The 72,089-nt window shown below is 34.9% G+C and overlaps 1 protein-coding gene across 1 annotated transcript; it reads right to left on the bottom strand.

Moving 5' to 3' along the window:
• Positions 1 to 11,722: 11,722 nt before the first annotated feature.
• On the bottom strand, positions 11,723 to 64,797 carry LOC101889818 (cadherin-23). Its single transcript, XM_005184829.4, has 8 exons — positions 64,515 to 64,797; positions 48,735 to 49,128; positions 23,829 to 24,193; positions 22,010 to 23,769; positions 17,183 to 18,797; positions 13,666 to 13,968; positions 12,473 to 13,605; positions 11,723 to 12,415 (listed from the first exon to the last, which is right to left on the bottom strand). Exons 2-8 carry the CDS (start codon positions 48,949 to 48,951, stop codon positions 12,292 to 12,294), a joined length of 5,517 nt encoding a protein of 1,838 aa, XP_005184886.2. The 5' UTR covers positions 48,952 to 49,128; positions 64,515 to 64,797; the 3' UTR covers positions 11,723 to 12,291.
• Positions 64,798 to 72,089: the final 7,292 nt, after the last annotated feature.

The following is a 72,089-nucleotide window of genomic DNA, read 5'->3' as shown; positions in this document are numbered from 1 at the left end:
TATGTGTAGGTCCACGCATTGGTATAGCCCCATATAAGGGTACCTCCCGATATTCGGTATTTTGATGATTTTTGCCTCATTACCCTACAACACTATGTGTTGGGGGTATTATAAGTTTGATTGGGCCAAAAATTATGTAACACCACGAAATATTGATTTCCCACATAGGAAAGTATATATGGATCTTCCTATCTCGCCGAGCTGAGTCGATCTAGCTATGTATGTCCGTCCGTCCGTCTGTCCATCTGTCCATGTTAATTTGTAATCACTCTACAGGTCGCAATTATGGCCCGATCTTCACGAAATTTAGAATGGAGGTGGGGCTAGGGTCAGAATAGCTAGAGTTTAGGGCGGGAAAGAAGCCTACCAATTTGGGTGGTCATCGGATAATATTTAGCGGGTAAAATAGGCCGTATCTTTTTTGTTGAAAATATTCACAATTTTTCATTAAACCGCGAATATTTTAAATCCCGGCGAAATCACAAAGCCATGACAAGGTTACTTCTGATCTTTACATTGATTTTAACATCCAACAAAATGGATATATAGCAACATATGTACGATATATGTGTATCAAAGAAGATATGCTTGAAAGATCTCATATATGTCGAGAACGGCTGAACTGATTTCGACAGTTCTCATTAATTCAGAATGGCTAGGAAAGGAAAAACGTCTAAAAACGCATACAAATATATCTCTAAAGATGAAAATATTGATTTTCTAAAATTTTCTCATATTTTTTCAATTTTGTCATATTTTTGGCATATTTTCATTTTGAATTAAACATTTGGTAATATTTCTACAGCTAACAAAACTAAGTAGTTAGGATATCAGAATATCATATACAGATCGCATTTATGGCCCGATCCTAACGAAATTTTGCATGGGGATCAGATGAGGGTCAGAATAGAAGCCTACTCTTTTTGGAGATGATCGCCATATATTTATGGGGTTGAAATGGACCAAAAAACTGCAAAATTATCAGCAGGTCGTAATTATCGCCCGATCCTCACACATATTTGAATGGGGGTTACCGGACATTGCAAAAGCCAAGCAGATTTGGATGGCCATCCAAAAATATTCAATGTGTAAAGGAGTTTGGCAACTTTTGTAGGCAAAATACGAAAATGTCCATTCCAGTGACTTTTTGGAGAATTCACAAATGCAGGAAAGACGCACTTCTGACTATTTTTTTAACGCTGATTTCGTTGAAGAATGTAGTCAAATGTCTGTATCTCATATAGATGTGTTTCAGTCAAAAACCAAAAATAAATGTTAATCTTTTGCCACTTCTGAGAGATTATAGGTCTTTGGGAAATATTGGTTCCAGATCTAGGAAGACCATTTACGTGCAACATCTACCAATCAATTGGAAATGAGCAAATTAGTTTAAGTTGCTATTAATCGAAAATTAGAGAACGAAACCTGATGGCTTTCTTTTATTATTTGTCACAATATCTTGTGGAATTCTTTCGAGTATCTTGCCTATATAAACTGTATCGTTTATTATAGTGTTGTAGGATATTCAACGGTCGGCCCCGCTCGACTGTAGCCTTTGCTTACTTGTTTTTTCATGGATTTGTCTAAAAATTTGTATTTGTAGGTCACAATAGGTTCCAGCTCCGGCGGCAGAAAATTGAATATTTAGGTCCACGTTTTCGTATAGCTTACATATAACCGTATTTTGATAATCCTAGTCACATTTGCCAGCGAAATTGTTTCAAATTAGATATTTAAGAAGATTTCGTAGATGACAATCCTTGAAGTACAAAATTGTCTCTAGAGGTTCCTGTTTTGGTATGGCCTCAAACAACCGGCTCACCCACATAATGTTTTTTTTTTTTTGTTTGAAAAGTTTAGCAGCATTACCCGAACTGTCTTACTGTAAATTGAAACACGTTTGAATGCAGATACTATTGTACAAAAATGTTTTCTATACCCAAAATTGCAGCCCGGTCGAACTTAATGTTTTTACTTGTTATTTTTCATGATTTTAAATGGAGTCGTCCTTAGCAATACTATCACTCTGCAATGGATAACACTTATATAAAAATTACACTATTTTTTTTCAAAACCTACAACAATGCATCATATTAACAAGATTCCCCGAATTACATTGAATTTAGGGTTATAGGGCACCAGTGATATCACTCCGCATGATATTGTCGTAAGCATGGTTTAACATATGTGTCAAAAATGAGTGATTGTTGTGACCCGCATAACTGTAACACAACATCCACTCTATCTCATTTGCCATCGTCTTATTGTTTTGATTGATGATCGGTGTAAAATCAAATAAATCACTTTGAAGTACTATCTGCATTGTCGCCTAATTGATTGTTGACGACGATCTCAAAAGGACATGAATTGAAATGAATGATTTTGGCATATGGATGAATTTTGCTAGTTTAATTTTAAATAGTATTGATTAAACGATGCAAACATTTGACAAAAATTTGGCATTTGTATTTTCACTAAATCCATATCCCATCACTGGGATATTGTTATTAAATTTTCTTTGTCGCCTCTACTTTTATCATCTTTTTTTGTCCCATTTCCATTTTTTTGTTGCTAATTTAATTTTGTTCATTGAAAATACACAAAATAATCAAATAAGTTTGTTTGATAACATTTTGCAGAACATGTATGCGAGTTGTTATTGTCACCTACCATTGGCCATATGCCGATGTTTGTTCCAAAGTAATGTAAAAGCATCGCTCTTTTAAAAGCTATGCAAATATTTGCTTCGCTTTTGTAGTTGCGGTTTTGTAAATATAAACACCTAAAGTAACTGCCATCAATCGATAAATATTCCCAGGAAGTTCATAAAACTAAGTCTGGATAAATGACAAGCGTTATAACAACATTAACAATAATGACAGATAAGATAAGACAATTTGTAATACATTTCAATATTCTATGGGAATCAATGTAAAATTGGTAAAAAAAAATGAAATTATGTTATACCAAGCAGAATTTATGTGAGCGGAACTTTCAAATGGTATTTAGTATATTTTTTTCTATCCTCAGTCTTATGGCTACAGAGGGTATATACTGTTGAATGCTTGAATTTTTTTTAGCTTTAAATCCTTTTCAGATGATTTGGTGTCGACTTAGCAATGTTTATCCGGCCACCTGTTTGGTTGCTGCCAATAATAACTCTCGAAGGGAGTATTGATAAAACTTTGCATATCATGGTAGAATTCTGAAATTTGCAATGAGAGTCACTGATGGATAGAAGTACGCAAGGGTTTTTGAAAAGTTCTAAATGGGTACAAAACTTCTAAAATGTTACCATTTGAAATCTTGTTCTAAAGTCAATGTTGGAAAGTAAGTTTGATATATGATGGTAGTTTTGTAAATGTGTATTAAATGTGTGAACTGTATTAAATTCTACTTAATTTGGAGCAGTTTTGTAATGAACGTATGAAGTTGAAATTTTGTATTGATGTCCCTCTTGGTGGTAGGTTTGTGATAAAGAGGTGGGGTTGGAAATATAGTTCACGAAAAGTACTTGATACAATCTGGTATTGGGTGTATGTGTATTCATGTGTAGCCTGGACATGTGGAGGTGGTTTCGGAAATGTGCTCTATAATTGTACGAAAAATACTTAACGGTACTATATTTGGTAATAGGTGAAGGAATGGAGATAAAACCTGATACTTATTTTACAGCTGATATCTGTGTTTAACATTTGGCGGTGGTTCGGAAATGCGTCCTATATTTATATGAAAATTACTAAATTTGGCAACGGGCGAAGGGGATAGAGCTGGAATCCTAAAATTTGATATGGATCTCACTGTTGGTGTATTATAATTGTTCGAAAAGTACTTAGTGGTAATAATTGGGTATTGGGTGAAGGGATATAGCTGGAATAGCGAAATTTGATATTGAGGTCTCTGTTGGTGTTGGGATTGAGATACAGAGATGGTTTTGAAGATGAGTTCGAAAAGTACTAAATTGTACTAAATTTGGTACTGGGTAAAGGGATAGGGCTGAAATCCTCAAATTTGACATAGAGGTCGCTCTTTGTATCTGAGGCTGAGATCTGGAGGTGATTTCAGAAATGTGTACTATAATTGTACGAAAACTTCCAAATAGTACTAAATTTTGTATTGGGCGAAGGGACAAAGCTGGAACCCACAAGTTTGATATGAATGCCGCTGTTGGTATCTGTTGTTAAGAGATGGAAATTGTTTTGAAAATGAGTACAATAATTTTTCGAAAATTACTAAATGGTTCTAAATTGGATATCGAGTGAAGGGATAGAGCTGGAATTCCGAAATTTGATATTGTTGGTATCTATCTGAGAAATGGGGGTGGATTTGGAAATGCATAATGTAGGTGTTCGGAAAGTACTTAGTGATACTGAATTTGATATTGGATAAAGGGATAGAACTGGAATCCTAAAATTTGATAGGGATGTCACTGTTGGTGTCTGCGGTTGGTTGGTGTCTGGAGATTGTTTTGGTAATGTGCATTATAAGTGTACGAAATGTACTAAATAGTACTACATTTGGTATTGGGTAAAGAGATAGGTCTGGAATCCTTATATTTGACATGGATGTCGCTGTTGATTATTTCTTAGGATATTAATAGAATCCCTCTCTGAGTCGATTTATGCATGTCAGTCCGTCCGTCCATATATTTTTGTGGACAAAATGCAGATCGCATTTATTATCCAATTGAGATGAAATCTTGCAAGCAACATATTTTTTCCCAAGGACGAACCTTATTGAAATTAGTGATAATCGGATTAGTGATATCTAAATAGCTGCCATATATCTTCACCCGATTTCGGGTTAATTGTGTTGTAGTGTGTTTGATTCATCCATGTTGCCATACCTTCCGTATGACAACGTATCATACTGGTTTACATATTTGTCCAAGTTGGCATACCTTCTGTATCCAACTAATAGTATGCTTTTACTCAAGTTACAATACATTCAGTATGTAACTTTACACCCTCACTTTATTGAGGTATGTTGTCCGCACTGCTCCGAGATAGTAAGCGTGCATTATGCTTACTAAGCGTTTTCCCACGCTCACTTTATTCTTCATTTACCTTAAGTTAATTTTTGTAAGATAATATTATTCCAGTTCTAATTTGAATAAAGTATGGGGAAGTCGCATTTTGCGGCTTCCCCAACAAAACCAGAAGAGTTTTCATTTCATGGCGATCCTGCCAAACAAAAAAAAAACTTTAAAATCTACAAAAGTGGTGCACCGTGTATAATGTGATTTCGGATAATCTATATATATTAAACGCTTAAACTATGGACCAGCAACACAGACCGTGCCAGCTCGTAAATTATAAATAGAAAAAAGAAAGAAAAATGCCTCGGGTTTGCTAAAAAAAGACAAAGAAACAATTGATTTGATTAATGATCCTTGTTTAAGTATCAATCGAAAAAGGATTTAACAACAACAACAACTATATGTGAAATTCAAACAAACAAACCAAAAAAAAAATGATTTACAAAAAGATGAATGCCAAAAAAGAAAAGAAAAAAAAATGAATCATTTGAATATGAGAAAGCAGAAGAAAACTTTGCTCAGATAATATCAAACAAAACATAAAAAAAAAATCTTCAAAAAACAACGAGAAAAAAAAACCTAAAAACAACACAAGGAAAAAATAAGAAAAAAAAACGATTTTTTTTGCTAGTTGAAACAAGATAAAAAATTGAAAAAAAGTAAATTCAAACACAAAATAAACAACTTTAAAAAATCCACAAAAAATCGTAATATGCCATTTAAAAAATAACTTAAAAATGGAAGCAAAAACCAATACAAGGTTAAAATATAATTTTTTTAATACAACAAACAAAAAAAGAAAAACATTGACATAATAAAACAAAAGCTGCATGTGACTGATTCTGACATTCTCTATTGTGAACAACAATTATCAGCGAAACACCACATAAACAAACGGGGTCTTGAGATTTCCGAATACACGTATGTGCAGAAACCAGTAATGAATGAAAAGTTAAAAGAGAACAAAAAGGAGCTGTGCACTTTCACTCTCGCAATCTCCTGCCTCTCATCGAGAAAGAAATTAATCCAAAAAGAAATTAATCCAAAAAAAGCAGAAGAAAGGATGAAATTGGCGAAGGAAGAACAGTGAAAAAGTAGAGAAAAGGAAAGCGTTCGTCTTCATATTCCATATATTGCAGATAATTTTTACAAACAAATACCATAATGCCAGAAATTCGCAAATGCTGTATTGTGGGATGCCTGTCGAGTTCTCGAAGAAATACACCAACGATGTGAAAATCTATGTCTAAGAAAATAAACAAAACAAACAAGCAACTACAATAACAGGTAACCCCCTTTTGTTTTTAAGAAGTGCAACAAGGATAATATCGACCACCCACACTAGCAGAAAAATAATGTCCCCTTAAAATTATTATTGTTAAATATTAACTTAACACAACAGCAATACAGATTTTAGTTCTAGCATTAACCAAAAAACTGCAACAACAACCCCTATACATTATTAAATGCAAATAATTAAAACAAAACACTTATATTTATATAATATATACCACGACAACAAAGGCAAACTATATAAAAAAAAAACAACATTTAAATATTTATTGTTTCCATTCTGTTTTTGTTTACATGCAATATTTTTGGCGGTGCCTCCGAATTTGATAACATATAATCGGGGATACTTGAATTGATTAATTACATTCAGACAAATTCAACTCAAACATAAATATCATCAAATCTATAAAATCTTTATCAGCTTGGTTTTACATTGTTAAACAATGGGTGGCTCAGAATCTAAAATAGACAAACCGAATGCCAATGTAGTAAATGACATTGTGCTTAAGGTTGAGCATCCTACTATTTACCTTATTATAATTATCGCTTAACTAGCCGCGCAACTACTGGTAACTCTTTACCAGTTGCATAAAAAGACATTGCGAAAATATTATATCAGGGCTGCTTCAGTCGGAAACGGTCTTGATAAGGTTTAACGACCAAAAGAAAGAAAGACCAAACACAAAAAGATAAAAAATTAACAAGCGTGTCAGACATTCCTAGGGTCTACGAACCACTAAATGCAAAGGAGGTAAAGAAAAGTGTTCGCCTAAAGTTTTTTCTCTCTGGTACAACTCCAAAGTGTATCCTTAAATACGGGAGAAAAACTTTAGAAAATGTAAAGATTGATGACCTTATTACTAATGGAAGCTTTGATCTAAGTCAATTCATTCCTAGGTTGGAAAAAATAACCGGTAATAAGGGAATATTCAAGTTGCAACTCTCATTAAATGAGGATTTATTCAATATGATTCGAATCAATGATTTCAAAAACTGTGCGAACCAGTTATTAAAGAAACTAACAATAGCGTTAACGCCAAAATTAGAGAAAATATCTGCTGACGAGCAGAAAAGAAAACTCCTACAAACGTATCATAATGACCCATTATACGGAGGTCACCCTGGCATCAAAAGAATGTCAGAAAAACTCCGCAATAAATATCGTTGGAAAGGAATGTCTAAAGACATCAAAAACTATGTTAAAAATTGCAGTAAATGCCAAGAGAACAAGTCCCTTAAAAGGACGAAAGAACCTATGTGTATAACGGAAACGCCAGCAAGTGCCTTTGATATTCTCGTTATTGATACAATAGGCCCATTTATTAAGTCAAACAGCGGTAACGAATACGCAGTAACAATAATATGTGATCTCACCAAGTACCTGGTAACTATACCAGTACCCGATAAAACGGCAAAAACAATAGCTACGGCAATATTTGAAAACTTTGTACTTACATATGGACCAATGAGAAAAGTTTTAACTGACAGAGGAACTGAGTATAAAAACCAGACCCTGCAGGAACTTTTTAATATGTTGGATGTGAAACATGCTCCCTCAACAGCATACCACCATCAAACAGTTGGATCCATAGAAAGGTCACATAGGACATTTAATGAATATATTCGTTCTTATGTGTCATTAGAACGAACGGATTGGGACGAATGGCTTAAATATTTTACATACTGTTTTAATACTACTCCATCAACAATCCATGGTTATTGTCCGTATGAATTGGTTTTCGGCAAAATTCCAAATATCATTGATTCTATTGGTTTTAACACTGTAGATCCACTTTATAATGTTGACTCTTATGAAAAAGAAGTGAAGTACAGACTCCAAATGGCAAGACAACGAGCTGCCAAAATGATTACTCAATCAAAATTCTCCAATAAATTACAATATGACAAAACGGCTAATCCTTTACACGTACAAATAGGAGATTTAGTACTAGTAGAGAATAATGGCGGCCATAAATTGGAACAATTATTCAAAGGCCCCTATTCTGTCGAAAATATAGATTCTAATGGGAATTGCACGCTGTCATCGTCGGACAGAAAAAGTATTGAAGTACATAAAAACCGTTTAAAATTGTTCAATGCATTAAGCAATAACTTGAATTAAGAACAAAAATATTGAAAATATTGTTTTTTTTTAACTGCCTTTTAAATATAACTCTGCCTCTAAAATATACGTATATATAAATTTAGCATATACATACAATAAATTATAAAACTTACATAAAACATAGATAACTGGCCAGTACCTATGAAAATATAATAATATAATACATAGTAATAATATAAAAACATACATATATATAGTAATACATAGTAATAATATAAAAACATACATATATATAGTAATACATAGTAATAATATAAAAACATACATATATATAGTAATACATAGTAATAATATATAAACATACATATATAGCAATAATCTAAATCTACTTTAGATCATTTAACTTTTCAATTCGACTTAGTAAACTAATATATAAGAATACATCTATTAATTAATAAAAAAATATGTATATATGTAAAATAATGAAAAAAAAAAAACATATTAAATCACTTATATTAAAATTTAAGATCCCACAACAAAATTTTATAAAATTATATTTGAGTTTTACAAATCATAAATTATATTTTATAGATATCGTTTAAGTTCAAAAAAAAAATTTTTTGCTATTTTTCGTTATTCTCATGTAATAATTTTTATTTACTACAACATATATTATAGAACAAAAATTGTAACCGTATTAAATAAGTAAAGTTAAATATATATGTAAGCATTAGTCTTTATACAAAAAAAAAAAAAAAACAAATATGAGTAACTTGTAAACATTAAACGTAATTTTAAAATAAACCAGAACTAAATTTAAATAATGCCAGCACTGACTGTTAATTGTAAATTTATGTGAATAAAATTCATGAATTATAAAATTATACGAATTAAACTCAACTAAGAATAATCAACTTAAACCGTTGATTATTCTTTGTTAAAAAGGGAGGTGTAGTGTGTTTGATTCATCCATGTTGCCATACCTTCCGTATGACAACGTATCATACTGGTTTACATATTTGTCCAAGTTGGCATACCTTCTGTATCCAACTAATAGTATGCTTTTACTCAAGTTACAATACATTCAGTATGTAACTTTACACCCTCACTTTATTGAGGTATGTTGTCCGCACTGCTCCGAGATAGTAAGCGTGCATTATGCTTACTAAGCGTTTTCCCACGCTCACTTTATTCTTCATTTACCTTAAGTTAATTTTTGTAAGATAATATTATTCCAGTTCTAATTTGAATAAAGTATGGGGAAGTCGCATTTTGCGGCTTCCCCAACAAAACCAGAAGAGTTTTCATTTCAGTGTTCCAAATGGCCAATATATGTCCTAATGACCTGCATTTTGATACATCTGACCGAATTCAGTTTGGAAGCAAGTACATCAAATTTGGAGAAAATCGGTTCAGACATAGCTGTAGCTCCCATATATATATTTCATCCGATTTGAGGTTTTAAGTCCCTCACATGCGTAATATGCACTCCACAACAATGATATTTGGTACCAAATGTCAGAGACATCTCTGCCAAATTTTATCAACATCGGTTCATATTTGAATATAACTCCCATAAATATCTTCAACCGATTTCAGGTTAATTGTGCGCCAAATGGCCAATATCAGTCCAAATGACCTGAATTTTGGCATATCCGACCGAATTCAGTCTAGAAGCAATCACTTCACTCACTGAAAATCACTTCAGATATAGCTATGGCTCCCATATATATGTTTCATTCGATTTGTTTGGTAAGTCCCCCATATTCGTAATATCTTATAGAGCTCGGAAATACCTCTGTCAAATTTTATCAAAATTGGAGCAGATAGGATATAGCTGTCATATATATTTTCAAGCAAGTTCAGGTTAATTGTGCGCCAAATGGCCAATATCAGTCCCAATGACCTGAAATTTGATACATCCGACCGAAGTCAGTCTAGAAGCAAGTACATCAAATTTATGTCCCTCATATTCGTAATATCCATTCGACAACAATTATATTTGGTACGAGATATCTTACAGGGCTCACAAATACTTTTACCAAATTTTATCGAGAACAACTATAATTTGGATATAACCACCACATATAATTTTTTTTCGGATCGATTAAGATTTTGATATAGTTCCCATATATATCCTTAATCCGATTTCAGGTTTATTGTGCTAATAATGGCTAATATCAGTCAAAATGGAGTGAATTTCGGGACAAACGTGCCCATATTGTGGAACTCGGCTCCGATATATATTTTTATACCCTCCACCATAGTGGAATATATAGATTCTTGATCAGCATAAAATTCTGATTCCACGTCTTCCTATAGCCCCCATATAACGGTACCTCCCGATATTGGGTATTTTGATGATTTTAGAGATGTTATTTACCGGAACTATTTCAAATTTAGTATTTGAAGTTCGTAATGAATACTACAGCCTATGACAGAAAATTGTCTGTGCCGGTCCACGTCCTCGTGTAGCCCCCATATAACGGAACCCCCAGTATTCGGTATTTTGATGATTTTAGCGACATTATTTATCGGAATTGTTTCAAATTTCGCATTTGAAGTTCGTAATGGATACTACAGCCTATGATTGTGTGGGCAGGTCCATTTATAGCCCCCATGGTACCTCCCTATATTCGGCATTTTAGCTACATTATAAACAGATTTTTTCTTTCAAGTTTCGCATTTGAATATTGTAATAACTTGTGACAAAAGTTGCCTATGCAGGTCCAAGTCGTCGTATAGACCCTAACAGAATTTTTAACGGATTTTATTTTTTTGAAATATCTTGTTAAATTTGTACCAAATGGTGGAGGGTATTCAAAATTCGGCCCGGCCGAACTTACAGCTTTTTTACTTATTTAATATAATCCTTCTCGAAGTGATATAATGCACTCTATAGCAATGTTTCTTGGTATAAAAATTTAAAATGTCTCCATCAAATTTAGTGAAAATCGATTCAGAATTGGTTATGCCTCCCATATATTAGTTCCCTCTGAAACCAAACTATAACTGCTCTAAAGCCAAATGTTGATAGTTGGTGTGATCTACTTCAAATAAATTCTTTTGTTAGGGGAGCTCTACTAAATATGCTTGTGGTGTCGGGTATCATATAGTCTGCCCCGCCCGACTTTTGACTTGTCCTTAGTGGTTTTATGTACCAAATATATTGGTAATGCAACAAAAATTAGTTTACATTACGGCTTATTAAGTTACTTTGCTCATGTGGCGCCCAAATTTTCGAAGAAGTCTAGAGTTAAAATAATATTCTCTATCCTCTGAGGGAACTAAAAATAAATGTTCATTTCACTTAAAATTTATTTTTTTTTTTTTAATTACAAAAAAGTAAAAATTATTTAAATCTACTCTCATTACACAAACATTTTTACAACTAAAGACTATTTGACATGTTTGAACATGATGAAGATGATGATTTCGTTGTCTAAAAAAATAGTAATTATTTTTAAATTATTTATAGAAAAATAAAATAAAGGGATGAAGCTTAAAACCTCTTATGAATCACATTTCAGAAAGTAAAGAAAAGAAGATGTCGTCTTTAAACTTAAAATTAAAACTAAGTGAAGAACATACCAATACATAAATAATTGCTATGTATGTGTAGAGTTCGTATTACATATCGTGTAAATGTAAATTACAAAGAAAAATCACAGGCATATTATATAACTAAATTGAGTTGCTTGAAATAATATGCGCAGTCTTTATGGCTATTTTTTCGTTTTTTTTGAAAAATTGCCAAAATTCAAAACACAAAGAATGTGAATTGAATGGAGGCATTTTCAAGGGATGCTAGGGGTGGCTAAAAAATGGATCTTAAACAACTAGAGCTTATTTGAGTTTGCTATATTTAACTAAAACTATGCCACATGACTGGATGCTACAATGGACCATAAATTGGTTCGGAATAGGGTAAATAGACTGTGGGTACACCAACTACCCCATAGGTTTCGGTGGTGGAAAGTGTGGCTTGCTGTAGGCTGCGTTTCGAGTGGATTTTGTATCTGCAAGGATAATGATAAATTAATATAAGTATTAAGTAATAATAAAATTCCACTCACTTCCTCCTCAGACAACAGGCCGTGCATGCCGTTATAATGGCCGCCAAACCAATGAAGCCAGCAATTATCACCAACCATGTACCCGGCGCCGACATATAGCTGGCCGCAGCAATGGGCTTGCGCACCGAACAGGGTTCTACCTCACTAACTCCATATTCTACATATATATCGAATAGTTCCCTCTTAAGCCAGGGTGAATCCATTAGTTTTTGCATTTCCATCATTGAGACGGCCGATCCATTCTTGAAGAGCTGGAAACATGAACTACTGGCTGAGAAATCCAAACTCAAATCGGCTCGAGCCAACACCTGGGTGTCCAGTAGATGTAAATCCAAACCAAGGGGTTTCAGTTTTTCCTTTACCATTTCTTGGAATGGCTTGATGATATTCTGTATCTCGCTGGGTGGCCGGGTGAAGACGAATTTCAGCAGGGACTTATCACGTATTACAAATATTTTCAAATTGTTGAAGGTGTGACGTTTCAATTTCTCCGAATTATTGGCTCTTATGCGCATATTGAAATAACCATCAACATAATCGGCAAAGGAACCACTTGTCCGTAACTCTCCCGTTCGATTGTTGAGACTGAATAAACTGTTCAGTGATGTGGTCTCAATTTGTTTCGTCCTCTTGTAGAATTGTGGTACAAATGTTACATTTTCAATGGTCAATTGAATGGGCCGCGCCTCGGCATCCAAATCTGTGGCATGTACGGTGGTGATTTTACTATCCACCGGAACATTGATTCGTATACCCACCGACATATCATTGTGTTCGAATTGTGGCAAATTATCATCGATATCCAGGATTTTGATCATCACTTGTCGTTGTGAGAGATCGAAACGATCATAGGTTTCACCCAAATACACGGAATCAGGTTCGCCCAGTTTAAGACATTTAATGGTCAGCGTGAAACTTTCATAGGCTTCACGATCCACCGGTTGATTTGTCTTTAGGATGGCCATGTTGTCCTCCGTCCTTTGGACGGTGAAAATATTCAACTCATTGCCCTCGGTAATAATGTATTCAATTGCTGCATTTTCCCCAATATCCTCATCCACGGCTGTGAAGTTGCCCACAATAGTGTCCTTCGGTTCCTCCTCCAGCAGCATCAACTCCAAGGGTCCTTCATCCTGAAAGGGCAAATAAATATTAATTTTGATTTTAATTATTTAAATCACGAATTTACTTACAATTTCCCTTACAAATCTCGGCTTGTGATCATCAACATCTAATACCTTAACCTGCAGCACCCTGGTTGCCGATTGTCTTGGTTGTCCATTGTCGTAGACCTCAAGTATTATATTATACATATCCTTCGATTCACGATCCAACACTTCAGTGGTTGTAATCAAACCTGAAGTTTCATCAATATTAAATGATTCAGCGTCTGAGGTGTCATCCAATATCCGATAGAATAAGGTGCCGGATGGTGTATTTGGGTCATCGGGATCTGTTGCACGTACTTGGAAGACAACCGTGCCAGCTGGTAAATTCTGAAAATATGTTTTTCAAAATTTGAATATCTAGTTTTGGAAGTCAGAATAAAGGAATAACACGCAAAAAAGCTGTAAGTTCGGCCGGGCCGAATTTTGAATACTGTCTACCATTTGGAACGAATTTGGCAATTTTCAAAAAATAAATTCCGTTAAAAATTCGGATTAAATCTTAAAAATGTGGAATGTAGCCATTAGTTAGGGTCTATACGACGATGTGGACCTGCAACTTTTGTCATAAGCCATTACATTATTCAAATGCGAAACTTAAAAAAATAAATCGGGGAATAATGTAGCGAAAATCATCAAAATACCGAATATAGGAAGGAACCATGGGGGCTATACCAAAACGTGGATCTGCACAGGCATTTTTCTGTTATAGGCTGTAGTATCCATTACGAACTTCAAATACCAAATTTGAAAAAATTGCTGTGAATAATGTCGCTAAAATCATCAAAATACAGAATATAGGGAGGTAGCGTTATATGGGGGCTATACCAAAACATGGACCTCCACAAACACTTTTCTCTCATAGGCTGTAGTATCCATTACGATACTATCTCTCTATCTTAAGCTGTAGTATCCATTTTGAACTTCAAATAACAAATTTGAAACGTTTGCGGCGAATAATGTCGCCTAAATCACCAAAATACCGAAAATAGGTAGGTACCATTATATGGGGGCTATACCAAAACGTGGACCTACATGACCCATTTTCAATACCAAAAGTCCTGCAGACATAATATACATTTGAGTAAAATTTTATTAACCTACTTCATTTCGTTCGGAAGCTAGAGTGATTTCCACAGACGGAAGGAATAACATAGAGTATATCTTTCGAAAAGAGATAAAGTAAAGATGTGTGCGAAATTGAATGTGAACTTTTTAAATAAAATATTTTCGGAGAGGGCCTAACCTGTCCACAAAGAACTAAAAAACATCAATCTACAGCTGATTTGGTTGAAAAATTTAAACTGAAAAGTCCAGAATACCGAAATCAAAAGGGGGCCATAACAAAAAGTGGACCAATATGAAAATTTTTAAACCAAGGATTCTGGAAGCAATGCAATTTTCCACGAAGGCCAGTTTTTGGGCGTAGGCGTGTGATAAAGCTGGGTTTTTGGAAAATCGTACTAAAACGGTACGAAATGTAAAAAAATGTACTAAAAATTGAATACTTTGTATTAGACAAACGGAATGAGCATGAATTCTGAAAATTTGCATAAGAGTCACTTGTGAAGTGCAGGATTGATGTATCAATAGGTTTTTGGAAATTCTAAATTACGAAAAGTTCTACAATTGTACTAAACTTCTGGTACCATTTGATATTATCTGAACGGATAAGGAATAAAACTTGAAATTTAGTATTAGAATTAAGGTTTGAAAATTAGTTTGATATATGAAATGTGTACTATATTTAAATGGGAAGTACTAAATGGTACTAAATTTAGTATTGAGCGAAGGAATAGATCTGAAATCCTAAACTTTGATATTGATATCACTGTTGGTGTCTGTGGTTAAGATATAGAGGTGGTTATGAAAATGTGTACCACATTGTATGGAAAGTACTAAATTTGGTAGTGGGTGTAAGGACATGGCTGTAATCCTCAAATTTAATGTTGAGGTCGCTCTTGGTATTTAGAATTGAGAATTCGATGTGGTTTTGGGAATGTGTACTATTATATATAAATAGTACTAAATTTGGTATTGGGTAAAGAAAAAGAGCTGAAATCCGGAAATTTGATATAGATGTGTGTCTGTAGTTAAGATATGGAGATGTTTTTGGATATGTGTACTATAATTTTACGAAAAGTACTAAAAGGTACTAAATTTGGTAGTGGCTGGAATCGACTAATTTAAAATTGAGGTTTCCCTTGGTTTCTAGAATTGAGAAATGGAGGCGGTTTTGGAAATGTGTGTCTTAACTGTACGAAAAGTACTTAATTGTACTATATTTGGCATTGGGATAGGGAATAGAGCTGGAATCCTTAAATATGATATTGAGGTCTCTTAGTACCTGGAATTGAGATGTGGAGACAGATTTGGAAATGTGTACCATAATTGTACGAAAAGTACCAAAAAGTACTAAATATGGAGGTGGTTGTGGAAATGTGTACTATAATTGTACGAAAAGTATTGAGTGGTGCTAAATTTTTTATTGGTTGAAGGGATAGAGCTGGAAGCCTGAAATGTTATATTGAGATCTCTCTTGGTGTCCGGAATTCAGATACTTAATAGTACTAAATTTGGTATTGATTAAAACAATGGAGCCGAAATCTTGAAATTTGATATGGATGCCACTCTTTATGTCGGTGGTTAAGATATGGAAGTGGTTTTGGAAATGCTCACTATAATTGAACGAAAAGTACTAAATGGTACTAGTTTATTTATTGGCGGAAGGGATAGGGCTGGAATCCTGAAATTTGACAATGAGGTATCTCTTGGCATCTGGGTTGATATATGGGATAGTTTCAGAAATGTGTACTACAAGTGGTATGAGAACATTTTGATATTTGGTGAACAGATAGTGCTTGAAATCTGAAATTTAGTATTAGGGTTGCTGTTCATGTGTAGTCTGAGCATATGGATGTGATTTCGGAAATATGTACTATAATTGTGCGAAAAGTATTAAACGGTACTACATTTTTGGCATTGGATGAAGGGATAGGAATAAAATTCTGAAATTTGATAATTAGATTACTGATCGTATCTGTGTTTGGGATTTGTTTGGTGGTTTCGGTGGTTTGAAAATCCGTCCTATATTTGTAAAGTAAAGTAAAGTACTAAATGGTAATAAACTTGATTCAATTTGGTATTAGATGAACAGATAATGTTTGAAATCTGAAATTTGGTATTAGGGTCGCTGATCATGTGTAGCCTGAACATTTGGAGGTGGTTTCGGGTATGTGTACTAATAATTGTACGAAAAGTACTGAATGATACTATATTGGTATTGGGCGAGGGGATAGAGATAAAATTCTGAAATTTGATATTTTGATTATTTATGGTATCTAAGATTTAACGGTGGTTGGAAAATGCGTTTTAAATTTCTACGGAAGGTACCAAATGTTACTAAATTTGGTATAGCGTAAAGGGATGGAGCTGGAATCTCGAAATTTGATATTGGGATCTCTGTTGGTATCTGGGATTTAAATATTTTTTTAATATGTATTGAAGAGAAATAGTAGAAGTAATGAACGCTCCCCCAACTTACCTCCGTCACATTGACCATTTGACCAATTTCGGGTTCTACAAAATAGGGTATACCATCGTTGGCACTAACATCACCGATGAAAATCACCACCCTCACATCACTGCTCAACGATTTCTGTTTCGGCAATTGATCGCCATTATCTTCGGCTCGTACACGAATCTGAAAAGGTTCTGAGCGACCTTTGCCTGTCAGCTCCCTTTTCGTTTTAATTTCTCCAGTCATTTTGTTGATTTTAAAATAGCCATTTACTTCACCTTCATCGATAATTTCATAATGGACTTCACCTCCGGGTCCATCATCTAAATCGGTGGCCAGCAGTTTAATGACAAATGTATCGGTTGGAGCATTTTCCGGTATAACGGTGGTATATTCCTCCAAACTCCACACGGGAGCATTATCATTGACATCCAACACATCGATGGTGAGATCCACCAAACTTTGTTTCGAATCTGTGGGACGACCGGGTGAGTCCTCCGCCTTTACTTGCAGTTTTATGCGCGGTGTACGTTCCCGATCCACAGTTTGATTCGGAGCGATGATGATTTCTCCCGTCTGCGAGTTGATTTCAAATAAATGAGAATTCTCTCCATACAGTGAATAGGATATTTTGTGATAACCCAAACGTTCATCACGTTCCGTCAAAGCGGCATCCTTGTCCGTGGCCTTGACTTGTATAACCTTTGTGGGATGTTGTTTGTTCTCGACAATGGAAGTGTGATAGGACTCTTCCTCAAATATGGGACTATTGTCGTTGACATTTTGCACGGTGACATTGACCAAGGTTACAGTGCTGCGCTGTAAATCGGGAGCATTGGCCTTGACTTGGAACTCGAATTGGGTTTGTCCCTCCTGTAGGGCTTCATAGTCTAGGCGTTTACGTAGACTCACTTCACCGGAATGTTCGTGCAAATGGAAATATTCCAATTCTTTGGGTTCCACCAATTCAAAACTTAAAATGGGTAACTTCGTTACTGGGTCATTGGCTTGCAGGGTAAAGAGGGTGCTATCAATGGGCATTTCTTCCATTATGTTGATGTGCACAATCGGCTTGGAACTGGACCAGCCTTTGTTGGTGAATACGGGATTGGTGTCCTTAAAGGATTGCACATAAATTGTCACCTCTGTGGTATCGATTTGACCCTCTGGATCCACTTCGGCATTGAGGTCTTTTACCTCAATGGGTAAAATTATCACAGCCGCCTCATCGTGACTCAGCTTCCCATTGACATAAATAACACCCTTGACAGGGTCAATTCGAAAAGCTTCTTCCACATTGTATTTGCTGCGATTGGTGATGCTAACGCCAGCCTTGGATGTTGCCTTCACGGGCGATTTAATGGTGTAGTTCAATTTGGAATTGAGATCTTTGTCGATGGCACGAACTTTGAGAACCGTTTCGCCAATTTCGGTACGTTCCGAAACATAGGCAACATAGCTATGTTGTTCGAATTTCGGTTTCTCATCATTGATATCCTTGACATTGACATACACCGTGGTTGTAGCCGTCTCTGGAATGGGTAGTCCCGAATCAACGGCATTTACTGTGATTTCAAAACTATCCATATTTGAATCACGATCCAAGCGGGCCTGAGGGGATACCGTGATGAGGCCAGTTCTGGAAAAAGGGAAAAAATTAGAAATTATTAAAAATCTTGATATATAAAATGGAAATAAAGGAATCAAGAATAACGGCGGATATTTCAGCTGGGTAGAATATTTTAAAACCTCAACCGTGAGGAAGCCTAAATTGGAAAGAAATCGGTTAGAAAATGTGGCTACGGATACCAAAATGCCTAAAATCTAACAGATCCGTTATATGAGTTGTGGGCTTGTGATATGTAGGTTTTGGAAATATGTACTAAAAAAGTACGAAGAGTACTAAATGGTATGAAATTTGTTATTTGTGGAAAGGATTGGGCTGAGAAGGGTTGATATAAGGAAGTGCTTTTGAAAATGTTTACTAAGTGTAAGATTGGTACTAAATGGTACTAAAATTGGAGCTAGAAATTAGAAATATTGGTATTGAGGTCATCGCTGATATACGTACTAAAAATTTAGTAAATGGTACTAAAAGTAGTATTTGGTGATGGAATAGAGTTGAAAATCTAAAATTTTATATTTGGATCATTTTTTGTTCGTTGGGTTTGATATATGGAAATGGTTTTGGAAACGCGTACTACTTTGGAAACAAAGGGTTTTTGGAATTCGTAGCTGCCTGAAGGGTACGAAAAGTACTAAAAATTAAATACCGTGTATTGGACAACGGAATTAAATAGAATTGTGAAATTTGGAAAGAGAGCCAAAGCTGGAGAGCAGGATATATGTACCAATGGGTTTTGGAAATTCTAACTGTAATGTTACGAAAAGTTCTGAAATGGTACTAATGGTACTGGTTATGTGAACGGTGAGAGGTAAAAACTTGAAATTTGGAATTGGAATCAGAGTTGGGGAGTAGTATAGATGTAAATAGGTAGTTTCGGAAGTGGCTACTCATGTATATGAAGAGTACGAAACGGTACTTAATTTGAAACCATGTGAATTTGCAAGAACAAGAATCTGAAATTTGGTATTAGGATCGTTGGCGGAGTGTAGGATTGGAATATGGAAGCAGCTTTCCAAATCTGTACCTATGTGAATTAAAATTACTAAATTTGGTACAATTAGGATTTGGGCGAACCAATAGATTTGGAATTCTCAATTTGGAAATAAGTTTACAATTGCATTGCAGGATTTTGGGTATGTAGAAGAAATTCGTACTTATGTGTACTAAATGGTACAACATTTAGTACACTTAAAATTTTAGGAGAACCGGTAGAATTGGAATAATGTAAATTGGATATAAGATATCTAATACATGTATTCAGTTATGGGAATTTGTACTTATGTGTATTAGATGGTACTAAATTTGGTACAATTTGCATTTGGCTGAACCAATATAGCTTGTATCCTGAAATTTAAAAGTAGGATTACTGTCGGATTGATATATACAGGAAGTTTTGGAAATGTGTACTTATGTGCACTACATGGTACTTAATTTTGTACAATTTGTATTTGGCCTAAACGATAAGAGTTGAATCCGGAAATTTGTCATTGGGATTACTGTGGGAGTGTAGGTTTGGGCTGGAATCCTGAAATTGGAAAATAAAATTTCCATTGGATTGTTTGATGTAGGTTTTTATGGGAATTTGTACTAATGTTTACTAAATGGTGCTAAATTTAGTAGAAATTGGAATTTTGATGAACCGATAGACTTGGAAATCTGAAATTTGGAAATAGAGTCACTGTGTACCAATGGATTTTAAAAATTTTAACTTTAAGGTTACGAAAAGTTCTAAAAAGGTACCACACTTCAAAAATTGTACTATTTGGTATTATGAGTAGGGTTAAAACCTTGAAATTCGGTATGAGAACGAGCTTAGAAAGTAAGTTTGATATATTAAGTTGATTTTGGAAATGGGTACTGCAAATGCACGAAAAGTACTAAATAGTACTATATTTGGTACAATTTGGTATTGGGTAAACATATAGTAGTTGCAGTGTAAAATTTGGTATTAAGTCTTAGGTATTAAGCTGTTCATGTATAGCCTGGACATATGGAGATGGTTTTGAACAAGTGTATTATGATTGTACGAAAAGTACTGAATAGTACTAAACCTGATCTTGAGCGAAGGGATAGAGATAATATTCTGAAATCTCATATATATAGATTACTGATGGTATTTGTGTTTAATATTTGACGCTGGTTTGAAAATGTGTCCTTTATTAGTACGAAATGTACTAAATTGAACTAAAATTGGTATTGGATGAAGGGTTAGGGCTGGAATCTTCAAATTTGATATTGAGGCCTCTTTTGGTATCTGAACTTGAGATATGTTCGAATAGTTCTAAATGGTACTAATTTGGAATCACTGTTTGTGTCTAGTTGGAGAAATGTAGATTGCATGCGTACTAAATGTTACTAAACTTGGTATTGGGTGAATGGATAGGGTTGGAATCCTCAAATTTTGTTATTGAGGCCTCTCTGGGTATCTGGGATTGAAATATGGTATTGGTTTTGGAAATGTGTACTATAATTGTACATAAAGTACTGAGAGGTATAGGATTGGGTCTTGGGTGAAGGGTAGAGTTAGAGTCCTAGAATTTGATGTTGAGGACACTGTTGGTATCTGAGATTGAGGTATCGGGGTGGTTGTGGAAGTATGTACTATAATTCTACGAAAAGTACTATATAGTACAATGAGTGGAGGAATAGGGCTGAAATCCTGAAATTTGACATATATGTCAGTGTTGTTGCCTGTGGTTGAGACATGGAACTGGCTTCGGAAATGTGTATTAAATTTGTACTAAATGTTGTTAATGGGGGCACTAAAGAGCTGAAATCATGAAATTTAATATTAACGTCACTTTTGGTATCTGAGGTTGAGATATGGAGATTGTTTGGAGGTAGCTTTGAAAATGTCTACCATATTTGTTACAAAATTCCTAAATTGTACTTATGGTGGACCGCATATGGTGTCTAGGATGAAGAGATGTTACTAAATTTGGCATTGAGTGTAGGGATGGAACTTAAAATCGGAAATATGTTATTGAGGTCACTGTTGGTTTCTATGGTATTCCTATAGAGATAGGAAAATTTAGTAGAAAATATGAAGTTTTGATTAAAAATTTTGGTCTAACGGGAAAATTGTGCAGTTTGAGTGCTAAAAAGACCTACCACGAATTCTTGGAACGAATCTAAATTTTAAGGTGGACTTTTCGCTGACAAGGTAGCGGGAACTTCCTTGTATTTACATAAAAGGAACAAAAATGTTGCTAATTTATACTCACATTTCATCAATTTCAAAATTATCATTGGCTCCGACAATGCGATAACGCAGCAAACTATCTAAGCCATCGGGATCGTGGGCCTTGACCATGGTCACATTATGTCCAGCTGGAGCATTTTCAGGTATCGAGACACGATAGCTTGGCGGCCCCAACACCGGTACATTTTCTATATTCTGAAAGTGACCCTTAAATATAGGCCGTTGATTTCCAGAAATACCCACTCTTACAAACACCTTCGTGGTGTTCATCAATGGTGGCACACCAAAATCTGTTGCCGACACAACCAATTCATATTCACCCTTTTCCGTGTCCATGGAACGGGCAGTTTTTTGCAAAACGATTTCACCCGTTTCCTCATTTATGCTGAATACATTTCCCGAAATGCTGTTCTCCGAAACAATGGCATAACGAATTTTACCACCACCCTGGGTGGGTCCATCGGAATCGGTGGCCCTCAGATAGAACTGAGGTTCAAAGTGACTGGTGCCCTCGCGTATGGTTCGTGAATATTCCGTCTGTTCAAACTGTGGATAATTGTCATTGACATCAATGACCTCAACATAGACCTGGGCATTTGCTTCCCTGCCACCACCATCTTCGGCCACCACAGATAAGCTGTAGCTATTTTGTTTTTCATAGTCCAAAGGTTTTTTGACGTAAAATCCTCCGGTAAGGGGATCGGTGTAGAAATACTCGGCCCCAAAGCCCTTGAGGTAATAGGTAATTAAACCATATCCATCAGAATCCTTGTCTGTGGCACGAACTACACCAATTTGGGTGCCCTCGGTTAGATTTTCCGCAGCCAAAAAGCGATAACTGTTCTGTTCAAATATTGGCGGATTGTCATTGACATCTGTTAGCTGGACATTTATGCGGGCCTTGGACTTCTCTTCACCATTTACCAGCGCCAAAATATCAAAGGAGAATTCTCGTAATTCCTCATCCAGGACATCGTAATCAAGTCGCGAAGAATTTGTTACTTTCACCACAATCGGCGTCCGCCCCTGGGCTTCAGTGGGACTGACAGCAAAGGTATTTTCGGCATTCTTGACATTTTTCAAAATCAACGAATAACGGCTGTTGTTGCCCATGTCCCGATCATCGACAATGACCGTTAAGCCCGGCAATGGCATACCATTTCCAAGATTTTCGGCAATTGAAATATTAAAGGTATCACCATTGAATTCTGGAATATGATCATCCACATCATTGACCACAATGGTAATTTGGGTCGTGGAGAAGTCATCCGTGGGATTTCCGTCCACCAATTCCGTGGCTCTTACACTCAGTACATAGACTCCTCCATTTTGCAAAATTTCGGGATTTTCACGATCCAATGGTAGACCTGTGGTCTTCAATATGGCAGTACCTTCCTTGGGATCCCCAAAAGGCATCAAATCAAAATGGCCCATCTCATCATCCTCTAGGGTGAGTAAAATATCTCTGGGTATCCCGACATCGCCGTCAATGGCTTTTATGGTTAAAACGCTAACTCCAGCCGGTGTGTTCTCATCTATGGTTGCCGAGTAGGGGGCATTTGTGAAAATCGGCAATTGATCTTGGATGTCGAGCACAGTTATGGAAACAGTGGCCTCAGAGGAAAGGCGATTTTCCACCGCACCATCTGTGGCCGATATTGTCATGATATAATTCGGGCGACTTTCATAGTCCAGGGGCTGTTTGACCACTACTCGGGCTGTGTAATTACCATCGGAATTTTTCTCAGCCTGGACATCAAAGGTGTCACATATATCATTTTCCTAAAACGAAAGGGATTTTTAAATACTAATTTTAATTTATATTTCAAATTAAAACTCACTTCCACACATTTGACCTCCAATTCCGCATTGACGCCAATATCCCGATCAATAACAATAATTTTCGGCTCAATTTCCAGCTCGGAGCCCACCGCCAAATCCTCACTAACACTGGCCAAATAAGGACGTCCCACAAACGTTGGCTGATTGTCATTGTAGTCCCGCACAGGTATTACCCTGCGCAGTGACACCGTATTCGGTTCGGTATTGTAGACACCTTCATCGGTTATACTGATGATGACCTCAATGGTGTCTTGTGATTCACGATCCAGTTCCTGACGTAATCGCACCACACCCGTATCACGATCGACAGAAAAAACTGGACCTGAGATACTGTATTTCAGGCGGCTACCTTCCGGATCAATACCTGTTTTGCAAAAAGAGGAGAGGAAGAAGACAAAATAAATACATTAATTGAATGTGTGGTAATAATTGGTTTGTGGTTTAAAATAATGGCAAAAAGAACAATTGGAGAATTGTTTGAACTACTTTTCGGAAATGCTGTTTTGTTGACAAATAAATATTAAATGACAATGAGTTTTAAAAACAAAAACAAAAAAAATTACAAATTGAACGAATTCTCTTGGTGTGTTATGAAAGTAATTTTAAAGTCATGACTGTGAACTTTATCAGACCACAAATCTGTGTATATTTGGTTAGTCATTGATGTTCTCTGTGATAAGAGAACAGATTATGTTTCGGTAAACTTCCTAGGAAAGATGACGTTAATGCCAAGGTTTATATGTACAGGGTGAGATAAAAAACTGCAACAAAGTCAAACGACATAACTTTAATTTTTTTTTTTTTTAATTTTATTGAATGAAAGCAAAAAATGTCGGAAATATCATCAAATTTTAGAATAAGTTTTGATTTGTTTGAATTAGTCACCTTTGGCACGAATTATGGCCTTTAAACGGAGTGGCTTTTAAAGAGTACGTATGTACCAGTACGTGAACCAATATGATATTTTTTTTTGCTGGTAGCGTTTCTACATAGCATGAACTCCATATATTAAAATTTTGCCAAATTGATTGGAAAATGTGTCTTAATCTTAAAAACAAACCTCGAAGTCAGGATTTACCTTTATATAGGGACTATATGAAAACGTGAACCGACATGACAAATTTTTTTAATCCATAATTCTTGAAGTAATCCTAAAGGGCTAAGTACATAAGAAGCTTGAAGTCATGGCTAGGCATATTTTGTGACATTTCACAAAGGGATTACAGAGCCGCACTAAAATCCAGCCGTCGTTTTCCATTATAATTTGACATTAATATGCCTAGCCATGACTTCAAGCTTCTTATGTACCTAGCCCTTAAGTTCTCTATAAAATGTCAAAGCTAATATTTAATGTTGTAAAATGTTTCCCAAAATTTTGGGTCCCCTCGTTTTAGATTTCGATATACAAACCGAGTATTATAAAATTCACTTGGAATTTTCCACAACCTCAGGATGGTGTTTGGTAGAGAATTAGAAAAAGTTACAAGTTAGTCAAAAATAAATGAGTTTTTATACCCTCCACCATAGTATGGAGGGTATATTAAGTTTGTCATTCCGTTTGTAACACTTCGATATAGACCTTTTTGACCCCACAAAGTACACATATTCTTGATCAGCATAAAATTCTATGTCGATTTAGCTATGTCTGTCCGTCTGTGGAAATCACTCTAGCTTCCAAACGAAATGAAGTATGTTGATAAAAATAATCTCAAATGTGTATTATGTCTGCAGGACTTTTGGTATTGAAAATGGGCCATGTAGGTCCACGTCTTCGTATAGCCCCCATATAACGCATATAACGCGACATTATTTACCGGAATTGTTTCTAAATTGGTTTTTGAAGTTCGTAATGGATACTACAGCCTAAGACAAAAAATTGTTTCTGCAGGTCCACATCTTTGTATAGTCCCTATATAACGGTAACTCCCGATATTCGGTACTTTGAGGATTTTAGCGACATTATTTACCGGAACTATTTAAAATTTGGTATTTGGAGTTCGTAAGGAATACTACAGGCTATAACCGAAAATTGTCTGTGCAGGTCCATGTCTTCGTTTAGCCCCCATATAACGGTACCTCCCGATATTCGGTATTTTGATGATTTTTAGCGACATTATTTACCGAAATTGTTTCAAATAGTAGTAGATACTACAGCGTAAGACAGAAAATCGGCCATTTAGGTCCACGTCTTCGTATAGCCCCCATATAACAGTACCTCCCAATATTCGGTATTTTGACGATTTTAGCGACATTATTTACCGAAAATGTTTCAAATTTCGCATTTGAAGTTCGTAATGTATACTACAGCTTATGACAGAAAATTGTCTATGCAGGTCCACGTTTTATAACCCCCATGGTACCTCCCTATATTCGGTATTAGCTACATTATAAAGATATTTTTTTAAGTTTCGCATTTGAATATTGTAATGTTTTATGACAAAATTTACCTATGCAGGTTCACGTCGTCGTATAGACCCTAATATACGGCTACTTTCGGTATTTATAAGATTTTAGCAGAATTTTTAACGGATTTTATTTTTTTGAAAATTGCCAAATTTGTTCCAAATGGTGGAGGGTATTCAAAGTTCGGTATTTCTTATTTCGACACTTTCCCTAAAAAGTAAAATATTATAGGAAATTTTGGCTCGTCCCATCTAAAGGGTCTTTTTGAAAATATCAAGAAAAAACGTCCAGAGAGTCTCCTTTGTTGACTCGCTTTAGTTTTACAATTTTCAACCAAAATAATCCTCGTATAATTATCAGTAATATTGGCGACCTTTTGCCGAACACTTCCAAACGTTCTAACAAGTACTGCCACCTAAATATGGTATAAAAAACTTATGCTAATTTAACTTGTTATTTTCTTGAATATCCATATCCGATATGTCTCACATTTTATGCCTAAATGATACTGAGACTTTCTACTCTCAAAAATGAAAACACAATGTGTTCGTCTCCAATACGCAAATACCACCTATATATGCATATTACATTTGACCCATTTAATTAATATTCAAAATCTCACTAATTTTAAGTAAATTTTTTTCGTTTAATTCTTAATGACCCGCAAAGACGACGGACGCCAACACTTTATGTGTTAATTTGTTTACAACGCCTGCAATTTTATCATTCAAAATATTTTTAAATGGCCGAAAAAAGAATTCATAACAGCAGAAACCTGTTAAATTTCATGCTCCACGAAGCGTCTATGGTTAAGTGACTGGCAAGCCGACAAATGTTGTTGAAACATTCACAATTCATAATGCGAAGTAAATACATAATTAAGTTCCGCCGTAGATGGGGCTACGCACATAGAACGAATGTAAGTGGACCAACAAATAAATATCTAATTTTAAGGCATATGGGGGTGAAACAGCAGTTTTCACATCTTACGGAACATTAAATGCAGGTAGCGTAAAATTTTCACCTTGAAAAGTAGGGTATATTAACTTTGTCATTCCGACCCTTTAAAATATATATATTCATAGTCAGCAAAAAATTCTAATTCGATTTAACGATGTCCGTCTTTATGTTGAAATCACAATACAGCCCACATTATTTGACGTAGAGCGTCAAAATTTAGCAGAACAATTTATATTGTGTCTAGAATGGTTGGTATTGAAAATGTGATATATCGGTCCACGTTGTGGTATATTCTTTATATAACGGTTCCTGTCGATAATCGGGATTTTTATGATTTTCGCAACATTTTTTCATGGATTTGTCTTAAAATTAGTATTTGTAGGTCATAATGGGTTCTAGCTCCGGTGGCGATGTATATGTCCACGTATGTATGTATAGGTCCACGTATAGGTCACGTTTTTGTATAGCCCTCATATAACGGTACACCCCGATATTCGCTATTTAGATGATTTTTTGCCCTATTTTTCTGCGGATTTGTTTAAGAATTGGTATTTGTAGTTAGAAACAAGTTCTGACTCTGGTGGCGCAAAAGGATATATATAGGTCCACGTTTTTTGTATAGACCCCATATAACGGTACTTCCCAATATTCGCTATTTCGATAATTTTTACCACATTTTTCCAAGGATTTGTCTAAGAATTGGTATTTGTAGGTCATAATGGGTTCTAACTCCGGGGGCGTAACATTGTATGCAAAGGTCCACGTTTTCGTATAGCTCCCATGTAACGATACCTCCCGATATTCGCTATTTTGATGATTTTTTGACACATTTTTCCGCTGATTTGTCTAAAATTGGTATTTGGTATAATAGGTTCTAGCTCCAGCGGCAGGACATTGAAAATTTAGGTCCACGTTTTCCTATAGCGCACATGTAACACTATTCACAGATATTCGGTATTTTGATAATCCTAGTCACATTTACCCAAATGAAATTGTTTCAAATTTGGTATTTAAGAAGATTTGGTAGGTGACAATCCTTGAAGTATAAAATTGTCGTTTTGGTATAGCCCCCACTTAACGGTACCTCCCGATATTTGGTATTTTGATGATTTTAGCGACATTATTCACACGAATTGCTTCAAATTTGGTATTTGAAGTTCGTAATGGATACTACAGCCTAAGATAGAAAATTGTCTGTGCTGGTCCACGCCATCTTATAGCCCCCTTATAACGATACCTCCCGATATTCGGTATTTTGTTGATTTTAGCGACATTATTCACCGGAATTGTTTCAAATTTATTATTTGGAGTTCGTAATGGATAGTACAACCTATAACAGGTGCAGGTCCACGTCTTCGTATAGCAACAATGTAACGGTACCTCCCTATTTTCGGTATTTTGATGATTTTAGCCCTTTGAATATTGTAATGGCTTATGACAAAAATTGCTAATGCAGGCCCACGTCGTCGTATAGACCCTAATATAACGGCTACATTCGGTGGTTTTAAAGTTTTAACAGAATTTTAAATGGATTTTATTTTTTTAAACATTTTTTTTTTAAGTTTCGCATTTGAATATTGTAATGGCTTATTACAAAAATTGTCAATGCAGGCCCAGGTCGTCGTATAGACCCTAATATACGGCTACATTCGGTATTTTTAAGATTTTAACAAAATTTTTAAAGGATTTTATTTTTTTCTTTTTGAAAATTGCCAAATTTGTACCAAATGGTGGAGAGTATTCAAAGTACGGTCCGGCCGAACTTACAGCTTTTTTAATTGTTGTTATTTATAATAGAACTAGAAAAATCCCCCCTTCTTTGTTGCTGACCACTATAATATTCAGTGGCAGAAAATTATGTATGCAGGTATATATAGCCCCTTCTGTATTCGATATTTTGATGGTTTCAGCAACATTATTCACTGGACTTTTTCAAGTTTCGTATTTAAATATTGCAATGGCTTATGACAAAACCACGTCTATATTCGGTATTTTGGAGATTTTAACGGATTTTATTTTTTTGAAAATTGCCAAATTCGTTCAAAATAGTGGAGGGTATTCAAAGATCGGTCCGGCCGAACTTACAGCTCTTTTACTTGTTTTTTTTTATGTTTTGGAAGTTAGAGTTAATTTTATAAAAAAAAAAAATAACTTTTGGCAAACTAAACCTCTTAAGAAAATTTTTTGCACCTTAAAAATGTACATGCACGTGTCTTAAGAATCCGAAATATCTATAGTTTGTAGATTTGTTAAGAGCAAATATAAAACATTCTCTTTGTGTTTTGTTTTCTGTTAAAAATATTTTTTTAGAATCAATTAAAATTTTTACGTTGATCCAAAGTATTTGATTTTTTTACAGAGATGCATACGAAAAAGCAGCTTATATTATATGTATCATTATACTGAAGACGTTATCAAATGACAAAAGATGATTTTCTACTATATTAACAAATACATAATATTAACAAATTATACGAAACAATTCGCATAACATTTTTTTATTCAAAACTATTATGAAAAAAGTCCACACTTCTTTGTTTTACAAAGAAAAAGCTGAACAGTTAACCAAATTAAAATCCCCATTATTTGAAAGATGACAAAAATTTCATTATTTCAACAAATTTGAATGCGCTCCACAACAAAAGAAACCAACTCCAAACAAAACTTCAGATTTGTTCAACTGGCATCAAGTTGAATGTCAATGCCTTCGCCATCATCGTCGTGAATAAATTACGAAAGCATTTGTAGAAGTCAGATTCAAGAAGAAGAAGAAATGTTCAAGTCTCTCGGTTAGCCGGCTGGATGAATGCTTTAAATGAGCCCCCCACAAGCGGGATAAATACTAACAATTGTTGCTATTACTTCTTGCTCACTAGTCTGGTTGTACTGGCATCGTCAAGTCTGTCCGTATCTTCTCAACATCCAAAGTGCAAAAATGAACCACAAACGTTGGCTGGTAGACAACGGAATTGAAGAAACCCACTTTTCAAATAACCCAGTTTCCATGGTTGTGTTTCATCTGTTTTTCTTTTCACAGAGTAGTGAATGACTGACGTACAAGAGACAAGGCAAACAATTGATACGAATAAAATAAAAAAATGAGATCGTGTTGTGGCAAAATTGAAAGACATGAAATTAGTTTTAAATTGAAATACTGAATTAATTATAGAACTAAGAAAACATCTTCCAGGAATTTATAGAAAATCGGACGATGTTAATATCAACGTTAATAACACTGTACAAAACTAATTATAAAAAAGCCCAGTAAATTCTGAAAGTAAAAATAAAGGGTTTGAAATTTTACATCGCAAAGTAACCAAAATAGAGCAGGCAAATTCCCGCATCACTAATAACAATATGAGTATTGTTTTATTTGATAGTGTAACCCCAAGTGAGACACCAAAGAAGACTTTTTGGTCTTTTTCAATTACGGTGAAAAACAGCATTAAAAAAATTCATAAAATTCTACTGTGGATTTTAGAATACATACATTAAACCTCAAAATCTTATTTAATATCCTGGCATTCTTAGAAATATTAAAATAAATATTAAAAAACGCAGTTTGGGGTTAAAGCCCCATGAAAAGTTTAAATACAAATGATCATTTTAGAAACCTTAAGTTACAGACAGAACAATTCTCCATCAAATTTTCACCACCATACACCAACGAAAAGAAATCTTTGTCTCCATTATATATCTAGAAAATATTTTATTTTTTTTTTTATAAATTTTTTCTCTGTATTTTTTCGAGTTAATACATAAAGGTATTGCAAAATACGAAAATAAATTTCTACGCCTTAAGACGTCACCTAAAAGCTAACTCGATTGGAAGATATGGTCACAATTATCGCAATAACTAAAGTCAGGCAATATCCTATTATTAGGGCTGTACCAAAACGTGGATCTAAAACGATAACTATTTGCGTGTTGAGTTTTTACACAACAAAAACTCAAAATAACAAAATTTGGCGAAATTAAATGGAAAATATGACAAAAGGTGGCTAACCCTTATGAACTATGGAAAAAATCGAGCAAACGTGACAAATTTTTTAAACGAGTGATTGTTGAAGACATCCTTAGCTTTCTATAAAATTGCCATATAGAGGTGTTGCAAAATATATCTCAAAATAGTTTGGGTCTTTTTATACCCTCCACCATACTATGGAGGGTATATTAACTTTGTCATTCCGTTTGTAACTCCTCGAAATACTCATGTCAGGCCCAACAAAGTATATATATTCTTGATCTGCGTAAAATTCTAAGTCGATTTAGCGATGTCCGTCTGTCTGTCTGTCTGTCCGTCTGTCTGTCCGTCTGTCTGTCTGTCTGTTGTAATCACGCTATCTTTCGAATGAATTAAGATAGATGGCTAAAATTTTGCACACATGTTTATTTTTCCAGTAGGCAGGTTAAGTTCGTAAATGGGTCATGTAGGTCCACGTTTTCATATAGCCCACATATAACGGTACCTCCCTATATTCGGTATTTTGATGATTTTGGGGACATTTTTCACTGGCATTGTTTCAAATTTGGTATTTGAAGTTCAAAATGGATACTTCACCCTAAGACAGAAAATTGTCTGTGCAGGTCCACGTCTTCGTATAGCCCCCATATATCAGTACCTCCCTATATTCGGTATTTTCATGATTTTAGTGACATTATTCACCGGAATTGTTTGAAAATTGGTATTTAAAGTTCGTAATGAATACTACAGTCTAAGATAGAAAATTGTCTGTGCAAGTCCATGTCTTCGTATAGCCCCCATATAACGGTACCTCCTGATATTCGGTATTTTGGTGATTTTAACGACATTATTCACGGGAATTGTTTCAAATTTGGTACTTGAAGCTCAAAATGGATACTACACCCTAAGACAGAAAATTGTCTGTGCAGGTCCAGGTCTTCGTATAGCCCCCATATAACTGTACCTCCCTATATTCGGTATTTTGATGATTTTAGCGACATTAGTCACCGGAATTGTTTCGAAATTGGTGTTTGAAGTTCGTAATGAATACTACAGTCTGTGACAGAAAATTGTCTGTGCGGGTCCAGGTCTTCGTATAGGCCCCATATATCAGTACCTCCCCATATTCGGTATTTTGACGATTTTAGGTACAATACCCACCGAAATTGTTTCAAATGTGGTATTTGAAGTTCGTAATGGATGCTACAGCCTGTGACAAAAAATTGTCTATGCTGGTCCAGGTCTTTGCACAGCTCCAATTTAACGGCACCTCCTTATATACGATATTTTGGTGATTATAGCTACATTATTCACCGCTTATGACAAACAATGCCTATGTATGTCCACGTCGTATAGACCCCAATATAACGGCTATATTCGGTATTTTTAAAATTTTAACAGAATTTTTTAAGGATTTTATTTTTTAAAAATTTCCAAATTCGTTGCAAATGGTGGAGGGTATTAAAAGTTCGGCACGGCCGAACTTAGTGCTTTTTAACTTGTTGTAAATGGTTAACTCTATATATACAGGGTGAGATGAAAAAAACTGCAACCAACTTCAGACTGCTGTTATTTCTAAACCACTCATCCGACAGCTGTTAATATTATTCCAGTGGCAGCTGATTATATTGTTTACAAGCGTACAAAAGCATTTTGGTGAGAATTTTCCAGAAAAAAACTTATTCGTAATGGAATTTAAGCGTGAAAGTGTGATTTCTTTATATTTGGCTGGAAAACCACAAGTGGCTATCGTTAGAGCACTCCAGCATTTAAATGTGAATAAATCTTTTGTGTCTCGTCCACCATCGCTCGTCACCGTGATACTGGTAGCGTAGACCGACGTCAAGGAAGTGGAAAATCACAAGAATTGGTTCGAAAGAAAAAAAGCGACTTGATCGAAACCCACGTCGCAGTGACAGAAAAATGGCTCGTGAGCTGAACATATCGCAATATTTCATTTGGCAAATATTGAAAAATGAGCTCGGGATAAAGCCATTGAAATTCCAAAAAGTTCAGGAACTTACACTGAAACCGAAAGAAAATAGACTCAAAAGAGCTAAAGAGTTGCCTCGCTCGTGGTGAACTGCCGAATTTGATTTTCCCCGATGAGAAAACATTCGTTGTTCAGCAGTTTTTAAACAAACAAAATTATCGTGACACCAAAATCTCCGGATACCAATCCGTTTGACTATTGTGTCTGGAGTATTTTGGAAAGCAAGGTTGTCACTAAAAAATACCAAAGTGTCGATCACCTCAAGCAAGTGCTTCGCAGGGAATGGACCAAAATACTGCAAAGCAACATTTGGACAGCGTGTGACGGTTTCATTGGCCGTTCGAAGGCCATAATTAGTGGCAAAGGGGACCAATTCGAACAAATCTAAACTTACTCTAAAATTTGATGCTATTTCCGACATATTTTGCTTTCATTCAATAAAATTAAAAAAGAATGTGAAAATGATGGCGTTTGACTTTGTTGCAGTCTTTTTATCTCACCCTGTATAGGTTGTGTCATAACTTTCCGCATCGACATGTCCGTCTGTGGAAATTACTCTAGCTTTCGAACGAAATGAAGTAGTCTGCAGAACTTTTGGTATCGAAAATGCACCATGTAGGTCCACGTTTTGATATAGCCCCCATTATAACGTTACCTCCTGATATTCGGTATTTTAATGATTTTAGCGACATTATTCACCGGAGTTGTTTCAAATTTGGTTTTTTAAGTTCGTAATGGATACTACAGCCTATGACAGAAAATTGTCTGTGCAGGTCCACATCTTTGTATAGCCCCCATATAACGGTACCTCCCGATATTTGGTATTTTGGTGATTTTGGCGATATTATTCACCGGAATTGTTTCATATTTGGTATTTGAAGTTCGTAATGGATAGTGAAGCTTATGACAGAAAATTGTCTATGCAGGTCTCATATAACGATACTTCCCGATATTCTGCATTTTTATGATTTTAGCGACATTATTCATTTATTGTCTCAAATTTGGTATGTGAAGTTCGTAATGGATACTACAGTAAATGGCAGAAATTTTTCTGTGCAGGTTCACGTCTTTATATAGCCCCCATATAACGGTATCTTCCGAGTTTGGTGACATTATTCACCGGAATTGTTTCAAATTTGGTATTTGAAGTTATGAAGTAATGAGTACTACAGCCTAAGACAGAAAATTGTCTGTGCAGGTCCAAGTTTATATATAATAGTACCTCCCTATATTCGGTATTTTGATGATTTTATAGACATTTTACACCGATTTTTTTCAAGTTTCGAATTAGTATATTGAAATAGCTTGTGACAAAAGTTGTCTATGCAGGCTACATTCGGTATTTTTAAGATTTTAACAGAATTTTTAATAGATTTTATATTTTTGAAAATTGCCAAATTCGTTCGAATTATAATTGAAATATTGCGAATTTTAAATAAAATGTTTGGATTTCCATTTGAAAAAAGGCATAGAGAGGTTGTGATTGATTTTAAATATCGTGAGAGAATTTGTTTCTCTCTCATTCTCCATTTTTATTTCAAACATTTCGTAATGTTTTTCAATAAATATTTGCAGATCCTGTTCAAATATTGCACTTTTTCAAAAATGCCCTAAATAATTTCTTAAAATGCATCTTTTTCACATAGGTAAATCCATTTCTAATGACGATTTCACTTCATCGCATTTTAATGTGTCTGCCTGAACATACGTATGCACCATTATGCGTAACCATAAAAATACACCAAAGAAAGACCAGAAAACCTCATTGGTAATTGTTTATCTTGGTTACTTGGAAGCTGGATTGAAGTAATGCTGCACGTTGTAAGCAAAAACCAGATATGCATGATGCAGCACACATGAGTGTGTGTATGTGTATGCGTTTGCGGTATGGCAACTAACAAATCAACACCACATTTCCTATTTGCCCAAAAACGACGAATGAAAAAACAAAAATAGAAAACAAAAACAGAAAAAAAGTAAATAACCAAACAATGAGCCATGTGCGTCTTTTGGTGGCTAAATGCAGCCGCATTTCTTGTTTTTGTTTTCTTTTCTTTTCAAATGAGATAAAGCCGCATTGTGTCAATTGTACCTTCGTTGTTCGAGCGGAGAGTGGAGTCGTCCCCAAGTAAAAGTGAAGATAATGCGCACACGCAACTCTAATGGGCAGCGTTAATTGCACAGTGTTTATGGGGAAAGGTGGGGAAACTATTATCAACACGAGGTAAGTGAAATGTAATGGGGAACTATAAGCGATGGCCGGTGGACCTTGCATTGTTCATTAATTTCCATCGGTGAGCTTTAATGTATTCTCATTTTTGATCAAAAAACCACTGTAAGCTGCATCTTTTTGGCTACAACAAACTTTTTTCTCTGAACTCATGCTGTCTTTCCTGTTTAAACAATATATGGACAATTGTCGACTGGAAAGCGTTAATTACGACTTCAATAACCACCACTTCGGGTTATTTGAAGACGTAAACATTCCTTAATTCCAATATTTACGTACATACTTATATGCAACATAACATGTATCCCGCAGATGTGTAATACTTAATCCATTTTTAACAATTGTTTTGAATTCTTTTGGAAAGCTTAAAGATTGGCTCAAACAGATGAAAAAAAGATCGAAGAGAAGACCAGAAATTGAATTCATTGTTTGAGTGATAACAATGACTCATTAATTTTCAATCGATATTTGTTTCGAAAATTTGGTTATGAAAGTTTGAAGTTATGATTAATACGTATATATTTGTTGCGAGGAGAGATGGTTGGCAAGTTGGCAACTGATAGAGTCGAGGGAGATATACATATGTAAGTATCGAGGGGGTGTACTAAGTTTTAATCTGATTATTGTGCATGACTGCAGCTGCCTAACTTATTAAGCCTTTCATCGTGAAATACCAACTTCGCACTAGTCCAAGTTCACTATTTATAAAATATTTGGAAGAGATTTAAACTTTTGGAGGTCATAGCAAGTCATTGCTCACATCCTTGGTTTGACGTTATGCTAGTAAAGCGATCCACTAAAATGGGATGGTCTGATTTTCATGGAGGTAATGAGATACATTGGCAACCGAACTAATACTATTTATCAACAGTTTCACTGTGAAAGTATCAACATCCATTCCAGAGAAGATATATATGCATTTGATCCTGATATAAAATCTGAGAATATTTGATAGATGTATTAAAACGATTTTTGACAAGTAAAGGAACAGTTAAGTTCGTCCGGTTCGAAAAAAAAAATCCGCAGAAAAATACCGCTCAAATGAAAACCGTTATATGGGTACTAAACGAAGACGTCGTCCTGCATAAGTAATTTTTTGTCATAGGCTGTAGTAACGGCCTTCAAATACGACATTTGAAACAATTCCGCAATTTTCAATTCACTAAAAGGTGGACATATGTAGACATTTCTCTTTCAAGGGGAAAATACACATGAAAAACTTCGTGTGTGAATTTTCACACAATTCCAATGCAGAATTTGGGTACAATCTTCAAAATACCGAATATCAGGGGGTACCATTATATCGATATTGTAGACCAATATTACGAAAAGAATTAAAATGACACGCTGATGAGAGTCACTGTTGGATTGATGTACCGAAGGATTTTTGGAAGTTCGAAGTTTAAGTTTATGAAAAGTTCGAGAATGGTACCAGACTTCTAAAATGGTACCATTTGGAACAGTGTGAATAGATAAACTTGGAATTTTGACATTTTGTATTGCGGTTCCTGAGGGAAGTAGTTTTGTGAGAGGTCGTTGCACGAAATATACTGAGTAGTATTATGTTTGGTACAATACCGATGATGAATATATAATGCATGAAATATGAAATTTGATATTAGAGACGCTGTTCATGAGGAGCCTGAAAATATTGAGGTTGTTTCGGAAATGTGTACGAAAAGAATATTTGATATTAGCTGAACAGATAGAGATATTTTTATTACTGAAATTATATATATTACTGTTGTCTGTGCTTGAGATGTAGCTTTGAAATACCTTTTAGATTTTAACGAAAAGTACTAATTGGTACTAAATTTGGTAGTGGGTGAAGGTATAGGGTTTGTCTCCTAAATTTGATATTAAGGTTTCTGTTGGTATCTGGATTTGAGAAATGGTGGTGGTGGTTATGGAAATGTGTAGTATAATTGTTCGAAAAGTATAAAGTGATACTAAATTGTGTAGGGAAAGAGCTAAACTCATACTATTTGATACTAAGGTCACTGGTGGTATCTTAGGTCAAGATATTGCAATTGTTTTGAAAATGAGTCCTAATTGTACGAAAAGCACTAAATAGTACTGAATTTCGAATTATGTGAACGGAAAGGGCTGAAAAATTTGGCTGAATTTTGGTGGAGGATCAGAGTTGGAAAATCAGTTTGAAATATGATGGTGGTTTTGCAATTTTGAACTATAATTATAGGAAAAGTTCTAAATAGTACTAAATTTGGTATTGGGTGGGATGGTGTGAAATCCTGAAATTTGATATTAAGGTTAATGTACTAAAATTGTTCGAAAAGTACAAAATAGTACTAAACTGAGTTTTGGGTGAAGGGATAGAGCTGAATTCCGGAAATTTGATGTTAAGGTCACATTTGGTATCTGAGGTCGAGATATGGAGATTGTTATGAAAATGAGTATTGTATTTGTACGAAAAGTACTAAATTGTACTGGATTTCGAATTATGTGAACGGAAAGGGCTGAAAACTTTGGCTGAAATATGATGGAGAATCAGGATTGGAAAGTCAGTTTAAAATATAATGGTGGTTTTGCTAGTTTGTGCTGTAATTATAGGAAACTATTAAATAGTACCAAATTTGTACTAAACTGAGTTTTGGGTGAAGGGATAGAGCTGAGATGGAGACTGTTTTGAAAATGCGTATTGTATTTGTGCGAAAAGTACTAAATTGTACTAGATTTCGAATTATGTGAACGGAAAGAGCTAAAAACGTGAACATTTTTACGAGAATCAAGGTTGGTAAGCAAGTTTGATATATGAAGAGGGTTTTGCAAGCGCGTCTATAATTGTAGGAAATGGACTAAATAGTACCAAATTTGGTATTGGGTGAAGGAATGGTGCTGAAATCCCTAAATTTAATATGGATGTCAATGTTGTTGTCTGTGGTTAAGACAAGGAAGTGGTTTTGGATATGTGTACGATTATTGTACGAAAAGTAATGAGTGGTACTCAATTTGGTATTGTGTGAATTAGATAGAGTTGGAATCCTGAAAATTGTTATTGAGATCTCTTTTGGTATACGGAATTGAGATAGGGAGCTGTTTTTGGAAATGTGTACTATATTTGTACGGAAAGTATTAAATTGTACTAAATTTGTGTTTGTTTTCTCTTTTGAGACGAGCTTAATGATCTGAAATTTGCAGTGAAAAGGAAAGCCAGATAGACACTATCACACACTCACCACTATGCGACGCGTTTCGCCGTTGGTTAAGCGGCTCATCAGGCATATTTGGTGTGGATGATGGCTTACAAGGGCCGTTCTCCGGAAAGTAGTATATATTTCGAACTTATTGCAAATTAGCATATGCGAATTATACACTAGAAACTCTCCAGGTTCGACTCAAGTTCTATTAAAGTGGTCTGGATATCCACTTAAAAGTTAATTTAAAAATCGGTTCAGATATAGCTATAGCTCCCATATATATGCTTCATCCGTAATTTACATTCCACAACAATGTTCTTTGGTACCAGATATCAGAAATAACTGCCTAAAATTTGGTCAAGATCAGTTTAGATTTGGAAATATCATTATCCGATTTAAGGTTTATTGTGCACCAAATGGCTAATATCAGTCCAAATAAACTGAATTTTGCCACTTCCGACGGAATTCCACCCCAAAACAAATAATTCAAATATTGGTGAAAAACGGTTCAGATATGCATATAGCTCTCATATATATGTTTCATCCAATTTGGTGTTAAAGTTCTAAACATGCGTAATATTCACTCCACAACAATAATATTTGATACCGGCCATCTGATACTGCTCGGAAATACCTCTGCCAATTTTTAACGAGATCGGTTCAGGCCCGATCCGTTTTACGTTTATTGTCCCCCATATATGTAATATAAACCCAAATTCAATAGATTTTTTCATATTCAATCGAATTGTTCCATTTGGTGAAACTCGGTCCTGTATATCTATTGCGCCAATAAATATTTTTTGAAATAATCCTTATCGAAGTCATATCATGCACTATATGTACAACAATGTTATTTGGTACTAGAGGTACCAGAGCCTCTGTCAAATTTGTTGAAAATCGATTCAGAGTTGGATATGGTTCCCAAATTGTGACTACTCTAAAGCCTTTCAATAAAGTTTCATAGTTGGTATGATCTACTTCGAATAAATTCCCAATATAAACTTTTTTTTGTTACTGGAGCTCTAGTCGGTCCGGCCCGACTTTTGAACTTTGCTTACTGAGTTTTCAATGGTTCTAACATTTTAATCCCATTCTGTTATTATGTGTTTAATATTGTCTTGTACTTGGTTAGAACTTCCAAACAACAATACACTTAGGTAGCTAAATATTTGAATTCCAACACGAAATGAATTTCATAATCCTCCATTCACTGGACATTTCAGTTGACCTGCCATGGCTTGCCAGTGAGACATTAAACACGTCCAATGCAAGGCTCACAGCCAGTAACGGTGGACTAGGGAAATATATTTACAAAAACTAAAGCATGTTATGTGAACATATTGTTTTTTTTTCATTAATTCCATTGCAGTTGATGATGGAGTAAAAAAAAAACATATAATTTGTCTATAAAAAATAATAAAAAAAATGAACCAGTCAAAAAGCAAAACAACTCCCAACGACAGAGCCCGAGTGTGTGTGAACCGAAACTTGTTACAGAGGAAATCTTGATGAATTACTTTTGACTCAACAGCCAGACAGGCAACAAAACAACAGCAGCGACAGACAAACATGATTTGAGGTTATTTTTTCACATTAAAGACAAAAAAAAAATAGCTGACGAAGAGAAAAAAACAAATCACAAAATTCCAGTAACCGCTATTACAAAATATTTACTTATGTTTATGTCTTAGAAGTAAATTGTAAATTGTTGAGAGACATAATTTAAGATTACCCTCCCTGAGGCATGTACACATGCGCACAAGCACACTGACTGCCATCTAATGTTATTACATTAACTGCTTAGAATGAGAAACATATTTTTTTATGTTGGACCCTCCCTCAATCTGCTTTGATTTCAAGTTGAGTCATTTATTCTTGGCTCACTAAATCGTTAACGTGTAATCGACGTTACTGACAAGTGAATAAGAGGTGTAAGCAAAAAAAAAAGCTAAATACAACTCCATGTGTGGTTTCCCACAGAAAATGTTCTCAATATTCTTCCGTCTCCGTCTCCTTCTTCTCTACCACCATTTTTCTAGTTTATTTGTTAATGTTATTGTTTTAACCACATTTGTTCCACATTTTGACCTGGTTTAGATTACAACACCGCCACCACGACCGACATCTCTGTAATTGTTTGTATTGAAAAGATGACTGTTGTTAACACACTCAAACACCGGGTTTTCGTTCGAATTACTCTGGGGTGTTATCTCTGATTAAATTATTTTTCATTTGCCGGTTGGCGGAGACTTGTGTACAACAAATTCATTAACGCCAACTTGTGAATTGATTTATAATTATTTGGTGGTATAACACCAAGAAATAAATAAAGTATAAAATGTGGTATTTTTACCAATACTGGTGAAGATATTGATTTTTTGATAATATTAATTGAAAATGGGTCATATTTTGTTAGGCTTGAATAAAAATCTATAACAAGGCATATTTTACTGAACAAAAAAAAATATATAAAATTACACTAGGCAACAACAAAAATACAGACTTGCTCTAATGTTCTGGGTCACTTCAAAAATTGATTTTATAATCGAAAATATAGAGAAAATCTGAATTTCTTGAATTTTCAATTTTAAACGTGCATAACTTTTATTTTTAGCTACAGATTTCGATATTTTTTCCATCACATTTGGACACTTACAAACCAGAATTGGAGTATTACAAGAAGTGTGTATTTTCGTGTGTAACTTTGAACATTATGACAGGCGGGCTAAATAGAGAAGTCACGTTTATTGGCGTTTTGAAAGTTACATTGCAAAGTTATAACAAGTAAAAAAGCTGTAAGTTCGGCCGGGCCGAACTTTTAATACCCTCCACCATTTGGTACAAATTTGGCAATTTCCAAAAAATAAAACCCGTTAAAAATTCTGTTAAAATCTTAAAAATACCGAATACTTATACGACGACGTGGGCCTGCATAGGCAACTTTTGTCATAAATTATTACAATATTTAAATGCGAAACTTGAAGAAAAATCTGTTTATAATGCAGCTAAAATCGTCAAAATACCGAATATGGGGGGTACCGTTATATGGGGGCTATACGAAGACGTGGACTTGCACAGACAATTTTTGACATGGGCTGAAGTATCCATTACGAACTTCACATACGAAATTTGAAACAATCCCTGTAAATAACGTCGCTAAAATCATTAAAATACCGAATATCGGGGGGGTACCATTATATGGGGGCTATATGAAGACGTGGACCTACATGGCTCATTCTTTGACTTTGGATGAAGTATCCATTACGAACTTCAAATACCAAATTTGAAACGATTCCGGTAAACAATGTCGCTAAAATCATAAAAATACCGAATATCGGGGGGTACCGTTATATGGGGGCTATATGAAGACGTGGACCTACATGGCTCATTTTTTGGTTTAGGATGTAGTATCCATTACGAACTTAAAATACCAAATTTGAAACGATTCCGGTAAACAATGTCGCTAAAATCATCAAAAAACCGAATATCGGGGGGTACCGTTATATGGGGCCTACAGGAAGACGTGGACCTGCACAGATAATTTTCTGTCTTAGGCTGTAGCATCCATTACAAACTTCAAATGCCAAATTTGAAATAATTCCGGTGAATAATGTCGCTAAAATCATCAAAATACCGAATATCGGGAGGTATCGTTATATGGGGGCTATATGATAACTTGGACCTACATGGCCCATTTACGAACTTAACCTGCCTACTGGGAAAAAATACATGTGTGCAAAATTTTAGCCTTCTATCTCAATTTGTTCGAAAGATAGCGTGATTACAACAGACAGACAGACAGACGGACAGACAGACAGACAGACACACAGACAGACAGACGGACATGGCTAAATCGTCTTAGAATTTTACGCTGATCAAGAATATATATACTTTGTTGGGTCTTACGTGAATATTTCGAGGAGTTACAAACGGAATGACAAAATTAATATACCCTCCATAGTATGGTGGAGGGTATAAAAATATTCAATTTGTTTAATCCGTGTATTTGTTTTGTTTTTTAAGCCAGCCATTCTTGAAGACCTTTCATATAACATTTCAAAACCCTGTTTCAGGTCCTTTTGCGTATGGTTATATATAGTTACTAGCAAGTGCCCCCTACTTCATCAGCCAAAAATCGGACTTAAAATTCCAGCTCATTCCAACTGTTTGTGTTAAGCTTTTTATACCCTCCACCATAGTATGAAGGGTATATTAAGTTTGTCATTCCGTTTGTAACACTTCGAAATATAGATTTTAGACCCCACAAAATATATATATTCTTGATCAGCATTAAATTCTATATCGATTTAGCAATGTCCGTCCGACTGTGGAAATCATTCTAGCTTCCGAACGAAATGAAGTAGGTTAATAAAATTTTACTCAAATATGTATTATGTCTGCAGGATTTTTATACCCTCCACCATACTATGGAGGGTATATTATTTTGTCATTCCGTTTGTAACTCCTCGAAATATTCATGTCAGACCCAACAAAGTATATATATTCTTGATCAGCGTAAAATTCTAACACGATTTAGCCATGTCCGTCTGTCTGTCTGTGTGTCTGTCTGTCTGTCTGTCCGTCTGTCTGTCTGTCTGTTGTAATCACGCTATCTTTCGAACAAATTGAGATAGAAGGCTAAAATTTTGCACACATGTATTTTTTCCCAGTAGGCAGGTTAAGTTCGTAAATGGACCATGTAGGTCCAAGTTATCATATAGCCCCCATATAACGGTACCTCCCTATATTCGGTATTTTGATGATTTTAGCGACATTATTCACCGGAATTATTTCAAATTTGGCATTTGAAGTTTGTAATGGATGCTACAGCCTAAGACAGAAAATTATCTGTGCAGGTCCACGTCTTCCTGTAGGCCCCATATAACGGTACCCCCCGATATTCGGTTTTTTGATGATTTTAGCGACATTGTTTACCGGAATCGTTTCAAATTTGGTATTTGAAGTTCGTAATGGATACTTCATCCAAAGTCAAAGAATGAGCCATGTAGGTCCACGTCTTCATATAGCCCCCATATAACGGTACCCCCCGATATTCGGTATTTTAATGATTTTAGCGACGTTATTTACAGGGATTGTTTCAAATTTCGTATGTGAAGTTCGTAATGGATACTTCAGCCCATGACAGAAAATTGTCTGTGCAAGTCCACGTCTTCGTATAGCCCCCATATAACGGTACCCCCCATATTCGGTATTTTGACGATTTTAGCTGCATTATAAACAGATTTTTCTTCAAGTTTCGCATTTAAATATTGTAATAATTTATGACAAAAGTTGCCTATGCAGGCCCACGTCGTCGTATAAGCATTCGGTATTTTTAAGATTTTAACAGAATTTTTAACGGGTTTTATTTTTTGGAAATTGCCAAATTTGTACCAAATGGTGGAGGGTATTAAAAGTTCGGCCCGGCCGAACTTACAGCTTTTTTACTTGTTGGTATTGAAAATGGCTCATGTAGGTCTATGTTTTAGTATAGCCCCCATTTTATGGTACCTCTCTATTTTCGGTATACTTCGACCCACTTATCTCATATAAAGAGAAGGAATTCGTCGATATAATCCAAGTCAGGCACGTTGAAATATTTATATCAGATATAAATAAAAAAGGCGATATATCAGACTTTTGACTCTAGTTTTATAATTTACAGCGTTTTTCCTGTAATTAATATTTGTATTACACGGAGGCTGATTAAATGACTTCAAATTTTTAAAAAAAAAAATCCATCTTTTACTGAAGTGCTAATTTTCTTCGTCTGCTGTTATTAAAAATAAATTTTAATTTTATAAAAAATCTCGTCTTGTCTATAACCTACTTCAAATGAAACATACATATCTGCCACGATATAGTTCATTCACTTTACTGCACTCCATTGGCAGATAACTCTCAGCAAATATAACCAAGTTGTCTACCACTACTACTATTGCCTGAGTGAGCCGGTATTTGAGTTCGCACTTGAAGACAGGTTACACGCAATGACTCACATCATATGACATTTAATCTAATAACAAAAACGAAAAAAATGTGTGAAATGTTGATCATTGAAAATTATGTAATTAATTAGGCAGTGGTCGTTACATAGCACTTACAGACAAATACACATACCTAGCTAGACAGGTATGTACGGATGTAGGAAAGATATAGTAAGTCATGTTACAAATTGTTTACACATTTTCAAGCAATAACATTGATAGTTTCTTTTTCATTTCTTTCATTTGCTACTTTGTAAATAAATCGTGACCTTCTCCGAAAAAAACCCCGCCAGACGACACAGAGATGTGCCAAACATTTCATTGAATTGAAGTGAAAATCACGTTCTGAAATTTCTGTCGCTCGGATTTTGTCCATTGCAAAAAAATTAAATAATTAACAGAGATTTTTTTCTCCGTCTTCATTTTTGTTTTTGTATTGATTTAACTACTCTTTGAACCTTTGGCATGAGAGATTGAGCAAAAAAAAAAATGTCTTCATCACCAGGCAGCTTGCTATACGTGAGCTATTTCTATGATTGCAACAAAAAAAGAAGACGCTGTGATTAGTGCTTGTCTTAGCACCGAGTTAGATGGGCAATTGGCAAAGCCAGGCAATTTTAGAGGCAGAAAACAGAGGAAAAAAATAAGAAAACTGAAGATACAACCGCAAAACAATTTTTGTTATTTTTCAGCAAGTATTAATGTATGGATAACTATCGAAAGGTGTAGTAGATGGAATTTTTCTCATTATGGCTCAGAAGATAATTAAAGTCCAGTTTGGATGCGATATTTCTCAACTTCGTGCAAAATTATATATGAATATATATATATATATATATATATATATATATATATATATATATATATATATATATATATATATATATATATATATATATATATATATATATATATACTAGTAAATATTTGCTTCTACGTTAGCGGAAATGGGACATATTTATACATGTCTAAACAATAGTTTGACAATGATCTTTTATTACAAAGATTTGAATAAACTTGAATTATAAGAAGAACAGAAGGTCTACTAGGGTATATTAAGGGTGAGAATATACAAGGTGAGATTAAAAACCTGCAAACAATTTCAGACTGCTGTCTTTTCTAAGCCACTCGTCCGACAGCTGTTAAAATTCTTCCAGTGACAGCTCATTATATTTTTTCAAGCGTACAATAGCATTTTGGTGAGAATTTTCCAGAAAAAAAGTTATTCGCGATGGAATTCAACCGTGATAGTGTGATTTCTTTATATTTGGCTGGTAAACCACAAGTGGCTATCGTTAGAGCACTTCAGCTTTTAAAGGTGAATAAATCTTTTGTGTCTCGTACCATCGCTCGTTACCGTGATAGACGGAAAAAAACAGCAACATCAGCAGAAATGATTCGAAAAGTAAGGAAACGACTTGATCGACTTGGCCGCGTCGTAGTGGCCGAAAAATGGCTCGTAAACTGAACATTTCGCAATATTCCATTCGGCAAATATTGAAAAATGAGCTTGGGTTAAAGCCATTGAAATTCCAAAAAGTGCAAGAAGTTACACCGCAACAGAAAGAAAAGAGACTCAACAGAGCTAAAGAGTTGCTTCGCTTGGCCGAAAGTGGCGAACTTCCGAATTTGGTTTTCTCCGTCTCCGATGAGAAAACATTCGTTGTCCAGCAATTTGTAGACAATAAAAATGATCGTGTTTACTTGCCAAGGAGGTCAGCTGAAAATGTGCACCCTCGATTGGCCACCAGAACTCAAGCACCGTTCATGGTGATGGTGAGGGCTGCCACGACAGCCGATGGTCGCTCTCTGCTCGTATTAATCGGCCGTAGCGTCAGAATAAATGCCGAATATTATCGCGAAAATATTCTGGAGGGTGTATTAAAGCCTTGGGCACGCAAACATTTTGGCCGCAGACCTTGGACATTCCAACAGGACTCAGCACCATCGCAATCGGCACGCGCCACCCAAGAATGGTTACAAAATGAGGTTCCTCGCTTCATTTCCAGCGCACAATGGCCACCAAAATCTCCGGATACCAATCCATTGCACTATTGTGTCTGGAGTATTTTGGGAAGCAAGGTTGGCACTAAAAAATACTAAAGTGTCGATCACCTCAAGCAAGTGCTTCGCCGGGAATGGGCCAAAATACCGCAGAGCAATAATCGGGCAGCGTGTGACGGTTTCATTGGCCGTTTGAAGGCCATAATTTGTGCCCAAGGTGACCAATTCGAACAAATCTAAACTTATTCAAAAATTTGATAATATTTCCGACATTTTTGGCTTTTATTCAATAAAATTTAAGAAAAAAAGGTAAAATTATGGCGTTTGACTTTGTTACAGTTTTTTTATCTCACCCTGTACTTGCAGTTCATATTCCCTAAATCGCACTTTTATTTTAACCCTCCCCACCAGCATTGAGCCCAATATCAACATTTACTAGGTCCTGCTCCGTCCGTTTATTCAAAACCATATTGTACCAAATTTAGTACCATTAAATACGTTTCGTACAACACTACCTTTCATACCTGTCTAAATTTTAAAATTATATCCGTCACATAAGTCAAAATAGAACCAAATTTTGTACGTCTAAGAACTTTTGGTACAATTTTTCAAAAACACAATTTCTAATTTCCCGACACAACATCAGAGACCCTCATTCCAAATTTTAAATTTCCAACTCTATTTGCTCCCCAAATACCAAGTCAAATACTAGTGCTTTTCATACCATTTAGTATTTTTTGTACCATTTAGAACTTTTCGTACTTTTTTGTACATATTTCCAAAATTACTTCCATACCACTAACCCGCCTCTACTAAGTGACTTTATTACCAAATTTCAGATTTCCAAGTGTATCTCTTTTTCATATTCCAAATGTAATACTTTTCCAAATGTAGTACTTTTCGTACTTTTCTAGTACACATTTCCAAAACCACCTTCAAATATCAACCACACATACAAAGAGTGACCCCAATATTAACAGTTCACAAGTCAGGCTCCATCTGTTCCCCCAAACCCAAATAGTGGGCTTTCATTCTATAGAAAACCTATTGAGGGTCCTTTATCTAGAGAAGACCAGTTTAGGGTCGCCTTTGTATAGAAGACCTGTTGAAGGTCTTCTATCTATTGAAGACCTGTCGAGGATTTTTTATGTTGTGGGATTTCGTGTATCCATAGAAGACCTCTTGAGGGTCTTCTATTCGTAGAAGACCTGTTTAGCGTCGCCTTGGTATAGAAGACCTGTTGAGGGTTTTCTATACTTAAAAGACCTGTTGAGATTCTTCTATCCATAGAAAACCTGTTGAGGGTCTTCTATCCATAGAAGACCTATTAAGGGTCTTCTATCCATAGAGGATCTGTTGAGGGTCTTCTATCCATAGAGGACCTGTTGAGGGTCTTCAATCCATAGAAGACCTGTTGATATTCTTCTATCCATAGAAATTCTGTCAATTCATAGAAGACGTGTGGAGTTTCGTGTATCCATAGAAGACCTGTTGAGGGTCTTCTATACATAGAAGACCTGTTTAGAGTCGCCTTTGTATAGACGACCTGTTGAGGGTTTTCTATCCATAGAAGTCCTGTTGAGGATTTTCTTTCCATATGAAAGCTGTAGAGGATCTTATTTCAATAGAAGATTCTTTGAGTGTCTTCTTTCCATAGAAGATCTATTGAGAAACTTCTATCCATAGAACACCTATTGGCGGTCATCGATCTATAAAATATCTTTTGAGGATATTCCATCTATAAAAGATCTGTTGAGTGTCTTCTATCTGTAGAAGACCCTTTAAAGGTCTCCTGTCTGTAGATGGCCTATTGGTTTCTGTCTATAGAATAACTTGTGGAGGTCTTATATTTATAGGAGATTTCTTAAGGTTCTTGTAGCTATAAGGAACATGTTGACTGGTTTTCTCTGTATGGATAACCTGTTGAGGGTATTCTACCTTTAGAAGACCTACTCAGGGGTTTCATTCTAGGGAAGACTTTTTGAACTAACATAAACTGAAATAAACTTAAAAATAATATAATTTTGAAAAATTCACCTTAATTCTAAAAATATTAGAAAATATTCAAATGTGTAACATTTTCAGATTGATCGTGTAGAAACATGCAAATACATGTTTAAGACTCCATTCAAATACACCGGTTACATAAACTTATTACACGATCATAACGAATATAAGTTGCAAGTTTTTAATTGTTGCCACTTACCTCTCAATTGATAAACTGGACTGCCAACAGGTGAATTTTCCGATAGACTAAATCTGGACATGTCGCCGGAGCCGGGTACAAAACGTGGCGGTTGATTTAAGAACTGGCAATTTGTCCATGGCACAGAAAACACCAACAGCAGAATGTTGAGCCGCAACAACAATCTCATAACCGTAAAAATGTGGTCAGACGACCACCACATCCATTTGCTGGTCATTTGTGGGACCTGTGTTTTTTGTTTTTAGTTTAGATGGCTGCGTAACTGAAATTCGGACAAATTCACTTTAAATTTTCGTGTCGTTTATTGTCAAACATTAGAAAAAAATGAAAAGCCGAAAATTAATTCTCTTGAAGTTGTGCTGGTTTCTGGTTATTATTTTGGGGTGGTCTAATTCTGTTAGAATGGTGAAAAAATGGAGAATAAAAAAGAAACATTTATTTAGCACACAACACTGTTATTATTATTTTTTGGTTCCAAAATCGTTTTTCTAGACAAACAAAAAATTTTTGGTGGCTTTGCCAAACGAAATTAGTGCAAAGACATTTTAATGATTTAACAAAACGGAATGCCGTTATGACCAGTTGGTTTGTTTTTTTTCGCTGTCAAAGAAATAATGACATTTAAAGTTAATTGTTGTCAAACGCGGATATATTAAATATGAATTCAAAACTATTTTTTTTTTAAATAGAGATTTCAAAAATATATTTTTCTTAAAAAAAGTAATTTTATGACAAACTACCGTGTATGAGGATAAAACACACATATTTTACATGTTTCATTTCGTTTTTGCTCACATGTTATTATAAAAATAATTATTTTTTCTAATGTTAGGGCAACAATTATTCAGTGGCTTTTTGTATGTTTTTCCTTCACAAAGGGTGTGTCATTTGAAGTCCAAAGCTAGCGATTTCATTTCGTTAGCACAACAATTCCGAAAGATATTAATCTTTTTCAAACATCACTTTATTCAAAATGTTTTTGCATTGTATGTCGTTTTTTATACCCTACACCACATAGTGGTAAGGGTATTATGTCTTTGTGCATTTGTTTGTAACATGGAGAAGGAAACGAGATAGACCCATAGTTACTTTTGAGAACCTTCATAGAATCACTTTCTGAGTCTATTTATGCATGTCAGTCCGTCTGTCCGTCCGTCCGTCCGTCCGTCTGTCCATGTATTCTTGTGAACAAAATGCAGGTCGCATTTATTATCCGATTGAGATGAAATTTTCCAAACAATATTTTTTTGGCCCAAGGACGAACCCTATTGAAATTGGTGAGAATCGGATCAAATTTAGATATAGCTCCCATATATATCTTCATCCGATTTCGGGTTAAATGTGCACCAAATGTCCACTATCAGTCCAAATTACCTGAATTTTGGCACACCCAACCGAGTTCGGCCTAGAAGCAAGTATATCAAATTTGGAGAAAATCGGTTCAGATATAGCTATAGCTCCCATATATATCTTTCATCCGATTTGATCTTTAAGTCCCTCACATTCCTACTATGCACTCCACAACCGTGATATTTGGTACCAGGTATTAGATGGAGCACAGGAATAGCTGTTTTATATTTTACCGAAATCGGTTCAGATTTGGATATAGCTCCCATATATATCTTCATCCGATTTCGGGTGATTGACCACCAAATGGCCGTAATAGCATCAATTTTGGCAAATCCGACCGAAACCAGCTTAGAAGCAAGTACACCAATTTTAGTAAAAATCGGTTCAGATATAGCTATAGCTCCCATATATATCTTCATCCGATTTCGTGTTAATTGTGCATCAAATGGCCTATATCAGCCCAAATGGCATGAATTTTCGTACATAAGACCGAATTCAGTCTAGAAGCTAATACGTCAAATTTGGAGAAACCCGGTTCAGTGATAGCTATAGTTCGTAAAATGCACGATAGAATTAGATAGATTTTGATTTTGTACCAAATATCTCATAGAGCTCTGAAATGCCCTGTATAAACCTTTTTACGAGAGCTCTACTAAATATGCATAGTGGTGTAGGGTATCATATAGTCGGCCCCGCCCGACTTTTGAGCTTTCCTTACTGGTTTATTATTCACATTCTTTTGAATACTCTCAGTTGACCTTGGTAGGAATTAAAACTTGTTGCTGAACAAAAAAAAAATTTGTTACACAGCAACGCGATCATAAAATTGGTACTGAGCAATGCTGTATCTGATTTGTTTCATTAATTTTTTTTATATTAAAAACAGAAAAAAAAAATAAAAAACTAAAAATTCAAATATTAGAGATTGGGAGTGATTTAAAATTTGCAAAATAAATTTTGGACAATCTACACCTGAATAAATTAAATATAGATAAAAATACTTGCAACCTTTATTAACATCACCCGACTTTCTGATAATATGTTGCCTCGCAGTGAAAGTTCGGATTTCTATACCCTACACCACAAGGTTGTCAGGGTATTATGTCTTTGTGCATTTGTTTGTAACAGGTAAAAGGAAACGAGATAGACCCATGGTTATTTTTGATGATCAGCACAGAATCACTTTCTGAGTTGATTTATGCATGTCAGTCCGTCCGTCCGTCCGTCTATCCATGTATTCTTGTGAACAAAATGCAGGTCGCATTTATTATCCAATTGAGATAAAATTTTTCAAACAACAAGGACGAACCCTATTGAAATTGGAGATAATCGGTAAAAATTTAGATATAGCTTCCATATATATCTTCGTCCGATTTGCCTTTTATTGTGCACCAAACGTGTAATATCAGCCCGAATAGTAGGGAATTTTGCACATACAACCAAATTAGGCCTGAAAATAAGTACGCCAAATTTCAGATATAGCTATAGCTCCCATATATGTTATTCATCCGATTTGTTATTTTTGTCCTCCGCAGCCGTAATATGCACTCTGTAACAACAATATTTGGGAAAATATATTAAATGCAGCTCAGAAATACCTTTGCTTAATTTTATCGAGATCGGTTTAGATTTGGATATAGCTCCCATATATATCTTTATCTGATTTTAAATTAATTTTGCACCAAATGGGCAATACATATCCGAATTTAAAAGATTCAAATGCTTCGGCATATTTAGTCCTTTGAATTTTAAATTATAATTATAATCATAGCGTGTATGATTGAATTCTCCCATAAAAACTTTTAATTGTTATGTGGAGCTCAACTATATTAGCAACGTGGTGTAGGGTATCATAAAGTCATTAGGACTTTCTTTTTTTTTTAATTTGATTCAAACCCACATTTCCATATTACAAAGACAAGACCAACTGGATTTTAAACATAATTTAATAGTTCACTTGGGATCCATTCTGAAAAGTTTTGCAGAAAAAATTGAGCTTTTCATCTCAAAGTCTGTTTGGTTTAGATCTGACGGAGAAGCCAAATTGGCTACGAAGTTGGCTACGGTCATCAAAATACCGAATATCAGGAAGATAAGGGCTATGGAAAAACGTTGACTTATAGAAAAATTGTGCATAACAAACAGAACCCTTTACGGAATCCAAATTTTAAGTAAATCCGTTAGAAAATGTAGCTTAAATCGTCAAAATACCGAAAATAAGAAAGTACCTGTATTCCAATCCAATATTAACTCTAAATTTCGAATTTATAAGAGGAAAATATTGACTAATATAGCTCTTTGAACTTGACCTGACTATAAACAAAAGACAAGCCGTTCGGACTCTAGAGTGATTATAAGAGAATTTTACGCTGATAAAACAAATTTACACTCAATGCTATGTATGTGGAGCATTAGAGGCCGATTTCGCATATCTCGCTAGTTGAAAAGGCTCTTAGGGCTTTAACATAATTTTAAAGCCGAAATATTAAAAGTTTGATTTGACATATTACTCAAGTTGTTTTTTTTTTCAAAATTCGTAATAAAAAGTTACTAAATAGTGCAAAAAAAAAATTACTGAATCTAAGTCAGTATATTGAAATCCAGTAGTTTGCTTTGCCTAGCAAAGCTCTCTGGAAATAGTTTTCAATAATCGTACTTTTCGGTATATTTTCGGCATTTGCCTAATATTTACGTATTCCGTCTTGCAGTTAGTTGTTGTGGTCCATTGTACAGCTAAATATAATCCAATGGTCACCCTAAATGCTAGACTTCCTACCTGTCCTTAACTTTCTTCTCATGTAAAATTTGCGTCGATTAGCTTTAATTGTGTGATCGGATTTTTTTGTTTTTGGTTTAATTGAACCCCTAAATATTTTGCGATCATCTCCAAAAGCAAGAAGCCCCTCTGTATCTCCAAATTTAGAGTCATCTATATGATTTGCTTGTCTACGATATTTGGCTATATTCATCAACGAAATCAGCATAAAAAGGAAAGAAAAAGAAAAGGAAAATTGCAACTTTTCACACAAAAGTAGTGGTCCATTATACACGCTGTCCTACACTATAACTTTATGCGAGATTTCGTATCCTTTGGTATCTATTTGTGACCCTTATAACGGCTGCAAAATCAGGAACATTTTTAGTTGTTGGTCCATTTCAACCCTTAAATATATTGCGGACATCTTTAGAAACAATTGGCCTAGCCCTTCTGGGTCTAACCCTATCGGCATCTATGTAATCTGACCTTTTTGTCTCTTTGTGATTTCGCCGGGATTAAAAATATTCGGGGTTTAATGGAAAATTTGATTTTTATTTAACACAAATATTAATGTCTATTTCACCCACTAAATATTACCCGATGACCATCCAAATTGGAAGGCTTCTGGCCAGCCCTAAGCTCTAGCCCCATGCTAACTTTCGCATCGATTGGTCTATAATTGCGACATGTAGAGCAACTGCAAAATCAGTTTTTGGTCCATTTCAACCTCTAAATATTATGCTATCTTCTCCAAGAACAATAGACTTATATTCTGACCATAACCCCATCTCCATTTCCAATTTCGTGAATATCGGGCCATAATTGCGACCTGTAGCTTGATTACAAATCAACAAGGTCAGACAGACAGACGGACGGGCATACATAGCTAGATCGACTCAGCTCGGCGAGATAGGAAGATCCATATATACTTTCCTATGTGGGAAACCATTATTTGGAGGTGTTACATAATTTTTGGCCCAATCAAACTTATAATACCCCCAACACATAGTGTTGTAGGGTATAAAAAGTCTTAAAACCTATCTCATCTCCTGGTTTACAAATACCTATACGTACAAGTTGTGCGTACATCATATTTTACCTCCTACAACCCACAACTTTTATTGCGTGCCTTCATTTCACCCACTTGTAGAAAGAAATTATGCATTAACTATTTTTTTTCTCACGTTTCTTAGTGCGTGTTGCTCTATATTTAATGTTTCTTTAAGTTTCCACGTTATACTAACCCCGTTTCTGAGAGCCATTCTTTAAACCATCCCATTAAATGTCATATTATAATTAAACTTCTGTATTATTGTTTTTCATTGTTTAGTTTTCTTCCCACACTTAATTAAAGTCCTCATGGCTTTTGCGGAAGAAGAAAGCGAAATTAGTTAGATTTTTATAGCATGGGATAATTTTTTGGGGGGGAAAAGGGGAATAACTAATATACAAGAAAGAATTTGGGCAGCGTTCACATAAAAGAGAAGAACTTATTTTTTAAGATTGCAGATGGGTGCTAAAATTGCTTTCATTTAACTACGGGAAAATATGCTCGGAACATTTGATCGGATGGGAAATGAGATTAGAAAACAACTTAGGAATTATGTTAGAGTCATATTAATCATTTACCCTATTTAAATATTTATTTATTCTGGGTGAAGATTCAGAGTCTATTTAAGAATCAAAATTATAGTACTAAAAACTGATATTTTCAAAAAAAAAAAAATTGGCTGTGCCGGGACTTATATATATTTATATAACATCCAACGAAAAAAAACAAGTTAAAAAGTATATTTTAACTTCTGTTATGATTATTCAAATTGCAGACCCTCTTTGGAGTAGATTTCAAAGAAAGGGACCATTACAGCCCATTTCGTATCGGACCTAAAAAATATCACATAAATATAGCGACGTGCCAGGTTTGGACTATATTGGTTACTTCCTTCACTTTATATGAGATGTGTGATAATAATTATATGGGTATATGCAAAATTACAAGAATATCGAACATTGATATACAATTTTATTCCAAATTATAAATTCCGTATTCACGTCAGGTCTTTGGTTGAGAGAAATATTTAGAAATACCACATTGTAAAGAATACCTGGTTTGTTTTGCAAGCTATGATAGATTAAAGTATTGAAATTATGACCCTTTGTAGGTAAGGTATCAGAAGGGGTTCGGGGACATCATATCATCTTCACAATAGATCTTGAGATCTTGTTTGTATGTGTGAAGTTGGAAGAGAGTTGAATGCTTATTTCGCTTTCTTCGAGCGTTTTGATTTTCAAAATCTCGAACTCTATGTGGGGGAGGCACCAGAAGAAATTGTCCGATCTCTACCATCTTTATAACAGATCTTGCGTTCATAGAAATATTGAAATGTGGCAAGTCTGAATGGAATCGGATGTAAATTTCGCATTTTATGAGCTTCAAGGATATTCAAAATTTTGACCCTTTGTGGGGGAGGTACCAGAAGGAGTGCACCGATACATCCCATCTTCACAAAAAAAAAAAATTGTCTTAGTAAAAGTAATGGGATGTGTGAAATTTTAAGAGAACCTGAAGCTTATTTCGGATTTTATGATCGTATTGATTATTTAAAACTTTGACCCTTTGTGGCGAAGGTACCAAAAGGAATGGTCCATACTCTATAATATATTTTTAACAGATCTTGTATTGATAGAAATATTGAGATGTGCCAAGTCTGAATGGAATCGGATGTTGATTTTGCGTTTTATGTGCTTCATGGGTATTGAAAATGTTGACCCTCTGTAGAAGAAATAATGTACCGATATATTCCATCTCCACACCAGATCTTGAGTTTATAAAAATATTGTGATAAGTTATAATTATAAGTTCTAACTATTTAATTAAATGACCTTTATGGGGGAGGTACTTGATGGAGTGGATCGGTATTGTGCATTTTTGCACCTGACCTAGCACTGATGAAAATATCAGGAATTGGAAGTTTTGAAGTAAAATATTTTTTTTTTTTGAAAATTTCGACCTGTTGTGGGGGAGCTACCAGAAGGAGTCAATAAATATTGCCCATTTCCGAACTCAATCTAAGTTTGACTATAATATTACGATGTACCAAGTTTGGATTCGAGAGTCGTCGTGCGCAACAACCAGACAGACAAATGGACGGACATCGCTGGATCGACTCCTAATGTCCTGAAATGGATTTAATCCAGAGAGACCTAGGGTCTAAAACCGTTATTTCGGTTAGCAACGTTTATAGCCTATCTAGCCCTATGGCTGAGGGAATAAAAACACCTTTGACAAAGGAGAAAATCTAAAACAAATATCACCCAACATTCTTGCTAAGCAATTCGAAAATACCTTTCAGGTTTTAAGTTACACCAAGCTACCGTACCTTCCACCCACCAAAAAAAAAAAAAAAAACATGGCCAATACCACTTTCTAACTTGAAATATGCAAAAGAAAACAAATCGGCATAAGGTAAGCCATAAGGTACCATAATAAAAACCATACGCGGATGCTGACAAAGAAAGAGAACCAAACCACCAACCAACCAACAGGGAAATCATGATGATTGTCATCGACAAAATGACGATGATGATCACCTCCAAACTTCATTATTATCATCATTATGGCTAATGTTGTGCGAAGTTTTTTTTATTCATTTCATACTTCTATTTTGGTGTGCAAAAACAAGTTTTACAACAAACACCCAAACAGGAGGGGGAGAGAGAAGAGAAACAAGTATTCGATAGTGAAATGGTCCAATGGGTTTTTTTGCTGGCTGGCTGACTGACTGACTGACTGAGTGGTTGGCTGGTATGATTGGATGGATGGATGGACGGACAGACGGGCGCATGGATGAAGTAGTCGAGTCGAGTATTGACGATGATGGTGGTGATTCTAAGATCATTAGCAACATATTGCTTACCTGTCTGCCAGTATATCTGTCTGTCTGTCGGTAGTTTTTTTTTGCTGGCTGATACACCTAGACAAGATGCTACAATGAAGAGCGATTTGTGCACACCACCAACACACACACATAGAAGTGGAGAAAAAAAATAACCAAGATGCGGAAAAAAATCATACACGAAATTTCACCAATAATGATGATCATGATCGTGACCATTCGTAGTATTGAGAAGAGAAATAAATATATTTGTGCAGTTTTCGTTGTAATACTTAACATTTTTTAGACGAATAAGTTCTTGGGTAGACTTTTTTGTTTTGCACTATCTAGAGGCTTGTTAGATATGAACTCGGTTTCTTACAAAACTTAAAATTGCAATTTCAATCGAAACTTCATAAACTTTTGAAATATCTCAAATAAATACGAAAATTTCATAATTCTTCAATCGAGAAGTATTCTAATATGGAAGTTATACCAAGTTGTAGAATCAATTATATAATAAGTTAGTCATTCCGAAGTATATGAGCCGAGTGTGATGCGTTATATATTCCCAGACAAATTAAAAAGTTTCAGTATGTATTACAGCAGATATATATCGGTCCACTCCTTCTGGTACACATCCACAAAAGGGCGACGTTTTCGAAAAATATATATATTTTTTACTGTAGAGAAAAAGAAAGTATAGTCCGATTTTGTTCCAATTTTGGAAAATAGACAATATCGGCCACTGCATAAAGTACCTCCCCCTCAAAGGGTCAAGATTTTGAATAATTATGACTCTTATAAAATGGGATGTAAGAGTCCAATTTTTTCCAAATTACACACATCCTAATAATTTTATTAACCCAGGGTCTGGTGTTAACATGGAATATATCGATCCACTCCTTCTGGTACCTCCCCCATAAAGGGTCAACATTTTGAATATCCATGAAAATCATAAAGAGCGAAATTAACATCCGATTTTATTCAGACTTGGTACGTCTAAATATTTTCATCAACACAAGTTCTGTTATAAAGATGCCAAAGATCGGACCATTTTTTATGGTACCTCCCCCACAAGGGGTCAAAGTTTTGAACAACCAAAACGATTATAAAATCCGAAATAAGCATCCGGTTCTCTTCATATTACTCACAGCCAATTTTTTCCACTAACACTAGATCTGATGTGAAGATGAGATATAACGGTCCACTCCTTCTGGTGCCCCGCCCACAAATGGTCAAAGTTTTGAATGTCCATAAAGTCCACAAAATCTGAAATTAAGACCCGATTCCATTTAGATTTGATATATCTCAATATTTCCATCAACACAAGATCTGTTATAAAGATGGTTGAATTCATACCATTTTTCTGGTACCTCCCCGACATACGGTAGAAGATTTTGAAAAACAAAACGCTCTTCAAATTTTACACAGATAAACATTTTTGCTAACAAAGGATCTGTCTTGAAGCTTATATAAATCTGCGAATATCTTCGGATACCTCACCCACAAGGGGAACAATTTTCAATAATCTTATCCGTCATAACTTGCGAAACAAGTCAGCGTTTCTATATAACTTGCTATACCTAAATATTTGTCTCAAACAGAAACCTGAGATGAATATGGAATTTATGATTTCCCAAAAGTAAGATATAATAAAAAGTAGGATATAAACCCTACACCATACTGTGGTCAGGGCATTATGTAATTTTGAATTTGTTTGTAACATAGAGAAGTAAGCGAGCAATACCTCCTTTTGATGATATGCTAGAATGACATTCTCGATTTATGCATGTCCGTCCGTTCGTCCGTACGTCCGTTCGTCTGTTTCTGTGTTTTGGTAAACAAAGTACGGGTCGCATTTATTGCCCGATGAACGAACCCTATATAAATTGGAGGTTATCGGTCAAAATTAAGATATAGCTCTCATATATATCTTCGACTGATTTGCCTTTTATCGTGCACCAAATATGTAATATTTGCCCAAATCGGATGGAATTTGACACATATATTACGATTTAGCCTAGGAACTAGTGTGTCAAATTTGGTGGAGATAGTTTCAGATATAACAATAGCTTTCGTATGTATTGTTCATGCGATTTCTTATATTTGTCCTCCACATTCGTAATATGAACTCAGAAATATTTTTGACGAATTTTATCGATATCGATTCAGATTTGAATGGGTTTCGGAACATACAAACAACGATATTTTGTGCCAAATGTCAGATACAGCAAATAAATACCTCTGCTAAATTTTACAAAGATCGGTTCAGATTTGGAAATAGCCCCCTTATATATTTACAACTGACTTCAGAATGGATTTTGATGAATATCGTTTCAGACACAGATGCCATCGCAAATTAAGTAGAAATCGATTTAGATGAGGATATTACACAAATATATTAGTTCCTTTCGACTTAAATGCTTAAAATAGGAGGATTATAACAAAAAAGTATATATCGGAGCCGAGTTGCACAAATTGGAAATGTACGTCCCGAAATTCACTCCATGTGGGCTGATATTAGCCATTATTTGCACAATAAACCTGAAATCGGATTAAGGATATATGTGGGAGATACATTAAAATCTTTGCAGTTCTCGATCAAATTTGGCAAAGGTATTTCCGAGCTTTATAAGATATCTGGTACCAAATATCATTGTGTCTACTAAATATAACCAGTAAGGAAAAGTCAAAAGCCGGGCGGGGCCGACTATATGATATGCATATTTAGTAGAGCTCCCGTAGCAAATGAATTGATTTCAAGTAGATCATATCATCTATCAACATTTGGCTTTAGATCAGTTATAGTTTGCTATAGGAGGATTATAATAAAAAAAGTATATATCGGAGCCGAGTTGCACAAATTCGAAATGTACGTCCCGAAATTCACTCCATGTGGGATGATATTAGCCATTATTTGCACAATAAATCTGAAATCGGATTAAGGATATATGTGGGAGATATATCCAAATCTTTGCAGTTCTCGATAAAATTTGGCAAAGGTATTTCCGAGCTTTATAAGATATCTGGTACCGAATATCATTGTTGTCGAATACATATTACAGATGTGAGGTACTTAAACACCAAATCGGATGAAACATATATATGGGAGCTATAGCTGTATCTCAATCGATTTTCTCCGATTTTCTCCGAAATTAATGTATGTGTATCGGTTGAGGATATACATAGGAGCTATATCTAAATCTGTTCCGATTATCACATATTTCAATAGGGTTCGTCTTTGGGCCAAACAAACATTGTTTGCAAAATTTCATTTCAATCGGATAATAATTGCGTCCTGCATTTTGTTCACAAGAATACATGGACGGACGGAGGCACTGGCATGCAAAAATCGACTCAAAAAGTGATTCTATGAAGATCCTCAAAAGTAACTATGGGTCTATCTCGCTTCTTTCTTATCCTTGTTACAAATAATACCCTTACCACTATGTGGTGTAGGGTAGCATTAAGTCGGCCCCGCCCGATTTTAAGCCTTTGTTTAATGGTTTGCTTTTTGCCAACCCTGGTTTAAAAAGCTGACGTTTTTACCAACTGTTAAAGATTTTAAATAAAGTCTTTAGTTTAACCATAAATCGGCTTACAAACGAACAACGCTATATAATTATCAAAATGCGAACTCTGTTAAGAAAATTCAAAATCGAGAAATTTTATTCAGTCTTCAAAAATAGAGCAGAATATGTAACACAAAACATAACTCTGTACATATGGAATGATGTTTATTTGATCTGTGTTTATTTTTTCCAACATTTTCTTTTTACACTTCTAATTATATTTTTGACCGCAATTTGCGGTATATTTTGTTTCGTGTCCGCTATCTATAGCCCGTCAACAAATAATCAGAATCATTATATGTAGTTTTCTCCATTGAAACCACGTTCCAGAGTGGGGAAAAATCTGCCAGCACACACATGCACATATCCAATGTGTCATAATGATGGTGTTGTAATGATGATTAGTGTCGATCTTCATGATTGTCATTTCGCCGTGGCGCCAATATCATTAGCTTAGGTAAGCTATATATGTTATTGGAAATAACAATTCTCGTTGCGTAGATATTTACTCTGTTCCACTACCTAGTTTTGAAGAATTTTTCGATATTGTAATGGCAAAATCGGTTACGTTTACATTCTTGCACTTCTGGAACAGACCTATTACAAACGTTTCGAGCATAATCAGAATCGCATAGGACGGCGATATATTCGGATTAATCGATAAATTATATCGTTTCTTTAGAAAATTGGAAAATGTTTTATGAATATGTCAAAGTTCACTGAGAAACAAAAATATTTGTCTTCATCCTGTTAGACCCTATTGTTAATAAACAATCCTTGTAGCCATATGTATTTTTTTGGTTATGTTCAAATCTGAGCTTTGAGCATAATGGTAAGGGTACTGTCTTTGTGCATTTTTTTGTAACATGGCGAAGGAGACAAGATAGACCCACAGTTACTTTTGAGGATATTCATAGAATCACTTTTTTAGTCGATTTATGCATTTTAGTCATGTATTCTTGTGAACAAAATGCAGGTCGCATTTATTATCCGATTAAGATGAAATTTTGTAAACAATATTTATTTGGCAAGGACGAACCCTATTGAAATTGGTGATAATCCGATCAGATTTAGATATAGCTCTCATATATCTTCAACCGATTTATGTTAATTGTGGCACATCCGACCGAGTCTAGAAGCAAGTATATCAAATGAAATGAAAACCGGTTTAGATATACCTAGAGCTCCCATATTTATGTTCCATCCGATTTGGTCTTTAAGTCCCTCACATTCGTTATATGCATTCGACCAAAAATGATGTTTGGTACCAGACATCTTATAGAGCTCGAAAATACCTTTGCCAAACTTTTTTTGATCGGCTAAGATTTTGGTATAGCTACCATTCTTATATTCTTAATCCGATTTCAGGTTTATTGTGCAAAAAATGGCTAATATCAGCCCAAATGGAGTGAATTTGGGGACGCATGTTTTCATTTGGTGGAACTCATCTGCGATATATATTTTTATACCCTCCACCATAGAATGGAGGGTATATTAAGTTTATCATTCCGTTTGTTACACCTCGAAATATACATTTTAGACCCCACAAAGTATATCCATTCTTGATCAGCATAAAATTCTATGTCGATTTAGCAATGTCCGTCCGTCTATGGAAATCGCTCTAGCTTCCGAACGAATTGAAGTAGATTGATAAAATTTTACTCAAATGTATATTATGTCTGCAGGACGTTTGGTATTGAAAATGGGCCACGTAGATCCACGTCTTCGTATAGCACCCATATAATTGTACCTCCCGATATTCGGTATTTTGATGTTTTTAGCGACATTATTCACCGGAATTGTTTCAAATTTAGTATTTGATGTTTGTAATGAATGCTACAGCCTATGACAGGAGATTGTCTGTGCAGGTCCACGTCTTCATATAGCCCCCATACCCCCCGGTACCTCCCGATATTCTGTATTTTGTTGATTTTAGCGACATTATTCACCGGAATTCTTTCAAAATTGGTATTTGATGTTTGTAATGGATGCTACAGCCTATGACAGGAGATTGTCTGTGCAGGTCCCAGTCTTCTTATAGCCCCCATACAAAGGTACCTCCCGATATTCGGCATTTTGATGATTTTAGCGACATTATTAACCGGAATTGTTTCAAATTTGATATTTTAAGTTCACAGCCTCCACATCATCGTTTAGACCCTAATATGACGGCTACATTTGGTATTTTTAAGATTTTAACAGAAATGTTAACCGATTTTATTTTTTTGCCAAAAATTGCCAAATTCGTTCCAAAGGGTGGAGGGCATTCAAAGTTCGACCCGGCCGAACTTACAGCTTTTTTACTTGTTCAAATTTCAGTTTTACCCCGATCTACATTTTTCTTTTGATGGGGAAATCATTACTTGTTATACCCTACACCACAAGGTGGTCAGGGTATTATGTCTTTGTGAATTTGTTTGTAACAGGCAAAAGGAAACGAGATAGATCCATAGTTCCTTTTGATGATCTGCATAGAATCACATTCTGTGTCGATTTATGCATCCATCTGCCCATGTATTTTTGTAAACGAAGTACAGGTCGCATTTATTGCCCGATTAAGATGCAATTTTGCACAAATCATTTGTTTGGCCCACGGACGAACCCTATTAAAATTGGAGATAATCGGTAAAAATTTAGATATAGCTCCCATATATATCTTCGTCCGATTTGCACCAATTGTGTAATACCTCCCAGAATAGTATGGAATTTTGCACTTACAACCAAATTAGTCCTGCTAAGTATGCCAAATTTTATCGAAATCGGTTCAGATATAGCTATAGCTCCCATATATATTGTTCATCCGATTTGTTTTTTTTTTTTGTCCTCTGCAGCGTAATATGCACTCTGTAACAACAATATTTAGGGAAATATATCAAATACAGCTCAGAAATACATTTGATAAATTTTATCGAGATCGGTTCAGATTTGGATATATCTCCCATATATAACTTCGTCCGATTTACATTTTATTGTCCACCAAACGTCTAATATTTGGCCAAATGGAATGAAATTTGGCGCTTACGACCGAATTGAGTCTAGAAGCTAGTATGTCAAATTTGGTGAAGATCGGTTCAGATATAGCTATAGCTCCCATATATACTGTTCATCCGATTTGTTATATTTGTTACCCACCGCCGTAATATGGATTCCGTAGTAATGCTATTCAGGGAAATATATCAAATACAGCTCAGAAATATCTTTGCCAAATTTTACCGAGATCGGTTCCGATTTGGATATAGCTCCCATATATATCTTTATCCGATTTCAAATTAATTGTGCACCAAATGGGCAATACAAGTCCGAATTTAAAAGATACAAATGCTTCGGCATATTTAGGCCTTTGAACTTTAAATTATAATTACAAACACAGCGTGTATGATAAAATTCTCTCATAAAAACTTTTAATTGTTATGCGGTGCTCTACTAAATTAGCAAAGTGGTATAGGGTATCATAAAGTAGGCCCCGCCCGACTTTAAGACTTTCTTTACTGGTTTGGTTGATAAATCCTTCTTCATATATGGGTATTTCCGTTTTTTTAACTCAGGATTTAATTCAAGGTCATTAAGTGTTTTAAATTAAAAGAAAAAAAAAACTATACATATTTTTGCATTTAAGAGCAGAAGTTTAAAAATACAGAAATACAGCAAACTCAGCACTATTTCCTCAGCAGTTGTACGCTATTGTTTTATTTTATTTTTATTTTTGTCGTAGTAAATCGTGTTTTTAACAGAATTTACTCAAGACCGCTTGACCAGTTGACCATTTCAATGTAACACACATTGTTGTTGTTTGTTATTTCCAGCATTCTTTTGGCACTGCAAAATTCACACGTTTCATAACATTTTTTTCTTCCGAAATTAAAATATTGCATTGAAATTATTTTTCATTTTTTTCTTTTACACAGACCGTCATCCGCAAGCGGGTGTCATGCACAAGTTTTCGAATTTGTTACCCAAAATTAATTTTGACTCTTGGGGTTTTTTTAATCACAAATTTTTGCAAACAAAAATTTAAATTTTCAAAATTGATTTCCAAACATTTTTTCTCCGAATGATGAATAAACAGACAAACACACACAATATTCCTCTCACGAATCACGATGATTAAAATAGGGTAATTCGAAAATAAAATCCATCTTAACCGGAGATCTTTTTCGTTTTTGCACAGCACACAAAATTTCGTTTGATAAAACTGGATTTTTGCTTGACCATCATGCTTTACCTTTTTATTTTATTTATTTTTTTCTTCGTCAACTTCTTCTTCGGCCACTTTTGTTTGTTGTTTGTTTTGCTTTTATTGTTCTTGGACGGGGAAAACACACACACAACGACAGCCACAAAAAATCTACTCTACAAGCGGTGTTGTAACGCACACCCGTAACGGACGAATCGTTGTTTTCTCTCGCGATCACCGCTAAAACGTCTTAACGCCTCGTAATGTTCTCAACGAATGTTTGGTCTGGGCCGAATGTATCTTCAAGATACCTGTTGACTGTTAAATCTTGGCTTAGTGGTGTATTACTGAGTCGTCTCTCTCTGGCCCAAACAGTTTTATTTATACAAAAACGTTATCTGACTCTCTTTCTGCGGGGCAGTGCTGCCATATGGACATATTTCCAAGTGATTAGAGGAGGCAATTGGAGAGAAATGTTGTAAGAAATATGTAACTGATATAGAAAAGAAAATAATTACCCAGACTCAGTGAGGAGATTATTACAAGTTCGTTTTGTGCAAATATTTTTATAACCTCCATTCCACTTATTCGAAATCGAAATAGTCATTTAATAAGACCTTATTAAGTTTACATATTTTTTATTAACGTAAATTTTAAGACGATTTGTACTAGTTCGTATGTCTGGTAGTCTTTGGTAATTACATGAAATTATCACAGAAAATCCGGTAGACTATGAAAGTATGTCTAAATATTGAAGATTAGTATATCGGCATTTTGAATGTTTACATCGCAAGAACATAACCTAAATGGAGGAGGCAAGACCCCATCTTAATTTGTTTTTTTTTTTTTTAATTTTCGGATAAATATTTCGTTTTCGGCAATATTGCAGATAAAAATACGAGGAATATTTTGGTCAACCCTCAAGAGAATCACGAAATTGGTATTTTTGTTTCTTTTTATAGCCTCCACAATACAATTTGTCACGAAGGTTTATATTATTTGCAGGCTAATTGGTATTGAAAAAGGGCTAAATTGGCTCATGTTCAAGTATAGCCAGATTTTTCGTATTTAGCAGTATTCTGCCACGATTTCCAAACAAATCAGCTTAAATTTGACGTTTGGGGTTCTTGAAAGGTGAATGATGTTTTATTCAAGTATAGTATAGTATATATAAAGTATATTCTAATTGGTATAGTCCCCATATAACTGTACCTCCCGATTTTCGGTATTTTGGAGGTCCACCAGGTTTCGATATTGGGGTTATTATATCCTACAACCCTAAATATCCGTTGTTGACCCCGTAAAGTATATATATTCATAATAAGCATGAAATTCTAAGTCCATTTAACGATGTCCGTCTGTCTGTCCGCCTGTCTATTCAAATCACCATACAGCCCATATTATATGACGTAGGGCTTTAGAATTTGGCAAAACAATGTGTGGTTGGTATTGAAAATGAGATATGTCGGTCAACATTTTGTTATAGTCCCCATATAACGGTGCCTCCCGATATTCGGTATTTTGATGATCTTTGCCACATTTTTGTTTCGAATATGTCTAAAAATTGGTTCTAGATCCGGTGACAGAACATTGAATATTTATTTCCACGTTTACCTATAGAGTGCATATAACGATACCCACTGATATTCGGTATTTCGATAATCCTAGTCATATTTAGCCACGAAATTGTTTAAAATTTGGTATTTTAGCAGATTTGGTAGATGACAATCCAAAATTGTCTATAGAGGCTCCCGTTTTGGTAGCGGCCTAAGCCACTGTATGTTTTTTTTTAATGTTACAGCCTTATCCAAATAGTCTTACTGGTATTTGTAGTTTAAAGTGGATTTATGCATGTCAATCTGTCTGTCTGTCCGCCCGTCTGCCAGTCCATGTGTTTTTGTGAACAAAATGCAGTTCGCGTTTATTATCCGATTGAGATACAATTTTCCAAACAAGGACGAACCCTATTGAATCTGGTGAGAATCGGTTCAAGTTTAGGCATACCTTCCATATATCTTCAACCGATTTCGGGTTAATTTTGCACCAAATGGCTGATATCAAATATCTAGAATTTTGGCACATCCGGCCGAATTCAGTCTAAAAGCAAGTACATCAACTTTGGAAAAAATCGGTTTAGATAGTGCTATAGCTCACATAATTTGTTTCATCCGATTTGGTGTTTCAGTCCGTCACATTCGTAATATGTATTCGACAACAATGATATTTGGTACCAGATATCTTATAGAGCTCGGAAATACCATTGCCTAATTTTATCGAGGTCGGCTAAGATGTTTCATCCGATGTGGTGTTTAAGTCTGGACAAAAATGCCTCTCTGCGAGATCGGTTCAGATTAGGATATATCTCCCATATATGTAACTTTATCCGATATCAGGTTTATTGTGCACCAAATGGCTAATCTCAGCCCAAGTGGACTGAATTTTGGCAATTACGACTGAATTCATCCTAGAAACCAGTACTTTAAATTTGGTGAAAATCGGTTCAGATATAGCTATAGCTTCCATATAAATGTTTTATCAGAATCGGGGGTTTAAAGTCCCTCCCAAGCGTAATATGCACCACACAAAAATTATGTTTGGTATCAGATGCAGCCCAGAAATACCTCTGCCAAATTTTTCCGTCAATTTTAGTGAAAATCAATTCAGAATTGGATATGCCTCCCATATATTAGTTCCCTCTGAAACCAAACTATAACTGCTCCAAAGCCAAATATTGATAGGGTGTATGATCTACTTCATATAAATTCTCTTGTTACGGGAGCTCTACTAAATATGCATAGTGGATTTTTTTAATGTGACACTTTTTGTGTAAATGAAGAATATATTATGTCCAAGGACTAAGGATTAATGATTTTTTTTTTTTTTTTTTTTTTTAAAAATTAACTCTTTAACAACATTCCCACGACATTGATTTTTGACGACAATATTTAGCACGAATTCAAAATACACCTCTATTTTCAATATTCTTTAAACAATTTTCGGCTGAATATAACTTCTAAACTAATTTTAAATGTTTTATAAAGACGTTTCCTGTTCACACTAAGCTATTTTTTAATCCACCCATAACTTTCAAGTTAAAGTGGCATACCCAGTGCTTCATTTATGTCAATGTAAGCCGTTACAATCATTTTTGAAACAAATAAAGCTATATACGAAATCATGCTCTCACTAAGTATGTTTGTTTGCCGACCGCGCTGCTATATTTCGAGTGTCAATAAAGACAATTTTTAAACTTCTTAATAGACTACTTAATTAATAAATAATCGGGAACAAGGATATAGAATACAACCAGTGAAGAAAGTCCTAAAGTCGGGCGGGCCGACTTTATGATACCCTACACCACTTTGCTAATTTAGTAGAGCTCCATATAACAATTAAAAGATTTTTATGGGAGAATTTATTCATACACGCTATGATTATAATTATAATTTAAAGTTCAAAGGATTAAATAGGCAGAAGCATTTGTATCTTTTAAATTCGGACTTGTATTGCCCATTTGGTGCAAAATTAGTTTGAAATCAGATAAAGATATATAGATATGGAAGCTATATCCAAATCTGAACCGATCTCGATAAAATTTGGCAAATATATTTCTGAGCTGTATTTGATATATTTCCCTGAATATCGTTGTTACGGAGTGCATATTACGGTTGTGGGTAACAAATATAACAAATCGGATTAACAATATATATGGGAGCTATAACTATATCTGAACCGATCTTCACCAAATTTGGCATACTAGCTTCTAGACTCAATTAGGTCGCATGTGGCGAAATCCATCTCATTTGGGCAAATATTAGACGTTTGGTGCACAATAAAAGATACATCGGACGAATTTATATATGGGAGCTATATCCAAATCTGAACCGATCTCGATAAAATTTAGCAAAAGTATTTCTGAGCTGCATTTGATATATTTCCCCAAAAATTGTTGTTTCAGTGTGCATATTACGGCTGCGGAGGACAAAAATAACAATATATATGGGAGCTATAGCTATATCTGAACCGATTTCAATCAAATTTGGCATACTTATTTTCAGGCCTAATTTGGTTGTATGTGCAAATGTCCATACTATTCGGGCTGATATTACACTTTTGGTGATGGAGATATATATGGGAGCTATATCTAAATTTTTACCGAATATTTCTAATTTCAATAGGGTTCGTCCTTGGGCCAATCAAATGTAGTTTGGAAAATTTCATCTCAATCGGATAATAAATGCGACCTGCATTTTGTTCACAGGAATACACAAACGGGCGGACGGACCGACGGACTGACATACATAAATCAACTCAGAAAGTGATTCAATGGAGATCCTCAAAAGTAACTATGGGCCTATCTCGCTTCCTTCTCCATGTTACAAACAAATGCACAAAGACATAATACCCTTACCACTATGTGGTGTAGGGTATAAATATGCATCAACATCATCTAAGATTTCTCAAAACTCGTTATGGAATAATTCTGAGTTTTTTTTTTTTTTTTTTTTTTTTTGATTCACCGAGCTGTTGAGTTTTTCTTTGATATTACCTTATTTTCCTGTTACTTCAATATCAGAAAGGAAAAATTCAAAATATTTCAATTATTTAACGGCAAATAATATAGAAATATATGTTTTATTTGTTTTAAATATGTTTTATTTTAAATATACAAACATTTGTACATACATACACATTCTTACATGTAAGAATAAAGTCCACACTTCAAGTCATTTGAAGGCATTGCATCAGTTTTACGTGCTTTTCTGCTGCAACAGCATTTTACTACGAATTTGTTAAGCTGGTGGACTAGTCGGATAAAATGGCAATTTTGTGTTTTGGGTGAGATTGTTATAGGGAATGGTGCGTGGCTTTAAATGAAATACAGCATTCAATTGATATATTCAAAAGTTAGATGTACCTTTGCCACTTTACCATCCAGTAGAAATGTGAGTCTCAAGAAATTTACAAACTTCTGAAGCGAAAGATGTTCATTTATTCACGTTTACAACGATAAATTAGCGGTTGGGCATAAATGAACAATGTTGACATGGTTTGGTTTATAAAGAACATAACTATTAGGTAGTTGGATAAATTATCACACAACTTTTTAAGAAACAAAGATATATTTATGAAACCCTTTAATGACCACGTTTTGATAGAGCCAGGTAAATTTGTATATGGTAGAAACAATAAAATAATATACTGGCATTGTAATGATGCTTCTAAATTGGATATGTGCTTGACATCCTATCTTGATTTGGGGGCCAGATATGAACACTAAAGTAAATATGACTATCCAATTAATGCAATTTACCGATTGTAGCAAACCTAAATGTCTGAAACCTGAATCAAGAGATATTATTATTAAAATATATGTTTATATATCTCCTTAAAATTATATGAATTTGAGCATCAACATTTTAACGCGTAACCCAAGGAGGGTTAAATATACCATAAGAACATCAAAATATCGTTGTCTTGTCAGTAAAAAAAATCTTAAAATAAAGGACGAAAATGAAGTAGATACAAAAAAGAGCATAGAAAACCAAAAAGAAAGTCGGCCGGGCCGATTTTTTTGATAACCTTCACCATTGTGAATATATATAGGAGAGCTACATATAACAAATAAATGTTTTTATAGGGAATTCATGAGATTTAAAACATACCAACTATGATCGTGAAATCAGGTATAATTCCGTATTCTACTAAAGTTGACGGAGACATTTGTGTCTGAACCGATATTCATTAAAATCCATCCTATTATGTGAAATCGGATGAAGGTATATGTCAGAGCTATATCCAAATCCGAACTGATCTCTATAAAATTTAGCAGAGATATTTCTATGATGTATCTGATAATTGATACCAAATATCGTTGTTGTGCATAGTGTTGAAATACAAAATCGGATGATACATATATATGGAACCTAGAGCCAAAACTTAACCGAGTTTCACTAAATTTGATACATTCTCTTCCAGGCAAAATTCCAGGCCATCCAGGCTTATATAATAAAATTGAAATCGAATAAAAATATATGTGAGCTATCCAAATCTGAACAGATGTCTTCAAGATTTGGCAAAGGTATTTCTGAGCTGTATTTGATATATTTCTCTGAATATCGTTGTTACGAAGTGCATATTACGGCTGTGGAGGAGAAATTTAACAAATCGGATGAAGAATATATATGGGAGCTATAGCTATATCTGAACCGATTTCCACCAAATTGGACACACTAGTCCTAGACTCAATTTGCTTATATGTGCCAAATTTCTTCCTATTTGGGCTAACGTTAAATATTTGGTGCACAATAGAGGCAAATCGGTCGAAGATATATATGGGAGCTATATCTAAATTTTGACCGATTAGGAACTATGGGTCTAACTCGATTCGATCTCGCCAAAATTTTCAACACTTATTTCTGAGCTGTATCTGTTATCTAGTACGAACGATTATTTTTGTGGAGTGCATATTACGCATATGAAGGACTTTAACGCCAAATCGGATTAAACATATAGAGGAACTATAGCTATATCTGAACCGATTTTCACCAAATTCACTCGGGATTGCCAAAATGTTGTTCATTTGGTATGATATTAGCCATTTGATGGACAATAAACCTGTTATCAGATAAAGATATATGTTGGAGCTGTATCCTAATCTGATCTGATCTCGATAAAATTTGACAGAGATATTTCCGAGATGCATAAGTTATCTAGTTCCAAATATCATTCTTATGCCGTGCATATTACGCTTGTGAGGTACTTAAAACCCCAAATCGGATGAAACATATATATGGGAGTTATAGCTATATCTGAACTGATTTTCTCCGAATTCGATGTACTTGCTTCTAGACTTAATTCGGTCGGATGTGCCAACATTCAGGTCATTTGGACTGATTTGATGCACAATTAACCCGAAATCGACTGAGGATATATATCGCAGCTATATCCAAATCTGTTATATATGAACCGATTTACACCAAATTTGAAGTACTGGTTTATGGGATGATTTCAGTTGTAATTTCCAAAATTCAGTCCATTAGGGCTGATATTAGCCATTTGGTTAACAATAAATCTGATATCGAAAAAAAAAAATATATGGGAGCTCTATCCTAATCTGAACCGACCTCCATAAAATTTTGACAGAGGTATTTTCGAGCAGAGTCTGATGATCTCCGGTACTAAATATAATTCATCTGGAGCACATATTACGCATGTGAGGGACTTAGAACCCAAATCGGATAAAACATATATATGGGAGCTATAGCAATTTCTAAACCGATTTTCTCCAAATTTGATTTACTTGCTTCTAGACTGGTGGGATGTACCAAAATACAGGTCCTTTGGACTTATATGAGCCATTTGGTGCACAATTATCCCGAAATCGGTTGAAAATATGTGGGAGCTATATCTAAATCTGATCCCATTATCAGCAATTTCAATTTAAAAGGGTTCGGTCTTGGGCCAAACAAATATTGTTTGCAAAATTACATCCCAATCGTAAAATAAATGCGACCTGCATTTTGTTCACAAAAATACATGGACAGACGGACTGTATAAATCGAATCAGAATGTGATTCTAGGAAGATGCTCTAAAGTAACTGTGGGTCTATCTCGCTTCCT

The sequence above is a fragment of the Musca domestica genome, unplaced genomic scaffold (assembly GCF_030504385.1).
Source record: "Musca domestica strain aabys unplaced genomic scaffold, Musca_domestica.polishedcontigs.V.1.1 36, whole genome shotgun sequence".
Classification (NCBI taxonomy): Eukaryota; Metazoa; Arthropoda; class Insecta; order Diptera; family Muscidae; genus Musca; species Musca domestica.
Note: the sequence above shows the minus strand (reverse complement) of the source record. Positions and strands in the feature narration are given on the sequence as shown.

Coding starts and splice junctions, on each gene's coding strand:
- LOC101889818 (XM_005184829.4), bottom strand. CDS start 48,951: ATGACCAGCAAATGGATGTGGTGGTCGTCTGACCACATTTTTACGGTT. Junction 13,606..13,665: donor CGAGATTTGTAAGGGAAATT/GTAAGTAAATTC, acceptor TTGCCCTTTCAG/GATGAAGGACCCTTGGAGTT. Junction 12,416..12,472: donor GCCTGTTGTCTGAGGAGGAA/GTGAGTGGAATT, acceptor TTATCCTTGCAG/ATACAAAATCCACTCGAAAC.